Source organism: Anastrepha obliqua, chromosome 2 (assembly GCF_027943255.1).
Source record: "Anastrepha obliqua isolate idAnaObli1 chromosome 2, idAnaObli1_1.0, whole genome shotgun sequence".
In the NCBI taxonomy this organism is placed as follows: Eukaryota; Metazoa; Arthropoda; class Insecta; order Diptera; family Tephritidae; genus Anastrepha; species Anastrepha obliqua.
Window position 1 is genome coordinate 23182761 of NC_072893.1, and position 72089 is coordinate 23254849.

A 72089-nucleotide genomic window follows, 5' to 3' on the forward strand; every position below is an offset into this window, starting at 1 on the left:
ATTACTCAGCCACGGCTCCTGAATCAGGACCACATAGGGTCCATTTTGCTCAAAGAGGACGCTGCTTTAGAGTGTTGAATATATATCTGAAGAATATTCATCTTCGGTAATCGTCTGCAACATCCCAAAGTCAGCGTCCTCACTATCGGAGGCTAGAAGCATTTCCTCCCTCGTCCTGTCGAACAGTTGCCCGATACTGAAGACGAGCCCTCGCTAGAGAGAGGGCGTCGCCAACACTACCACCATCTGATATGACGGATTCAACGTCCATATCCACGGGAGTTTACTCCATCATGCACTTAAGGAAGTGCAGAGACGTTCCCCCTAGCATCGCTTTTGGTAGACCTGTGGGACTACCCAACTACCCCGGACTCGAAGCCATAGGTGAAAATCTCTTTAGTTTCAGCGAGAGGCCCGACAGACTCTGCATTTAGCAAAATCAGCTCTTGCCAAACAAATCCCTCACACTTCTCCACGTTAACCACCTTCCAGTTGTGCGTGGGAAGTTTAGGTTTACGATATCAGAGGATTTCTTCCAATTACTCCGGAAGGAAGGGTTCGGAATAAAGCCAGACACGGGCACGCGGCCGCAAAGACAGATATTTTTGTTCATATTTTCTAGCTTAGCTCCCTTCCATACCTCCACCACCAAAACCACTGCCGCCTTATACATCGCAGCTGGCCACTCGTCAGCGCGCACAGTTCCCTTTAAAGTGCCCAAATGCCACTCAGCACTCTCACAGCACGGTGAGGGTCGCTTTGCACCTTCATAAAGACTGCAGAGACGGGGGACGTCAATTTCTTTTATTCTTTCCCTGAAAATGGCGCCGTTCTCTCTGCCGTTGTCGACCACCTCCAAAGTAATGGACTCCACCTGCTTACTAATTTTTTTTTTATTCCCAAGCAGTGGATCTCTGCCCCACTTTCATTCACTCCATTCTCAGCTATGAAAATTTTCAAGATGTCAGTTTAGCTCCTTGAAAGGCTCAGCAGGTAATCACTTTAAATTGAAAATTTATTTAATTGTATGCATGTGGATTTAATGAGAGAAGGGATCATCAGAAACTATATTCGAAAATTATAATAATATAAACTGCAACAGTAGGGAAACTGCCACGCAAACGAGGCATAACCGGCGATGGCGCAATTATATTGTTGAAATTAAAAATTATTGCAATATAAAGTGAGAAATGTGAAGCATAAAATTAATAATAAATGAAAAATGAAAATTGCCCACATTTACAACGCACACACCTTCATGTGCATATTCACACATAGGAGTGTATGACTATAAGGCCACTTTCAGTGATAAGCAAAGTGAGAAACTACAAAAATCGACAAATCAGTGTGAACCGCCAGAGAGACACTGAGCTTTTGCGCAAACAGGCAAGAGGACGGCGTATGGCCAATACAATGAAATGGAAAAAATTAATCCGAAAAATAAGGATGCGAAGGGGGGAGAAAACAATGCAATCCTGTGAAATGAAGCGAAATTCCACATAGTCGATTGGCTGCAATCATTCGACAGAACGGAGTGTGTATGTGTGTGTATGCGCGCATGTATGTGTATGCATGGTTCATTTATAGCTGTATGCAGTTTTGATTAAAAGAAGCACCAGCAGATTGGCATACAGATAGCCAGATAGGCTGGTGCCTTCGTATGCAACAGTCAACTATTTTATTAAACGTACAGACATACAACCAGGCACACTCAGCAGCAACCATTACATTGGGAGCAACATCTCAATGCAAATCAAATTGCAAAATTCAGCACTCAGTTAAGTGTAATAATAAAAATGTCAGCGTCCGTTGAAGCTGGAGTCATAGCTGGAGAGCAGCCAATGCAGGCCATATGCACGTTAGTAGGCCGTACGCGGCGTATGAGCAACGGCGGGCAAAGACAGTGAGTTCATGAAATCATTAATGGGAACATTTTTTTAATCAAGTATATATGAAACATAACAATGACAAGCACATATAGGATCCTGTGCAGAGAGGCATGCATTTTCCGCTCTTTTGATAAAATGTGTATATAGGGAATATAATAATTTGTTATTTAATTTAATTCAATTAACTTTAACTTAAAAGTAAATGGTAATATAAAAATGCATATTTTAAGAACACAATTATTTTTAACCCAGGTTATGGGTTCTTTTCTTTTCTGCAAAAACGTCACTGGCAGTATTTTATATCGTCTTTGCCATCACACTAAGGGAGGTGTAAGGTATTTAGGACCTTTATTTGCATTTTTATATTAAAGGTTGTTCAATAGGGAGGCACTTGGTTCGAAATAAGAAATTCAAAGGATAATATAGAGAATGATAGAGATAAGATATTGCTTGATTTTTGTAATGATTTCGGATTAATTGTTTTAAATGACAGAATACAGAACAAAAGGGGAAGGAAATTTCACTTACAGCAGTTAAGGGGGAGAATCGACAATACAGGGTTGCCCATATTCGACGGAAACATGTGTTTTTTGGGCACATTCCAACCGACGAGGCTTGTCCGCAGGCAATAATGTTTGCGTCAATTGAATCTTATACGGGAATAAATGCAAATCAATGCGGATAATTCGTTGTAAAGTGGCCCGAGCAATGCCCAACTGCTGAGAACGGCGACTTTGGGATGTCCTTGGCGACGTCTCAACACTGGCCCGTACAATAGCAATATTCTCATCCGATCGCCAGAGCATCACCAGTCGAAAACCTTTCGTACAAAAGTTTAATGGTGTTCTTAGAAGGCACACTTTTCACATTATTTAATTTTTTATACGCACGTTGAGTTTTCACAACTGACTTCTTTTGTTGAATGTAAATTTCAACAATTTGGGAGTGCTCGCGTGGCGTGTACTGTTCCATGGTAAAAATCTGCTTGGACTGACGCTTCCAACGCGGTGTGTTATTAAGCAATCTGATCTCTGTCAAAATATACAGGGTTGTCAGATGGGTCCGTCGAATATTGGCAGCGCTGTAGATTACTGCATAGCCAACAAAGATGTGTAAAGGCTTAATTTTCAACTTTGAAGTTGGTTTTAGAAGTTGGTCGGACCATTTGCCAATTAAATCAAACTTGGATGGATGAGCCAGCAATATGTCAAAATGTTGCTCATTGTCAAAGTTGAATTGGAATATCCAAAATATTGAGAGAAGTTTCAAGAAAACTTAACTCAGAATATAGGAATTATAAGTAAAAGAAATTAGTATTGAAGATCTCCAAGAAGTATAGTAATAGAACAGTCGTCGATAAGGAATCAAAGCTAATCAAAAAGGTTAGGCAAGAATGAGTGGTTTAACAAAGAATGTGAGGAAGCAAGAATCTGGTCATTTCAAGGATTAAGTGTCCTTAGAGAAAGCTATAATGAAACAAATAAATTGTTATACTAAAAAGCCAATAAATATTTTAAAGAAGTATATAAAAGGAATAGGGAAGAATGGTATAACAGGCTTATAGAAAATATCAACGACATTAAAGAAATTTGTTAAGGAGATAAAGGATAAAGCTTAGGAAATAAGTCCCGCGAAATCAACGCATGAATTTAAGGATTATTTTGAAAATCTGCTAAGCCTTTCTGCTAATGACAAGGACATTTTCTAAGCACATAATTTCTACGCTGGCGATCTGTTTGAGGCAGTTTTTACATCAGACGAAGTTATCAGTTCAGTCCATAAGTCCATGCTTTTTTAAAGGTGGTTTCAAAATTAATAAAAAAGATGAAGAAGAATTTTTTGTCCTTTGAGCCAAAATACGCTTCAATATCCCTTTCTATAGCTTCTTTTGAGGAGTAGTTCTTGTTACTCATATGGGATTGAAGTCCACGGAAAAGGTGATAATCACAAGGTGCAATATCTGGAAAGTATGGTGGATGCGGTATTAGCTCCCATCCGAGCTCGCTCAGCTTGCCTAATGTTTGCCTTGCGGTATGAGGTCTTGCGTTTTCGTGGTGAAACAAAATTTTGCGTCTATTCACTAAAGACGGTCGATTTTTTATAAGTGCCTCATTCAGGTTTAATAGCTGATGGGAATAATAATCAGCAGTTATCGTCGGGTTTGGATCCAGTAGTTCATAATAAGCAATATCGGCCATATCTCACCAAATAGACAGGAGAATCTTCTTGGGGTCAAGTCCATCTCTAGGGGTCGGTTCTGGTGTTTCATCTTTATCTAAGCATTGGCGTTCGTGAACAGGATTATTGTACAGGACACATTTGTCATCACCAGTAACGATACGTTTCAAAAAACTTTCATTTTTCACTCTCTGCTGAAGGTTGGCGACGGAAAGTCTATGCGGAACCCATTTTCCCAGCTTTGAAACCTTTCCTAACTGAACCAGGTACCTGTGAACTGTTCCATGCGATGAATTGAACCTCTGAGCTATCATATCGACTGTGAAATGTGGCTCAGCTTCCACGAGTTCGAGCAATGCGTCGGAGTTAAAGACTTCAGGACGACCCGCGAGCATCCTCCACGTCGCAGTTGCCACTTCGGAATTTCGAAAACCACTTTTGCGCAGTCCTTACACTCACGGTATCCTCTCCGGGAACAGTGTTTATTTCTGCAGCGGAAGGTGCTGTATTTTTACCACTTTTATAAAAAAAATACAAAATATGTCTCTTATACGCGTTCGAAGATTCCATTCCACATGTGCTTCTATCCGCGATTAAAATCACTTGTTGAATGCACAATATTTCAAAGAAAATATAAATATGGTAGTTCCGTTATATTCCGCGAATAATTTTTTGTATGCAAAAATCGTACAAAAGTGAAATTATGGGTAAAATAGGCACGATTGACCTGATAGATCTGTGCTAAACAAAGTTAAATTAAGCAAAGCTCCAGGGATTGCTATGGCAAGTGCTTACACAAATTTTTACGAAAAATTCAAAGTCGGCGAAACTTTTATTTTGAGAAATAGGCTGTGATCTCAAATGTGATGCTCTAATTGATCAATTTCGTGGAGCACAGATGCAGTTCGAGGCTTGTAAGAGTAGAAACACTAATTTGCTAAGCAAAAGCATTCATTCTGGTGCTCACAAATAAATATTTAGTGTTCAAGAATTGCGTGTTTGAAGAAAATTCTAACGTCCAAGGATAAAACTAACCTCAAATTCGGTTTCAGCGACTCCAAAATTCAGTTTCAGCACCCGTACACTTAGCTTGATCGAGAGGTCCTTTCATCCATTGTTGTGTTTTTTTTTATTCTGTTCTTTTGTGTGGCCCTCTGGTGTTTTTCACTACCCTTTTTAGTTTCTGTAACAATTCGATTGCCTTGAATGGGTTGTCCGGTTGCAGTTATTTCTGGTTACTATAAACACCGCACATGCTGCATATCCCGCACGTTCACCAAGTGGTACAGGTGTGCAAAAATTCCCATACCCACTCGCCTTTTTATTTTCATTGTAAAATTTCCTAAATCAAAAGATTTTTGCGAACAAACATTTTTCGGTCATTCCAAAATACAAATTCCGAATTTCGTTATGCCAGCGCCAAAGTTCATAAACGTGAGCAAGAGCACCCACATGCATACAAATGCTGGTATATACAAACACGCATGCATATGTGTGAGTGTGTGGGGGAAGATCACTCATACGGCACGCTGCCAATTTGCAGTTTCATTGCCAGTTGTAATAGCAAATTTGAACCAAAAAAAAAAAAAAATTTAACAAAAACTGCAAAAACCAGGAGAAATAAAATCACCGAAAATTACATTTCGCTCAGAAAATGAAAGAAAAACGCAAAAATTTGTTAAAAATTTCACAGCAATATTTCGCAACACTAATTTACTATGCATTCCCAGCGCAAAATATTTTCAAAATAAGGCATTTCACAACTCACCGCCACTCAACGCGCTGCACCGTTGTTTGCGAAAGGGAATTCATTGCTAGTAGATTTTTTTTTTATTTTTTATTTTTTTTTGTTGCCTTGTGCCTTTTGCCTTTTTGCCCACTCCAGCTGCCAAAAGCGAGCGGACCAACAAAACAAAAACATATAAACAACAAATAAAATGGAGATAAAATGAAAAAGATGAGCAATAAAAGCTAAAGGGTGTCTGCCAGTAGTGAAGGCCAGCTGAGGAGCGGGCCAAGTTGGGTGCGTTACGAAAGCGGAAATGCATAAAAAATTCATAAAATGATTTTTACATCTCCATTCTGCACTCAGAGTATGAGTGAATATGTATAGGTGTGTGTGTGTTGGTGTGTGTTTACATGAGGAACTGAGTGAATGTGTTCGGCATTCAGTAGTAGTAACCGAATCACAAAAACAAAATCTACAAATAAACACAGCCAACTAACGAAAAGCACAGAAATTTGGCTGCCGGACGAAATGAAAACGCAAAATATTTGCAACATTAATTTCGACACTGCATCACAATCGTCGGTTGCCACTACTGTTCCTGTGATTGCTGGTCCTTTGATGTTTGCTCGCGCTTGTTGCTTGCCACTACTGCTGTTGCTGCTGCCTCAACTGCATTGCGCCGGCCGGTCGGCTGGCCGATAAAGCTGGCAACTCGCATTCATTCGACAGCTATTTGCTGCTGTACTATGATACTTGCAAAGTGAATGTGTGTGTGTGCCGTTGGTCATGTGGCAGCTGACAGCTGGCGGTCGACTGGGGTTTAGTTTTAAGGATGCTTGGCTGGTCGGTTGACTGGCAGCATATCATTGTACGCCCACACTGCCACTGCCACTGCCACTGCTGCAGGACGGACTCAATCACTTACACACAATCAAAATTCCAGGCCAAATGCTGCTGCTACATCTCGAATATGAGCATTGGGCATGCATGCACATCCTGGTGTATGCGCATATCTATGAGAGTGTGTGTGTGTGTGTGTGCCAGGACGCCTCTACCTAGCAGGCAATGTGCAAAATGTTCCGATTCGGAGAAACGGAGCTGTGGCAATAAAAGCAACAGCAGCAACTCACTCGCATGCCATTCTTCAGCAATATGAACAAAATTGTGCATTCCAATGTTTGCATTCGCACACAACCACCTCACCCGCCTTCGCATACATTTATCAGTTTCTGTATTTATACCTTCATGCACTCTCACTTGCAAACTCAATCATTTCTCCATTCATTCGTTCATTCATTTACGTGCATTGATGTTTTCATCTGGCCAATTCGTTGGTTGGCCGCGTCCCTATAAGGACACTTTCCGAATTTATTTGGACAATTTGAAATTAATATATATTAAGTAAATAATTATACATATTTACTATGCCCACTAGTCCATACCGGAAAAAAAATTCCCCGTACACATCTGAATCTGAAGCATTTTTGCAAGGAAAACAGGAGTGAAAACTGGACATATAAACTCAATAATTACCTCTGATTTGTTACTTCAAATTATAAATCGACCAAAAAAGCCGTGAAAAATTGATTTTGTTGAGAGTGAATTAAAAATTTATGTCACAGAGAAAACACGTAGCAGCAATAGAGTAAACTAAGCCAGCCATAGTGGCACTATTCAACATCTCATTCAATTAGAGATCATCTCAGTATGTTATACCTACCGGCGATAGGGTGGTAGGCACTGAGATAACCCGATGGGTAAGTGCTCGATCCCGCTACTTGAAGCCAATGAACTTTGGAACAAATGAAATTTAGTTATCGAGAGAGAAGCAGACGCAAGAAACGAGAACAGTAGAAGATGGCCCGATACCGCCAATCGACGATAATTTGGACGTTCCACCACCTAGTCAAGACGAAGTCAGAGTTGCCATTCAGCGGCTCAAGAATAACAAAGCGGCTGGCACTGACGGCTTGCCCGCTGAATTGTTCAAGACTGGCGGCGATGTGCTGATAGGGAGCATGCATCAGCTCATCTGCAAAATATGGCTAGCAGAAAGCATGCTCGACGATTGGAATCTCAGTGTTCTTGAAGAAGGGTGACCCGACGATCTGCACCAACAGTCTTCTAACCATCGCTTACAAGGTCCTGTCTAGCGTCTGACACCCATCATCTCTTTGTCGACTATAAAGCTGCGTTCGATAGCCCGATAAGGGATTGCCTGTACGCCACCATGTCTGAGTTCGGTATACCAGCGAAGCTCATACGGCTTTGCAGAATGACGTTGAGGAACACAACCAGCTCCGTCAAGGTAGGAAATAACCTCTCCGAGCCATTCAGTACCGTTCGAGATTTCAGACAAGACGATCCACTGTCATGCAACCTCTTGAACTTCGTGATGGAAAGGGTGCTCCGAAAAGTAGGTGTTCATCGTAATAGCACTATTTTCTACAAATGTGTCCAGCTTCTTGCGTACGCCGATGACATTGACATTATCGGCCGCTGTAAGCGAGATGTCACCGCTGCGTTTTCTGCTATCGAAAAGGAATCATCACGAGTGGGTCTGGCGGTGAACGAGGGTAAAACGAAGTATATGCTGTCTACCACGCGGAACACACGGCGTGTAGGAACGCACGTCATTGCGGACAACTATACCTTCGAAGTTGTGCCAGAATTTATTTATCTTGGCCCCGCCGTTAACAGCAACAACGATATCAGCCTGGAGATCAAACGGGGAATCACTCTTGCTAATAGGTTTTACTATGGGCTTAGTAAGCAAGTGAGTAGTCGAGCCCTCTCTCGCATGACCAAACTTTACAAGACCCTCATTATACCCGTGTTGCTTTATGGCGCAGAGGCATGGGTATGGTCACAAAGCGATGCAGCCGCTCTTGGCGTGTTCGAAAGAAAAGTTTTTCGTAAGATCTTCGGTCCTGTGCGCGTTGGCGAAGCCTACCGTTCAAGAATGAACCATGAGCGTATGAGCGACGTAAATAAGACCTTAAGAGTTTAAAGATCTGTGAAATTGGAACGGAAACAATGGCAATGACTTAGCAGTGATGTAACTTAGTTGAGATTCAATGAAAAACTCAAGTCAAAAACTATACCCTGGTGAGTTATCTCGTCAAAAGCGAATAGTCAAGTGTCATCAATACAATAAGACGCCGCTAATTTTGTGTTGTCGAAAACGACTACACAGTTACGAAGATGAAAGTAGGATTTTATTCAAGATGAAAGTTTTAAATGAGAGCCCAAACTTCATTCGACGAAAACTTGGCGTAATAGGGTTAACTTGAAAACAGTTGTTGAAAGCCGAAAAACTTTGAAATAGGCAATAATTTGACGAGAGGCCTATACATTGCTTTCTTGAGCTCTTCCTAAATTAGGGCTAATGAAAGTTACCTTACCTTGAAAGAAAGATAAATGCTCAAAATCGCCAACATGAAGAATTTCTTTTCTGTATACAACCTAAACTTTGAGAAAAACTCTGTTGCATCAATTCTCCAACCAACTGCTGAGCAGGGTAATCATGTGAACAGTCTTCTCAGTGCAGGTAATCGACCATCACAAAGCTATGATTTGGCAAAGTTAAATTTTTATTTCAAACAAGTGGAAACTATAAAAAATTAGCTGCAAAATTCAAAAGACAAAATGAGTTGCAGCAGGTCTAGCCATGGCAGCCATTTGAATGAAATTATATTATCCACAAATAATCAAAGACATTTTAAATGGCGGTTTTTTTTTAAGTGGCTTAAAGTTATTGGCTACGAAATATTTTTTTCGCTTAAGAGGACAGATACGGGGCCAAAAGAAACGGCCAAATTTTCCCTGATTTTCATTAAAATTATTTAAAATGAAGAAGTCAATATATTTTTTTCAAAATTGACATTTCATTTATATATTAAAATAATATACAATTTTTTTTTATTTGGATCATTTAAAATGAACCAAAATTTTTTTTGTTTATTAATTTCAATTTCATAATTTCTATATGAATTAAAAAAAAATAAAATTGGAAAAAATAAGTTCGCGGAATAAAATGCTTTGAAAAAAATGAGTTTTGGGGCGAATTTTCCTACTATTTTTGAAAAAATTATTTTTTCGAAAAATTTTCGAAAACCTGTAAATTCACATAGAAAGCGATATCATAAAAAGGATGTGTGTAAAATTTCAGGGAGATCGGTCAATAACTTTTCGAGTTATCGTGTACGCCAATTCGAAAAACATGGTTTTGAGAAAAAGCGTCTAAAGTCGGACACGTAACTATACCTCTCCCAGCGCTCGAACGCAAAGAATAGAGACGATCTATAATATAAATAACACTTAAATTTACGTTCTAAAATTTTTTTTTCACATATTCTTAAAGGATTGTATTAACATTTTATGAAATTTTTGTTTTTTTTTCGCAATTTCACAGGTATCTGTGCCCTTAAGTATAATAAATAAATTATTTTAGTTCAAATTTGTATATCCAGTTCCTAAAACCGATATTCGTGTTTTCCATATATTTACTAGTAAATACTCATTTTATTCTGCCTTGCCCCTCAAGCAAGTCTAATAATCACACAAAAATAAAAATTCCGGCAATGAGTTCTGCTAGAGAGAACAAAAACAATATGCGCATAGCGATGATTTAAAAGCGTACGTTCGATTTTTTTAAGAGGGAAGTCAGAGTTTTCACAGTTTTGCACATTTTAATGGTACATCGACACAGGAAACTATTTGAGCTTTACATTTTAGATATATAATCTGTTCAGTTTTTCTATGTAAAAATTAATAGGGAATATTTTTGTGGAACATTTTAATTCACTAACTTTTCACTAGAAGAGCTTTTTTGTTTACTTTGTGGAAAAGTGGAAAAAATACTCGTAACAGATGGATAGAACGGATTAAAGTATACCACAAAACTGTTTGTCATAAAATTTTACTATAAGCCTGTTAATACATTAAAGCTCATAAACTCGAGAAATGAGTACAAAACGAAAATCTTTAAATAAATGCAAATTTCACTAGATTCTTCAATACACAATAACAAAAGCCATTGTGAGCCCATTCATATTGGACAGATACATAAACTCTTTTCGAAGATTTGGTCAAACATTTCTTTACGTAAGACTGCAAGGCCAAGTATGGAACGACTTCTGAACAGCATCTGAAGAAATACTCAAAGTCTCTTAAATACTGGGTTGAAAGTAAATCGCTGACCTGGGTAGTGAATTTAAGGCAGGCTATTCGATAGGAAGCCACTTGCATTTACTCAAAGAACCTCTCAAAACTATTAAAGGAACTAAGATCTCCTTGAAGTATTTCTTGTACGAGAGCTGTAGTGCAATCTCTTATCAGGCTGAAAAGGAGGAAGCTGACATTGCTGGTTTCATTAGTCACGGGAAACAGGACTCGGTTGCAATGTAGTCAGCATAGCTAACATCTACTAGCCAATAAATATTCCAGTTGGTTAGAAAATGACGATTCAGAGTGGAAATACCACTACTTCTGTGTGGCATTCGCTAAACTAAGGAATCAAATTTTTTAGCAGTTGTATTAAAAATGGATCTCATCAAGTGGTTTTTCCTATCCTTCATCAAGATATTCATCAAATAGTTTCATCACTCTTTCTGTTTTTCATATCCATTCTTTCTGGCCTTATTTTTAAGTTTTAAGTGCAATGAGCATTCATACCTTACATCTTCATTTATAATATCTCGACCTATTCAAATGCAATTCAATTTCTCGAGCAAAGATTCCCAATGCAGTCACACCCCAGGCTAAGCAAATGCTATAGCCTTTAGTATATTCACAAATAATATCGTAAATCGTAATTTTAGTTGTAGTCAAAAAACAAAAAAAGATGTACCCGATATTAAATAATCCACAAGTTGAGCAGCTTTTTAATCATAGCAAAGTGCCACTAAATATGTAAAGACTTTTCCAAACGTAATCCTCCAGCCAATTTATGCACTTTTCGCACGACAAAAATGTCCGCATTCTCTATAAAAATGGTTGTACGCGTCGTATACGTAATCGTATTTCAACTTAAATTGGCAGTTAGTCATACGCCTCCGTGTACGAGCCAACGCCAACGACATTGTGTAATGAAAACATATAAATCTATGTATGTGTGTGTGTGTATGTATGGATGCGTGAGTGTGTGTGTGCGTAGTCAACGCGACCAAATGCACAAACGCGAAATGCAGCCAGGCCAACTAAAGTGGCAGAAAAAGTGAAATTTGAAGCCAACCAGCCATCCGGCCAACCTACTATCCACCGGCGAAATGTTGTCAGCAGCAGCGGCAGTTGACTAAAAATGCAATCTACCGGCCGCCTAGTGCTAGTGCCAACGTCAGCCTCTTGCACCATTCAACAGCTCTGCAATGCCTGGTGAAAACTTTGATTCCTGAGGCGAAACGAAGCGCACTGAAATCTCTCTGAAAAAAACAAAAACAATTAAAAAAATAGCGCCACCGGTGTGATAGGCTCCATGTTGTTGCTATTGTTTTTCTTTTGAGTTTGTGTTTATTTGCTTCTGGCCTTTATTTTTTTATTTGTATTATTTTTTTTTTTTTTTGTGAAAGGAATGCAATTCTAAAAGCGTTGGGCGCGCAATTCCTTTTGCGAAGCACCAGCTGAGTCAAAAACAAAGAGGAAAAAATCAGAACAAAAAGATTTCGTGTTGTGTTGCCGGTGCGCCGTTGTTGCCTCGGCGTATTGCTTGCCACTCAGTGGTCATTTTGTTGTTGTTATTGCTCCTCTGCTGTTCTGCTGCTGGTAAATCACAAAACAATGTCACTGAAGCGGCAGCCAGGATGCACTGTTGGGCGCGTTTCTCATTTGTTGATTACAACCGACAATCGCGACTGCAGTAAAACAACAGCAGCAACACCAACAACACAAACAGCTGCAAAAAAAGCATGGAAATAAACAAATCAACGTATCCACGAATTTGCGAAACACAAATTGGCTTTTGATGCCACAGCCGCTTGCAGCTCACGAGTAGCGTCATGAGTTATGGATTGGGAGCATATTTTGTGGCTAAAAGCAAAATATGGCATTTACTGTTGAGTGGCTGAATGACGGACTGCCGCCTGTCTGAGTAGCAGTGAACTGAATTTTTCGCAAGTTAGTGTAAACTTTTTTGCTTTTCATGCATTTATTTTCGTTAAATCCTGTCTCAACTCAACTGTGGTCAGTAGTTTCACGCAAACAAACATTGTAGAGTTTCGGCATGCCAATATTGATGTGCAACAAATTTCATAATAAAGTTGTACGGCGCGCGAAGTCCGGGAGTGGAGGCACAAGGACACTCATGGAAGGAGCGAAGGCTGAGTGCGGATCGCCAGGGCATCTCGTGTTGAACATTTTTGTTGTTTTATTTTTGCCCAAATGATGCTGTATTTTTGAATGTGAACTATTTTTTTTTCGGTCTACGACAGGTGGGGATATCACACTATGGGAGGAAGGGCACCACAGCAAATGCCGTGCGCCCTAAATGGTCCGGAAATGGTTAATAAAAGGTATTGAACCTTTATTGTATTTCAATTTATGTGTTCAAAAAGCGAAATATCAGCTAAATATTAGGCTGGGGAATTTTTTTTTTAATTTCTTTAATTTAAAGGGTTTTCCAGTAACAGTTGTTATTTCGAATAGCCCGCTATTTCGGTAGATGTCACTTTTGATATTTGACAAGAGGAAACTACGCCATTAATAAAAATGGAACGTACACGCTTAAAGAACGCATTGAAATTATTAAAATTCACCATAAAAATGGTGAACATTTGGCAGAGACTACTCGTGAAACTCGAACATTTTTGGGTCATCGTGAAGCAGCTTGACGGACCGCAATACAGAAATTGGCTAACAAATTCGTGCTGTTGGGGCAAGTTAGTGATGTGAAGAATAAAACCAAAACCCGTGCACGTCGCTCAAGAACAGTCGAAAATACTGCCGTTATAGCCGAAAGTATTGAAGAAAACCCAGGTTTGTCCATTCCTCGTCGTTCTTTGGAATTTAGCATTCCACAAACGTCATTACACGGTATTTTGCATAACGATTTGGGTATTAAGGCTGTAAACACAGTGCACGCTGAGACGAAGACGAAGATGAAGACGAAGCTGAAGAGAAATTGCTTGCGTTGCGAGTAAGCGAATAGGTTGCACAGTGCAAGACGAATTGGTTGCGCTTTTGTTATGTTAGTCGCAAAGGATTCCTCATCAGATGATGACCTGCTGATTGAGCAAAGCTTATATTTTAAATTAAAACGTATAAAAGTAAATAAAAAAGTATACCCTATAAATTTGGGAAGAGAAGCATTTGGTGAATTTCATCATTTGTATGATGAGCTGTGCCACGATGAAAAGAAATTTGTGGAATATACCAGAATGACAATTAGCACATTTGATTATATTCTAATTAAAATTGAGCCACTTATTATTAAAAATTGGATTAATTTTAATAAAACGCCAATTATATGTGCTGAAAGGCTAATTGTGACGTTAAGGTAAAAATAATTTGAAATATATTCAGTTTTATGCCTTTTATTGATTCTTACTTCTCATTTAATTACTTGTTTATCGACTGTCTTAACTTAATTAACGTGCCAAAGCATAGACAGAACAAACAAACAAAAACCACGGTAACTAGCAAGCGATTCGTCTTCAAATTCAGTACAGCAGCGTTTGAAGCTGATTGCTTGCGTTTCGTCTTCATCTCCGTCTTCGTCACAGCGCGCACTGTGTTTGCAACGTAAGGCTTATAAAGTCCAGTTAACACAAGAACTAAAGCCGGCCGATCATCAACAACCTCGTGTCTTTGCTGATTGGGTCGTTGAAATGCATGAAAATAATCCGGAATCCCATCGAAAAATCAGCTTGAGTGATGAGGCCCATTTCCACCTCGGTGGTTTCGTCGGATCTGGGGCTCAGAAAATCCAAGAGTTATTGTTGAAAAGCCTCTTTATCCTCAACGTGTGACTGTTGGGTGCGGTTTATAGTCCGGCGGAGTCATTGGACCTTACTTTTTCGAAAATGAAGCCGGAGCAACAGTTACGGTCAATGGATTGCGCTATCAAGAGATGATTCACAATTTTTTATGACCGAAATTGGATGGTGTTGATCCGGACAACGCTTATTTTCAACAAGATGGTGCTATGTGCAACCACACAAGCAACGAAACCACTGGTCTTTTATCAAAATAACACCTCTTATTGGGAAACCCTTTATTTTTCCGTAAAATTTCCAAATCTTTATCAATCTTATCAAATCTAATCAATTTTCCAAAGCTTTATTCCAGATGTTTGGAATTTTCCGATTTTTGTCAAATATGCATCGTTTTGTTGTATAATTTGTTGCCATTTTAAAAGTAGCTTCATAATGCCTTGACCTTTATTGGCAAAAGCTCTCGGAATCGATTTGCATAATCTTCTTTTGATACGAATTTCTTATCGATCAGAAAATTTCGCATTGCCAGGTCCGGACTATGGTGGATGCATTATAAATTCCCAACCAAGCTTCCGGAGTTTTTGACGAGTCACTACAGACGTGTGCGGCCTTGCGTTGTCTTGATGGAACACAACACCTCTTCTGTTGCTCAATTCTGGACTTCTATGGTCAATCGCTAGCTTCAAACGGCCCAGTTGTTGACAGTAGAGATCTGAATTTAGGGTTTGGCCATACAGAAGCAACTCAAGCAAATGATTCCTTTCAAGTGCCACCAAATACACAGTAAAACCTCCCTGGCCGTTAGTCCTGATTTGGCCACCGTTTGAGGTGCTTCATCATGCTTTGACCTCTATCGTTTTCGCAAAATAATGTCGTATGTGGCCCATTTTTCATCCCCAGTCACCATGCGTTTAAGAAATGTGTCGATTTTATTCAGTTTGGCCAAAGGTTTGCAGATGGAAATTCGACCCGTCATGTTTTTTGGTATAAATTAGTCAACTAAACTTCGAGCTGCTATTTTAATCCAATTTTGCACAATTTTTTTTAAATTATTGTATTTTATGGTCGATCTTTAGCTCCTGGGCGATGTTACTATTTGTACAACTTTGATTATTTCTGTGATTTTATCAGATGCTGGCGACGTTCTTTGTGTTAGTAATACCTTCATCGAAATACAAGAAGGATTATCAAATGTGAAAAGCGTCTGCTTAAAGCTTGGCTTAAAAGTCAACACGCAGAAGACCAAATCTATGCAAATTAAAGTAAGCAACAACGCACAGTTCTAAGTAGTTGGAGAGGTATGCTAGTGGAGGATATAAACGAATTTCAGTATCTCGGCTGCATCTTGATCCCAGACGGTGGTACAGCGTTTGATATTCAGCGAAGGATATCCAAGGCGGTGTGAACATCAGCCAGGCTATCTTGAGTGTGGTTTAACAAACGATGACAAGAGTAACAAAAATAAGGATTTTGATGCTTGTGTAAGATCAGTTTAATTCTACGTTAGCGAAATGTGGCACTTAATGCAAGAATCGGCACGAAAATTGCAGTTACTTATAAATACATGTTTGCGTCGTATTATCGGCATTTTGTAGACACCAACCATTGCTAACCAACGTTTGTGGCAACTAACCGAACAACAACCGATTAGAAAAGAAATCATGCGCAGAAAATATTAATGGATGGAGCATACGCTTCAAAGCAACCCGGACGAAATAGCTCATTCAGCTTTGCTGTAGAGTCCACAAGGCGCTAGAAATGGGGCACGACCTGAATTTACTTGGAGAAGGTGCAGTAATAAGAAGACCAGCAAATAATTCAACGAACTAAAATGTGTAGCAAGAAACCGAGATTTGTGGAAATTTTTAATAGATAGACTAAGTTTTAATTAGGATGTGGATTGTAATATTGGAACATGTCAACAATAATAATAATAATAAATATATTTACATCAAATTTTTCCTAGAAGTTAGGGAAACCAACGAGCGAAGGCTCACTCAAGAGAGTCTCCAAACACTCAAAAGATCGAATTAATGGATCATCTGCTTACAGTCCTGGCTGGGTACCTAATGATTTTTTATTTTTTTGTTCTCGAACACGGAACATAAAATGAGGGCACATCGTTCTTCAACACCTGAAGAAGCTGTTCAGGCCTTAAAAAAGCTTATTTTGGGTAGGTATTCGCCTCTGAGTGGCAAAAGTGCTTTGAGAACAAACGAGTGCAGAGGTGAATTGACGTCTAAGAAGAGAATTTGGAAAAACCAAAAAGCCTTTTTATATTATTATGTTTTCATTATTGGGCACACATTAAGCAAGCAACTCTTGTACGGCAAAATTACTAAGTATCAGAAAAATGTGTTTAAGGGGGGAGGCTGCTTTAGAGGCTTCAAAAAATCGATTTTTTCGTGGATTTTTTTGTGAAGGAAAAAAATATTCAATTAAAACGAAACTCTCAGGTTTTATTGTTATATATTTCAACAGACTTCTCACATTTTTTCATTAAAAAATATGTCATATTGTGCCTCGTACAAGCATTTTGACGAGGCGTCTCGAGTGTGCATGTGTTGTGCGGCGGGAAAGATGCAGGTCGCAATTTTCATTAGAAACCAAAAACCCAAAAAAAATTTTATTTTAGTATAGTATAGCTTCTAGTTAAACCAAGAAAATTAAACAAAAAGTGGGAAATTCAACAATTTTTCGCTAATTAAAAAAAAAATTTATTTTTTTGGAAAAATAAATTCACTTCAGATTGTTTAAAAAGTGGGTTAATCATAACTTTCTTAAGGTTTTTTAGGTTCAACTAGAAGAGAATTCAATTCCGAATACAATCCACGTTATCTCGTTTCGATAGGACGTTTAACTTTTTCCCTATCTTTCCCGCCAATTAGGAAAAATCGTAAAAATAAAAAACCGAGAAATCGCACTTCGAGCGATCCGGCCGCTCGTATACCTGCTCGACGCTTGCTCACAATTTCTTCTGTAACTCAGAAAATATTTTGAATTTGCTTTTGAAATTTTGAGGACAAATTTTTGGATAGTTTGGAAAGACATTTAAGCAGAAACAAAAAATCGATTTTTTGAAGCCTCTAAAACAGGCTCAAAAGCTCACGGAAAGCTGGAGCGAAAATTTTTTTGGGCGAAATTCGAAAAATTTTGCATACAAATTTAATCAGTGCATAACCAAATATGCAAATAATGAAAAACATTTTATTCCTTACTTTCAGATCGCACAGCAATCAAGGCTTTACTAGCGCAACTTGATCGAAAACAGCTCCTAGCTTTAAAATTGGCAATTAAAAATACTCAGAAGAATTATGAGGTGTAGCCAAGGCGAATCTATTAAAGGTGGTATCGGTAAATCAGCTGGAGTTGTTTTTTTCTTTTGCTTTCGCCGTGTCCATGTGGATGTCAGCCCAGAATGAAACAAGGCGAATTCATTCTTTGTTTTTCACTTTGCCAATACTTTGTTTTGACAATCAAACGTGCAAAATATTGTTGTGGGTCTAGTGACAGCACCAGTAATGAATGTGCCTTGGGTGTAGCTGAAAATATTGTTTAAATAATGTGAATATTTCAATCAAATCCAATCCTTTTACTCCTTTCCAAAAGTCAAATGCACTAAAGAAGTTTAGAAATCGGCCTACTTATGTGATTGCTACCCTAAATGTGAGAGATATTGTGCCGCCGTAGCTAACAGCAGGCAATGGTGGGCCACCAAAGTTATCGCTGCCTTGAGAAAGATGCTCATAAAGCTCAACAGCTCTCGTTCGAAGAGAAGTGCTTATTCGCCAACTACGAGTAGGTTTTAATGCTAAAAATGATCAATTAAAATCTACAGGGTTGCCCATATTCGACGGACCCATCTGGCAACCCTGTATCTTTTGACAGAGACGTCAGATCGTTTAATGACATACCGCGTTGGAAGCGTCAGTCCAAGCAGATTTTTACCATGGAACAGTACACGCCACGCGAGCGCTCCCAAATTGTTGACAACAAAAGAAGTCAATTGTGAAAACTCAACGTGCGTATACAAAATTAAATAATGTGAAAAGTGCGCCGTCTAAGAACATCATTAAACGTTTGTACGAAAGGTTTTCGACCAGTGATGCTCTTTTTAATCCTAAGAGGCCAATTCGAAACCGACCAAGGCGTCGCCAGGGACATCCCAAAATCGCCGTTCTCAGCAGTTGGGCATTGCTCGGGCCACTTCACAACGAATTATACGCATTGATTTGCATTTCTTCCCGTATAAGATTCAATTGACGCAAAGATTGTTGCCTGCGGACAAGCCTCGTCGATTGGAATGGGCCCAAAGAGTCATCGAAATGGCTGAAAATGACGAGCAATTTTGGAACAAAATCATCATGTCCGATGAGGCTCATTTCTTATTGAATGGGACGGTAAACAAGCAAAATTGCCGTATTTACGCCACTGAAAATCCTCACGAAATTCAAGAGGTACCTACCCTTTACGACGAAAAAGTCACTGTTTGGTGCGGCGTAAGTGCGAAAATGAAGATGGTCAAGCTGTTACCGTCAATCAGGAGTGTTATCGCGATAGGATAACCACTTTTGTGATGCCAATGGGCGCCTTTTATATGTCGGGATTAGAGAACAAAAAAAATTTTAATCATCGAAAATCACTTTATTGTTTTTCAAAATATTCCCCATGAAGATCTATACACTTTTGCATACGTTTGAACCAATTGTCGAAGCACTTTGCCACTCTGAATGAGGTACCTCCAAAACATGCATTCTGAATGCCGCAACCGCTTCTTCAGGTGTCGAAAAATGTTGACCTCTCAGTTTGGTTTTTACGTACGGGAATAAAAAGAAGTCATTCGGTGCCAAGTCAGGACTATACGGCGGATGACCCATTAATTCGATGTTTTGGGTGCTCAAAAATGCAGTTGTTTGAGCCGATGTGTGAGAGCTCGCATTGTCCTGGTGAAGAGTGATCCGTCTTTGGCGATTGGTTTTCCTAATTTCTTGGAAGACAACTCGTCACCAAATGGTTGTGTACCACTCAGAATTTACTGTTCTGCGTTGTTCTAGTGGTACGGTTGCGACATGTCCAGTTTTTCCGAAAAAACAGGCGACCATTTGCTTGGAAGTGCTTCGTGCGCGAACAACGTTTGTTGGATTTGGCTCATCTTGAAACACCCATACAGTCGACTTCTGGTTACTTTCGGGCTCATACGCGTAAATCCATGATTCATCACCTGTCTCGATGTCATAGACGTGTTTCGAAGCCCCGCGATCGTATTTTTTGAGCATTTCCTTCGACCAATCGACAAGAGCCTTTTTTTGAGCGATTGACAAACTGTGTGGGATCCAACGCGAACACATTTTTTTGACAGTCAAATGTTTATGCAATATTGAATGTATGCTGGTCCCACTAATGCCTAAGATTGTCTCAATCTCACGATAGGTCACATGACGATCTTGCAATATCAGTTCGCGCACAGCATCAATGGTTTTCGGAACAACAACTGATTTTGGACGACCTTCACGAAACTCGTCTTGGAGTGAACTACGACCACGATTGAATTCACCATACCATCGATAAACGCTGGTCCTTGATGGAGCTTCATCGCCAAAAAATGAATTAAGTTCATCCATGCAATGTTGCTGAGTTAATCCACGTCGAAAGTTGTAAAAAATAATCGCACGAAAATGTTCACGATTTAATTCCATTTTTGGACCGAGATGAATCCTTTAAGTTACTGTAAACAACACAAATAGCGCTGGTATTTCAAAACGTTCTGAGTATGTAAAAGCCAAAAAATGTCAAACTTTGCGATACAGCTGTCAGTTGCCAGATTGCAACACCAGGGTTGCCAAAACCCGACATATAAAAGGCACCCCTCGTATTCGTCGAAAGCGTATGAGGCAGTTCTGGTTTCAACAAGACGGCGCTCGCACCACAATCGATTTTTTGAAGAAATTGTTTCCTCGTCGTTTGATGTTGAAAAATGGCGATATTGACTAGCCACCGCGTTCGCCCGACTTAACGCCACCTGACTTCTTCTTGTGGGGATATTTAAAATCAAAGGTTTATATTAATAAGCCAAAGGCCATAGAAGAGCTCAAGAACAACAACCGTGAGGAAATAGAGCTATTCCAGCCGAAATGTTAGCTAAAACTATGGGAAATGCGGCAAAACGGGCCCAATACGCCATACAGGCTCAAGACGGCCATTTGAGACATATCCTATTCAAAAGGTGATGTCAACAAATCTACTTGAACCAAATAAAATGATTATTATCGTCAACATCAAAAAAATTGTGTTTTTCTTTGATTTAAAAAAATCACTTGGGTACGTCGAATATGGGCAACCCAATACAAAAAATTTATGTAGGTTAGCTATTGATGCTTTTTGAGCGACCTGCCTGCGTAAACATCACCCACACTTGCGCACTGGCCGATCAATAGAGTTCACAAAACCACTAACGTCACTTAATTTTTTATTATTATCCCAAATATTTACACAAGTATATACACATGTGTGTACTTGTATGTGGCAGTTAATTTAGGCGCATTGGATATAACTTTTTTTGCATTTTAACAGCCATTTTTCGCATTGCACACGCACACCCGCACTCGCATAGACATTCATCAAATAAATACTTAATATTATTGTATAACAACAAATGCCAGATTTATATGCATGGATATGTGCATTTGAGTGTGTGTGTGTGATATGTTCGACAATGCCGAATAAGTGTGAAAAATGTTGCTTGACCAAAATGAACTTTGGCAAAAACCGAGCATTGAAAAATTGCAATACCGCAGCCATAACGCGAGGCCACTCGACACTCACTCCGCCACCGCCAGCGCCACCGTCACCACGCACACATACTTGCGCATGCAAATCAACACATGTTAAGTACAATAAACATAAATATTTGGCATTCATGAGCTGCAGCAGCAGGAGCGCGCATTCACAGCATTCGTTGTTGGTTGGTTGGTTGGTAGAAAAAAACAAGGATTACATATAAATACCAATCATATTTCACTTGAATTGGTTTCATTAAATGCGTTAAACCCCAAACAAAAGCACACAAGTGCACGCACGCATGCACACACACACGCACATTCACATTCACCCTTACATCCAGCTGACGTGGGAGTTGTGGGGTAGCACATCGACTGATTCTCCAACTATTTATGCCTGTAGTCGGCCTGTCGGTTGGTCAGTCGGCGTTGGCGATGCTTGTTGCTACAAATCAAGTTAATTAAGATTTTTCACATTTCTCTGCGAATGCAATGCAATGCATTCCAACCCGCAAAATCCATCTCGTCGCTACGAGGCAGGCTGCCGTTGACGTCGCTGCCGCTACCGCTGCCGTTGGCAGTGTGGCCAATCGTAATGGAAAAGGGAATAACTGCGCGCGCCAATTACAACAGAATGCAATACAAAACCTCCAATCGTATGCAAATTCTCCACATGCGTATGTGTTAGTGTGCATGTGTGTGTGTGTAGGCAGATATCCTGGCATTCGCATGTGCGCAGGATAAATTAACAGCAGTTACAGAAGAATTCGCATTCCTTTCATTTTTATAATAATTTTCCATTTTTCCCGTTTTTGTTGTTGTTGTTAATTTCATAGTCCAATTCGATGCGCGCTAATGAATATTCGAGGCGAAAATTTAAATTCGAAAAAAAAATCATATCATAAAGGACTTTTCATAATTTGCTCATTATTATTAACTTTACTGCTGTGAAATTTTTTCATTCCAATAATTATTAAATATTTTGAACCAAAGTAAAGAAAAAAAAATAATAAATAGCCAAATGAAACATTGATTAAATTTTTGTAGTTAATGAAAAAATTAATGAAGTCTTTCCATGTTATTCTGTCGTAATGAATTGGGCACCGGATGCGCTTATTGGACTATTGTGGTGGATGTCTGCACTCTTCAAAATATTGGCTAAATTACTTTGTTAGAAATTAAACAATTTTGTAAGACGGTGTGCTGTCGACTCCACTCATCAACAGATGGTTTTTTCCTTTCATTTTTGTGAACTTCCGACAGATCAGCTTACATTGCCTGAGCATAAAAGCATAAAGTCAAATGGGTCGGAATGCTGTAGATAGTTGAATATTCTAACCAACAGTGGTTACTCTAACGCCCAAACTCAAATTTTTATGAAAGACGTTGTCTCCCGGGCCAACTTTGAAGAATACAGTACTGGTCCATAAGGTCTTATTTTTTTCATGAGGAGTCAAAGTTTTAACATTTCGGCCGAAGGTGCAAATAAATTATAGAAAATCTCATAGATGAAACGATTTCGTTACATTTTGTATGCAATTTAGATAGAAAGTTAGGAAAAAAGCAAAACAGGAAGTGGGATAATGGCTACAAAGGTAGGATATATGGTATAAAATTCACCCTTTGCAGTACGGAAGATTTAAAAATTTCTTTCCATATACGTGGATTGGCCCAAATAAAAGGTTTTCCAATAACAGGTGTTAATTTGGAGTGGCTTGCCTATCGAGAGATGATTAACGACTTTTTATGGCGGGAATTGGATGGTATCGATCTGGACAACTTTTATTTTCAATAAGACGGCGCTATGTCCCAGGAAAATATTGATCCTTTACGGGAAAAGTTTCCGGACCGTGATATCTCTCGAAGAGGTGACTACAATTGGCCACCGAGATCTTGTGATTTAACACCGTGTGACTTTTTTTTTTTTTGGCCACGTGAAAGAGAAGGTCTACGCCAACAGCCCAGGGTCGATTCAAGACCTCAAAGATGGAATTCGGGAGGCTATCGAGGACATAGCGCAGCCACTTTGCAATTCGGTTATGGAAAATTTCATGAAAAGGATATTGTCCTGTAAGCGTGGTCGTGGTGGTCATTTGCCTGATGTTATTTTCCTCTATTAACGGCATACCTTCTTCTTTATAATGAAACAAACATCCGATCATTTATATTAAAAAATAGCATTTTTCTTTGCATATCAAAATAACACCTCTGTTTGGAAAACCCTTTATATTCGTTATTACTCGGAATCTTATTATCGTTTTCTGGTGATACGTCCTGACTTGGCCGGGCGCTCGCTTTGAAAGTAGTTTCTCGTTAGTTTTCTTCTATCATCAGCTGGTTAAATTTAATGGACTATAAAACTGCGTAGCCTTTTTTAAGTCTGATTAAAAATGTTGACGAGCATTCGTCCAATTTTAAAAAACCTTAAACAAAGTTTTAAGGGGTTATGGGTACTCAGAATTCGCAGAATATTGGATTTTTTTGCAAGGGCGCTTATGCCCTTTGTGGGTGTTTGACCAAGCTCTTCCTCCTATTTGCAGCGTGCGTCTTGATGTTGTTCCACAAAGGGAGAGACCTTCAGTTTCAAGCCAACTCGGAATGTCATATATTTTTAATGAGGAGCTTTTCCTTAAATTATAAATATTGTGTGAATATTTGCAGTGAGTTCGACAAATACTTTTCGAGTTATTCGCTCAGGCGCTCCGAATATCTATAGCAAAACTTTCAATGCATTTTTCTCAAAACTATGATTTTTAAACTGGTGACCACTGTAACTTAAAAACCGCTTGCTAGATTTCAATAAAATTTGCACTGCTTTTGAAACACATAAAAAACTCGTGCCTGATCGAAGGAGTTTTTTTTTCAAAATTTCGATTTTTTAAAGGTTTTTTTTCTCGAAAATCTGAAAAATATTTCCTGAGGCCGCCATATTGTTAATTTTGAAAAAAAGCTTCGATCAGACACAAGATTATCTATTAATAAAACGAATTTCTCTTGTCCGATTGAGATTAGATGAATCTCCAAGGACTTGTGATGATCACCGCAAGGGACTTCTAGAGAAATGGACTCCACACAAACAGCAATAATTTTTACAATTATTAACTTTTTTTTTTAATTTTGCTAAAGTCAAGTCGAGACACGATGTACTAATGCGATATTTTTATTTTTGTAAAATAAAGCAAATGAATACCATAAAAACAAAATTGAAAATCGTCGTTTTTTCCGGCCTCTGACTATCCCTAACCCCTTAAATAATATGATTCTTAATATGAAATTAGCTACATTTTTAAATAAAAAAAACTTCTGTATATGGTGTTACCACTACACACGAGTACTACAATGCACCTAATTCAGTTTTGTTTGAAAAAAATCGTGTAAAAAGAGAACTAAATGAAAACCATACTAAAAAAATATTTTTAGAGGTTACTTAAGAATTTATTTCTTGCCAACACATTTTTATTCATTAACTATTGTATATTTGTAAGAAATAAATTAGACTTAGACTAAATTGGACACTTTTCCTGAGAATAATTTAAATGCTTCGTCGTACATGCAATGAAAAATGTCACTCTATTTGCTCTAAAAGATTCAAGAAAAATTCATAAAATATTAAATAAAACTCGTGTAAAAAAAATTCGTGTAAGAAGAGAATTAGGTGTAATATGTATAAGTAAAAATCCTTGCAAACCAAGTAACCACACGCCGCACAAAAGCAAAAAACACCAAAGAAATACATTCGGCATTCAAGTAGCAAACAGGTAAGACAGAAAAAGCAAATGCGAAACAATAAAAACCAAAAACTATGCACTGGAGAGGAGGCCATTGTGGCCAAGGAAAACTACACAAATCATACAAATGAAACTTAAAAGCGCCTTTTTAGCAGAATTCACTGAAAAGAAAAAAGAACTACAGTCAAAAGAGTTAATTCTTTTGAGCGAATTTTCTACACTCAATCCTCCTTTTCTTCTGCGTCTGCTTCCACTTTCAATGCTCCTTTTTTCGATGTACGTTGGCCAATGTGTACGAATTTGTCATTAGAGTACCTACGTTTTGTAGTTGGTGCACACATTTTTTGTTGTTATTCGTTGTTATTGTTAATGTCGTTTCGGTTATCGCGCTTGTCGCTGCTACTCATATTATAGTATTTTTGCATAATTGTTGTTGTTTTTGTTAATTGTTCTTTGTTATTTGTTTTTGGTGTTGCTATTTGTGTCGTTTATGTTATTAAGGATTTGTTGTTGCTGCCAATATTTTTTTCTTCAGCAGCATTTTGTAATTTATGCAAGACACCGTCGCGTCACTGTGCATTGGAGCGAATGTGCAACGGCCAATACTAAAGGAGCTGACAGACATGGCAAGCAGAGCGCTTTCAACAAGTCTGCTACTCTGAAAAATTTCGAAAAGTAATTGAAGGAGCAGTGCCACTACTAAGCAAGAAAAGTACTTTCTGAAAGCAATGAAAAAGTGGCTTGCAGAGAAATAGGTTAGGTTAGGTTAGCCTGATTGGCAATAAGCCACGCATAGACCTTTTGGTCCCTAGCGATATCAGATGGAGACCGACCTCTATGAATACTGAAAGAGACATCATGTAGGATGTCAGCGCTTTTGGCGAATCTAAACAGAGCTGGGAGATCCGCTTTTGAGACGTCCTCTAGACCTCGAAACAGTGGGGCTCTCAGGCATTTTATACGCGTTTTTAATAATGCCGGACAAACGCACAGAAAGTGTTTTAAAGTTTCCTCAACATCCTCTCAGCATTTCCTGCATTTGTCCGTGTTAGCAATCCCTATCTTGTACGCATGTGCAGCCAATAGATTATGAGCTGTTAGCATACCTATGATAGTTCTGCAGTCCTTTCACGTGAGAGCGTAAGTACGAATTGAGTTAGTTTTTTGTCGTTAGTTCTACACATGACTTTTGCTGTTTTGCATGTGGTCAGGTTAGTCCACCTAGCTTCCACTCACCTTTTCATATGGTCGTCCATTTCATTGTATATTGTTTTTAGCGGTTTTGGTATGTTGTTCTCTGGTTCGAAAGGTAGTCTAACAGCACTTTTTGCTATCTCATCTACTATTTCGTTCCACATAGGGCCTTTGTGGCCAGATACCCAGTGGATATGCAGCCAACTGTTTGCGGCTAGCCTTTCTATGGTCTCCCAGCTCCGTCGAACATTAGCATAATAGTAGAGAAATAAATGAAAGCAACAATTGTATTCGACGGTTTATTGTTAAGAGGGGAGCCTGGTTTATGAGGTTTAAAAATTGCATCTCTTTGCGATTTTTTTGTAAGGAAAAAATTAATTTAGCACTGCAAAGTTTTTTCTATCTTTTAATGAACATTTAAAAAGTATAAAAAATTTTTGCACTGGTTAAAATAAGTTGAAAAAAATGTTTAACATAGAAATTAGTAGGGCGCTGCAACGCTGGAATTTCCAACTGGCGTACAAGATACAGCTCGTAATTATTATCTAAAGCAAAAAATTCAAATGGATTTCTAATTATCATGATTTTTTATTCTAGATGAACTAAGAAAACTGAAAGAAATTCCAAAATTTCAACTTTTTGGAGGTTTTAAAGAAAAAAATGCCTTTCTATAAAAAGAAATTCACTTCAACTTGGCATAAAAATCTTGAACAATTTTTTTTTATCTATTTTGTTAGTTCAAATAGAAGAGAATTTAATACTGAAGGGAACAAAAGGTTCATAATTTTTTTTTTCATTCATGTACGCCAATTCAAAGAAATCATAAAAATGAAAAGTCGAGAAAAGAAGACAAAGTTTGTACTACAGCTGTCCGGTCACAGCGTAGCTACCTAACGCTCGCCTACCTTTGGCTTTGTATCTACGGAAATATTGAGAATTAGGCTCTGTAACTTTGTGTGAATATTCTGAAATATATTAGGAATCACTTAAAATGAAAAAAAAAATTGATTTTTTTGACCTTATAAACCAGGCTCCCCCCTTAAACCGGCCTCACAAAATAAAAATACTAAAGCTAATCATTTTAAGGCCACTAAAATAGTTTGAATAAAACAAAAATAAAAATATAAAAAAGGAGAGCATTTCTCGGTCTAACAGGGTTTGACTTGAGTAGCAACAACCGAGAAGGTCAGTTTTAAAAGCTATACTACGTATTGCTGATACAAAATTCCGAGCACATAACAATAATTTTTTCATCTTAGATCTTGAATTTTGCATACACACCCCAAAAGAAGCTTGGTCTTTTATATGAGATGGAGCGACCGCTTTTGCAAAATCAAAACACATTTAAATATTGGCTAACGAAACTTGGTTTAAAAAAATTAGCTGGTACCGCATCGAATACTTTAATAAAACCATTCTACATTAAGTAAACAATTTTTCTTTTTTCTAGTGAAATTATTATGAACAGTAAGCTTAGCGAACGCCCGAGCCGTTGTTGCGTGATTACCAATCAGTAGTGCACGAAACCATGAACAAGAAACACCAAATGTGGGCAAAATGTAAGGTGAATTTGGTTGTAAAATGAAAATTCTTTATTTATTCTTGTAAATCAATTTCATCCCCTTCAAAATAATCCCCTCTCGATGAAATAGACTTATGCCAACGATTTTTCCAATCCTCGAAACTTCCCAAATAGTCCATTTCCGGTATAGCCATCAGCACCTGCACCTTCTTCGATTCAGCTTGTATCTCCTCAATCGACTCGAAACGCGTTCCCCGGAGTGGTCTCTTGAGTTTTGGGAATAGCCAGAAGTCACACGGAGCCAAATCAGGCGAATACGGTGGTTGCGGAACGATATGCGTGGAATTTTTGGCGAAATGGTCACGAAGAACGAGTGCAGTGTGAGACGGTGCATTATCGTGATGCAAAAACCAAGAGTTGTTGGCCCATAATTCTGGACTGTCTTTTTAGACGAATTGCTTCACGTAAACGACGCATGACGCTCAAATAATATTCCTTATTAACAGTTTGGCCAGGTGGAAGGAATTCATAGTGCACCACACCACGAAAATCGAAAAAAACTGTCATCATGACCTTTATTTTTGAACAGCTTTGACGTTCTCTTTTCGGTCTGGCCGCGCCTTTAGCACGATATTCACTTGATTGGTCGGTTGTTTCAGAGTCGTAAGCATAAATCCAAGTCTCATCTCTCGTAATGATGCATTTGAGCTTGTCCTGATAGTCTGAAAGCATTGCTTCACACACATCAACGCGACGACTTTTTTCCAAGAAATTGAGAGTTTTCGGTACCAAACGAGATTTGACTTTTCGTAGGCCCAAATGGTCTTTCAAAATAGTTTTCACAGATCCTTCTGATATTCCGATCATATCAGTAAGGTCTTTAACAGTCAACCGACGATTTTTGAGCACTAACTCCTTCACTTTATTGACGTGTTGGTCATCTGTTGACATCGATGGTCGTCCGGAGCGCTCCAAGTCATCAATACGTTCTCGACCCTCTTTGAAGTCTTTGTACACTTATAAACATTTTTCTGCGACATGGTCGAATCACCAAATGCCTTCTGCAAGATGCTAAACGTTTCCGCAGCCGAAATTTCATTCCGTAAACAAAATTTGATGGCACTTCTCTGCTCAATCAAATCAGACATTGTAAAAATCGAAAAATGCACTCTTGGTCGTTTGGTAAACCCAAGCGTAAATATATTACTGATAATGACATTCACATGAAAGTTGGCCCAGATGTTACTAACAGTGCTGCCAACTCATGAAAAAATAACTACAGCGAAGTTTTAATCCTGTAAAGTTTGATAAATAAATTCACCTTACTTTTTGCCCACAGTAGTACACTTTTTTTTTGGAATAGCAGTCACCCCTCGGTAGGCAATGGCAAAGTTCAAAGTATATTTCTGCCATGAAAAAGTGCCTCATGCAAACTGAGGAGGCGGCATGAAACTGTAGGTGCCTCCATTTGTGGAAAAACATTAAGACGCACACCACAAATAGGAGGTGGAGCTCGGTCAAATTCAAAGCAGCGTGTGCCCATTATTTTTAATTTTTTGCCTCGTAGGCGATACTATGACTACAAATATACCGGCTAACTTCGATTACTTCTGCGATTTTAACGACATTTTCTTTAACATCAAAAATGCCAGAACGGAATCGACGAAACTTAAATTGCGCGTAATTTGCGATTACAGATCGTCACCATAAACACCATTCCCAATTTTAGAAACTGGCTTGCATTTTTGCCTTTATCAAAGAAAAACTGTAAAATGTACCAAATTTTCTCTTTGTTCTGGTATAACAAAAACGCATCTGATATGGGAAGCAAAACGTAAATGAACGTAATTTTGTCTATGGTTGAGAATGGTTTAAGATTTAGTAATTATAAATATGTTTCACGGCTTCGATTGTGGTTCAACGTTCTGGAAGACCTCCAGTGATCATATTGACCAGTTTCCACGGCAGTCGGTTCTACGTAACCGGAACGACCGGGAATTATATCCGGCCAAGGACTGTCACTTCAGCAACATTCCCGTATGTAAGTATTGGGAATGTTTATGCTGCTACAACAACAACAACCAGTTTCTTTGCGATCTGCCAAAGCACGAACTTTGCTTTACTCGAAGACGTCACGTTGTTAAACATGGAATGCTTTATCGAAAAATTTTCAACAACGGAAGCAAGGCAATGCTGTTGCGAATGCTCTTGTGCATGAGCCAAAGTCATTTGAGTAACTATGGACTGTTAGTGGTACAAATTCGTGTTTCAGAAATCCCGATCTTGAGATGAATGAGGATATAAATATATAATCGTACTTTACTCTTGATCGAAGACATGTGTTACCTCATGTCCGGTAGTTTATTAGTCAGGTTAGGAATACCAGCGCCAAATCGTGGAATGAATAACGCATTTAATCGGGAGTTGGAACGGGAACGTGAATATGATCACCAGGAATTAGATTTAGTAGTTCAAACGAACACACTCTTGTGGAATTCCCAACAAAAGGAAGTTTATGATACATTAATGAAGGCAATTGATTCTAGATACCCCTGGTGGAACTGATAAGACATTCCTCATGTCAGTAGTTTTAGCCATTGTTCGTGCGAGATCCCTCATTGCGGTTGCAGTTGCTTCTTCCAGAATAGCAGCCAAATTGTTAAAAGGATGGCGTACGGCTCATTCAGCAATCAAATTGTCGTTAAATCTTCAAACTATTGAAGAACTCATATGTAATATTGCAAAACACGCTGCAATGGCCAAAGTTTTATCAGCAATCATCGAAATCATCTGGGACGAATGCACTATGGCGCATAAACTTGGATTAGCAGCATTTAACCGCACGTTGAAAGATCTACACAATGATTCGAGATGTTTTGCAAGCACAATGATTTTATTGTCTAGCGATTTCCGCCAAGCACTGCCGCCAAGCACTGCCAGCAATCAACGGCTGCCGACGAAATAAACGCTTGCCTCAAATCATCGAATCTATGGCGCTATGTGAAGAAACTTCAGCTGCCAAAAAACATGAGCGTTGCATTGCTTAATGATACATCTGTTGAAGATTGTACAGTTCTTAGCCGACTCTTACCTCGTTTTTTATGAGGAGCTTTTTCATGGCAGAAAAATACATTTGGAGGTTTGCCTGCATTGCCTGCTGAGGGACGACCGCCGTTAGAAAAACAATTTTCTACGAGGGGTGCCTTTTATATCTCGGAATTGGGCAACCCTGGTGTTGCAATCTGGCACCTGACAGCTGAATAGCAAAGTTTGACATTTTTTAGCTTTTACGTACTCAGAACGTTTTGAAATACCAGCGCTATTTGTGTTGTTTACAGTAACTTAAAAGATTCATCTCGGTCCAAAAATGGAATCAAATCGTGAACATTTTCGTGCGATTAGTTTTTACAACTTTCGACGTGGATTAACTCAGCAACATTGCATGGATGAACTTAATTCATTTTTTGGCGATGAAGCTCCATCAAGGACCAGCGTTTATCGATGGTATGGTGAATTCAATCGTGGTCGTAGTTCACTCCAAGACGAATTTCGTGAAGGTCGTCCAAAATCAGTTGTTGTTCCGCTGTGCGCGAACTGATATTGCAAGATCGTCATGTGACCTATCGTGAGATTGAGACAATCTTAGGCATTAGTGGGACCAGCATACATTCAATATTGCATAAACATTTGACTGTCAAAAAAATTTGTTCGCGTTGGATCCCACACAATTTGTCAATCGTTCAAAAAAAGGCTCGTGTTGATTGGTCGAAGGAAATGCTCAAAAAATGCGATCGCGGAGCTTCGAAACACGTCTATAACATCGTGACAGGTGATGAATCATGGATTTACGCGCAAGAGCCCGAAAGTAAACAGCCCGCAACCGTACCGCTAGAACAACGCAGAACAGTAAATTCGGGTTGGTACACAACCATTTGTTTGCCAGTTGTCTTCCAAGAAATTAGGAAAACCAATCGCCAAAGACGGATCACTCTTCACCAGGACAATGCGAGCTCTCATACATCGGCTCAAACAACTCCATTTTGGAGCACCCAAAACACCGAGTTAATGGGTCATCCGCCGTATAGTCCTGACTTGGCACCGAATGACTTCTTTTTATTCCCGTACGTAAAAAACAAACTGAGAGGTCAACGTTTTTCGACACCTGAAGAAGCGGTTGCGGCATTCAGAATGCATGTTTTGGAGGTACCTCATTCAGAGTGGCAAAAGTGCTTCGACAATTGATTCAAACGCATGCAGAAGTGTATAGATCTTCATGGAGAATATTTTGAAAAAGAATAAAGTGATTTTCGATGATTAAAATTTGTTTTTGTTCTCTAGTCCCGACATATAAAAGGCACCCCTCGTATCATTTGGTGTTACCTCCACGGGGATTGGAACCCGGACGCTTCGGAATGGTAGTTACGCACCTACTCATTAAGCTACATCGGCAAGACTTATCAGTTTTCTGATAGTCCAGTGCGTTTAAATAAATTTCCTCCTAAAATTTCGTAAAGAAAAGTCCAAAAGAAGTTTTCCAAATATACTTTCCGGATAACCAATCGGAAAGTAAATTTTTTCACAGCAAAATGAGTTGCCATATCGCTTGCCATAGTTGACTGCACCTTAAGTCACTTCCACATTCGGCTCGTCTCACTAAGCACCAACTTGCCACTGCCATTACCGCCGAAGTCGCCAAAATCATAATGAAAGGCGCGACAAGTTTTTCATTAAAATCCAACGCCTCCATCGGCACTCTTCCCCCGACATTGCGCCAACAAGCTTTTGCAACTCCTTCAACCTTTTTCTACTTTACTCGCACACACACATACACACTCATATATAAAATGTTTTACTCTCCCTTCATTTACGCTTTCCTTTGTCAGCCACTAGCTTGGCATTTCCCCTCCACCCAGCAACAGCCCGACGACGTACATTTGCATAAGCGCGTTTTTAGTGAATTTTATTCAAAAGTATGAGCGGAGTTGCAATTTCGTTGGTGCCTTCCTTTCAGCGACGACTCAGACATGGCATTGTTTGAATTCTTTACTCTCATAATTTTTTAACCATTTTATAAATATAAATTCTCTAGTTTTTTATGGAATAAAAAATGTAAAATGTTTGTGCGAATCTTTGTGAATGTGTTTGTCTGTGTGTGCGCGCAGACAAGAGAGAAAAATGTAGGAAATTATGCGGAAAGCGTTGACGCACTTCATAATGATATAATATTTAGTGTGAATTTGTATTTATTTATTTCTTTTTCTTGCTGTTGTTGCGAATTCGTTATTCATTTTAATGGAGTAGTGCAAAATATGCGTAATTACAAAATGTCAAAGCAGAGTGCGAACGAATTGCAGATAAGAATTCTGTGCAAAAAGGGTTTGGCTAAAAAATTCATAGTTCAAGCGAATTTAATGAATCATTACAGCAAAGTGATTTTTGTTGCTATTAAAATGAAAAAGACTTATTTTAATTCAAAGGATTTCCATTCTAATTGCAGTGGCTTTTAACCAAGTGCTGGAACGAGTGAGACTTCATAAGTTAAATTTTCTCGTGTACTCATAAAATGGATGGAGGTTAGTGTAAAATTTATGCGAGGCGGTCCGCTTAGCCTTTGAAATTTATAAGCATAATGAGTGAAGTGAAATAAAGACTGGACTATGGCTGCTCTATTTGGAGACCCTATCAAACCTCTTTTTTTGAAATTGAAATTTGAAAAGGTCGAGCCAAGGAGCACCAGAAGATTTGGTGGCTCGTAAAACACTCAGGCTGAAAAGCCCATTGTACTTAAAGCTCTGGAAAGAGGGTAGATAGTCAAGGAGGAAAGGAGAAAAGTATCAGAGAAAGAGAAAGGAAAGAATAGAGACGGAGGCAGAGGTAGGACAGAGACAGAGGTAGTTAGTCCTGTGAGAATTTTCCCGATTGGCAAACCTGTAAATATCCCCCAGTTTAAGGGGACGAATATTACTCATTCTCACGACATCGGAACCCAAAACTCTAGCCGTGCTCTAGCAAAGGCAGGACACTCACAGAGGAAGTGATCACTGCTATCCGTCTCCTCCAAGCAAGACAGGCACATTGGGTCCTCAATAATTCCAATGGTGGTCATATGCTGACCCCATGGGTTGCGAATAATACCGGCCATCAATCGAACGTCTTTCCTTCCAAATTTTTATAGAAAGTTTGACAGTTTTCTGTTCGGATTTGTGACAAAACACTTTGCAGTTCTGCAGCGTTCTAGACCGTACCTTCGCTCTTTATGTAGATTGCCTACATAAACGCTGATCCAATTTATAATTCCTGCGGAACTGATTCCGATTATTGGCTCTGGCCCTTGTGCGGGCCTGCTGATACACGGTTGGCCAATTCATCGGCTAACCTCTTACTTTTTCTCCTTCTTGATTGGCGCGATTACCGCTTACGCGGTTTTTGTCGAGTTTAACAAAGCGCGCCAGTCGTTTATTTCTTGTGCTATCCGGCGCCAGTTGGACACACCAAGTGAAGCCAAGTCCTTCTCCACCTGATCTTTCCAACGCAGAGGGGGCCTTTCTCTTCCTCTGCTACCACCAGCTGGCACCACAACGATTACTTTCAGAGCCGGAGCGTCTATTTTCATTCGGATGACATGACCCAGCCAACGTAGACGTTGGATCTTTATTCGCTGCGCTATGCCTTTGTCGTCGTAAGGCTCATACAGCTCATTGTTTCATCTCTTACGATACTCCTCGTCGGAAAGGTGCAAAAGTCCAAAAATCTTCTGCAGAATCTTCCTCTCAAACACTCCAAGTGACACCTCATCGAATGTTGTCATCGTCCAAGCTTCTGCGCATTCGTACGTCCTCGTTCCCCACAAGACCCATTCGCTTTGCTTCTTTATGCAGTTTGGAAAAAGCAGAACCAACAGCGTGGTTGTTAAGGCCGACGATGTTAATATCATCGGAATACGCAAAATTGTTTGCTCTTAAGAAAAACTTGTGCCTGAGCGATTAGATCTGCGACCCGTAAAGGAGTCACGACAGCGAGTCTCCTTGTATGAAAACTCGCTTGGTATCGAATGGCGAAAGAACTGAAAATATCCGCCGTAGCATCCGCTGCATACTGAAAAATGATATCAAAGTCAAACCTTACAAGATTCAAAAGGCGCACGATCTCACACCAAAGCAGTAACAAGTGAGACTTGAGAGAGCGAAGGAAATGCTTCGCTTGGCCAAAAGAGGTTAATCTCCGATTTTTCAAGTTGAGCAATTCGTAAACTCCCAAAATGATAGTGTTTATTTGACCGACCATTCATACGGGAATTTGAGTCATCGATTGGCCACCAGGAGGCAGCACCCACCCCAGGTAATGGTTTGGGCCGCTGTAACCGCAGATGGGCGCTCTCCAATCGATTTCATCGAGCCTGGCGTCAAGGCGATATATTATCGGGAAAGTATTCTGGAGGTTGCTTTGAAGTCTTGGGCAGACAAACATTTCGATGGCAGGCCATGGACGTTTCAACAGGACTCGGCACTGTCTCACAAAGCTCGCGTGAACCAAGAATGGCTAAAAAACAACGTTCCGAACTTCATGACGTCCACACAATGGCTCTCAAATTCACCAGACGCGAATCCGTTGGGTTATTCTCTTTGGGCCATTTTGGGGAGCGAGGTCCGAACTAAAAGATTCACCAGGTTTGAGGCGCTGAACAAACCCATTGTCCGCAAGTTCGCCAAAATACCTGCAAATCACATTCGGGCAGTTTGCGATTCGTTTCTGGACCGTCTCAAGGCCATTGTCACGGCAAAAAGTGGTCATACCGAGCAAAAGTAAATCGATTCTTAATTTCGTATTATTTTCACACATTTTTTACTTTGAATTGAAAGAAAGTAATTTGAACATTGGTCGAGGCTACTGGCACCTCCACTGCTTGCCACAGAGGATAAATGTAAAAACTGGGAGCGCATTTAGCAACCTTTAACACTGATTCTTTTTTCTTTAAAATATACAATATTTTACTATTTTACTGACATAAATTACAATATTTAATTTGGCCATTATTGCTATGACGACAACAAAAATAAAATTTTAAATTTGTGAAAAAATGTGTTCCTCAATCCAGTATTCACTGTTCTTGCCTATTAGTAGTTATAATGTTGTTGTAATATATTTACCATGAAATATTTTTTTTCTTTTTCCAACGAATCCACAAGTGCAGTGCCAAGTAAAAGAATGGCTCTCCCTCACCATCGCCCAGCACCATTACGCCACCATAGCTGGGTCGCTGTGGTTACGCATTCAACCATTGAAATTGTGCGTCGTTTTTTTGCGTTTTTTATTTTTTTATTTTACACTCCCGCTTTGATGATGGACGACAAATAATAGAATGGGTATGAAATAGGAAAAATTTAAAATACAACTGAAGAAGAAAATAAAATGTATGGATGACTGGCGCTCTAAACGTCAGGGCAGGTTCACGATGGGAATGGTCATCATTTGGGAAGTTAATATACAAGTTTTGCCATTATGCTGCCACAATGTGGACATTTGCAAATTCATGCCCACACACTCACACATACGCACGCACACACATGAACATAAGTTCATAGCGACCCTGCAGGGAGAAGTGGAGATAGTGAAATAAGTTGCTGGTGCGAAACTTGTAAATTTTGTTTTTTAATTGGCGCTTACACCCTTTTTTGGGTGTTTGGCCGAGCTCCTGCTCCTATTTGTGGCATGCGTCGTGTTGTTGTGCCACAAAGGGAGGGAACAAGTTGTGAAATTATGCCAATGATATACCATTTCGCTACGCGCATTTAACGAGTAGTCATAACTGCCGTCTGAGTAAGAAAGAGCAGACGCTGATGAGTAAAACAAAGTCCTTATAACGCGCCAGCTGATTGCTTGACATGAAAAATCACCACAGTCTTTAGGCTGACATTTTCAAAACACCAACTACGACCTCTATTCAAACTACTATCATGTTTGCCAGATCTCTATCCACATGACGCTGAATCCGCACGGGATAAACTAATTGAATTGAGTTACTCTTTTCTCAAAATTGAGCTTGGCTTCCCTTCTCACACAGCCTAACATAAAGCCATCTCTATGCTTTCTCGCTACATCAAGACACCCATTGTGGGATACCATTTAAACTGTCATGCAGCATTTTAGAAATCGTTTTTGTCCCCATTTACACAGAGAGACATTTGGCAGGGAGACACTGGAAGTTCTCTGTTTATGTTTCATTCGAAGTCACACAGGCAAAATTGTTTTCGGCACCGTTTGTTGACTTTGACGTTTACCACTTTAGCATCTTCGGGTCCGGATATATTTTGGAATCCGCGAAAATGTAAAGGGGAGAACTGAGAATTCAACATAAACATGTCCCATACCTTTTTAGGTCAAATTAGTCTTTACTAGCAAAAATCATCCTGAATTTCTCAAGCAGCATTCTGCTGTTTGTCACCGTTGATTTCTTCCTTTCGATTGGAAACCAGCGCAGAACTTTCGCTCAACAAATAAAAAAAAAAAACGAATGAAGCAACCGTTAAAAATCGTTTTGCAGCCAACTTTAAGTTTGACAATACGAATAAAACGCACAAAGCGGATCGCCAGTACGGGAGACAAAAACCAAGCGCTCTTCTCCTTCCGTCCTTCTCTCATGGACAAAATGTTTCTCTTCCAAATGTTTCCCTGTGTAAATCGGGACTTTCTCCCTCTGAACTCTACTTCGAAACTATCGAAAAAAGGGGCAAATCACACTAAAACTCATCTCTCGATTTTTGTACTAAGCCGCACAATCGAAAGTGCTTTGATACTAAATTCACTAGAAGCGCCTCAGTTGGGCACCTATGAATTTTTCTGCAGGGCACGTATTTGTTCATATCTATGCCGGCACCTATGTAGTGTGTGAGTGCTCTGAGCAGTCTATGAATTATTCGAACATTGAGCCAGCCAGCCAGCCTTCATCTACGGTTACATTCTTGGCATTTCTCTTCGCTTTGCTGCATTTTTCCAACTCCACTTTTTATTTAAATTTGCTGTTTAAATTTTATTTTATTTTCATTCTTCCCTCCCACATGAGTTCTTTTGATTCTGCTGCTACTTTTGTTTTCCTGCCTTCGCTAGCTTTTTTGCATATAGAATTCTTGATATTTCTTTTGTGTCACTAACTCTTGGCCAGTCGGTGAAGTTTTTTTTTATTATTAGCGTTGCATGTATGTAGGTTTAAGTGTTTACTGGCGTTTTAGTTATCTAAAAGCGTAGCTTACAAATAAATAATAAGTAGCAAATTGTAGGCACCTTACGGGGGTACATTTGTATTCATATATATACTTAAAATCGTATAGGGTTTTCCAAACAGAGGTGTTATTTTGATATTCAAAGAAAACTGCTACTTTTATAATAAGTATAAATGATCGGATGTTTATTTCATTATAAAGAGGAAGGTAAGCCGTTAATAGTGGAAAATAACATCATTCAAATGACCACCACGACCACGCTTACAGGACAATATCCTTTTCATGAAATTTTCCATAACCGAATTGCAAAGTGGCTGCCCAATTTTCTCGATAGCCTCACGAATTCTTGAGGTCTTGAATCGGTAGCCTCACGAATCTTTGAGGTCTTGAATCGACCTGGGCTGTTGGCGTAGACCTTCTCTTCCACGTGGCCCCGAAGAAAAAAGTCACAAGGTGTTAAATCACAAGATCTCGGTGGTCAATTGTGATCACCTCTTCGTGAGATAATACGGTCCGGCAACTTTTCCCGTAAAGGATCAATGGTTTCGTTACTTGCGTGGCACGTAGCGCCGTCTTGTTGAAAATAAACGTTGTCCAGATCAATAAAATCCAATTCCGGCCATAAAAAATCGTTAATCATCTCTCGATAGTGCAATCCATTACCTGTTATTGGAACTTTGGTGCCCGCATTTCTTTCAACAAAATGATCCTCCTCCACACAAAGCTGTGGTCGTCTGATACGCTCGCTCACTAGATTCTTAGGATCACTGGAGATGGATTGAGGTTGCTTTGGCCCACGTCCTCTTTAGTGTACTGGAGGAGCATTCTGGCCCTCTTCTTGAGGTTGCTTTGACCCACGCCCTCTTTAGTGTACTGGAGGAGCATTCTTTCCCTCCTTCTTATTATCGCGGCTCGGGCTAGTATCAAGGCTACGTCAAATTAGTCGCCTGCAATGACGAAAGATCCGTCAAACTATACAAGTTGGCTATAGAGAAGGTTGGTGAGGTATGTTCAGGCGGAAAACTCGAGGCTGTAGACTTTGAAAACATCCCGTTTCAGCCAAGAAGTCGTTCCTGGGTTCTCATCAAGCCGGTCGATGAAGCATCCATCTTGCGGATGTTTGAAACTTGTAACCCGAGTCTTTTGACGAACAATTTGAAGATAGATAAAGTTGAGAAACCAGTAGGCGCTTTTAGGAATGTGATGGTGAGAATCAACACTGAATCCTTGGCGCTACTGGCTTCATTAAAGTCTGCGTGTTTATTGCCAAGATGTAGCCGCCATCACAGATGGACCGTTTAGTGTAGTAAGCATCTCCAAGTGAGCATGCGTGCATGTGAGGATTACAACTCCTCCGATTCGGAGGATGTTTCCATACGTAGAAGTCCACGCAAGTGGGAGAAGTTACTGACCGCTATTCACTTGGGAGTGGCCAGGGCAATTCTTCTGCATATGGTTCAAGCAACTCACAACTTCCGGAATTAGCCCAAGTATCCTCTGGGTAGCTTCCGAACACCCGTTCGAGAGTGAGCCAACGTGAGGAGGCGAAGCATTCCAGGATAGCTGGTTGTGCGCTGGGTTTGGCAGCCGTCACTTAAAAACCCTACCCAATTAAAAGAAATAAAAAGCCTCGGATAAGAACTTCTTATACTGATGACGACCCCTGCAAACGAACTAAGGACTACGATTTGAAGTCATACACCTAGAATGTCCGGCCCCTTAATGGGGAAGGTGCCTCTGCCCAAATAGTTGGTGTACTCGTGAGAGTAAAGGCTGACATCACCGTCATTCAAGAGATGCGATGGATGGGGCAAAACAAGAAAAATTTAGGACCCTGCGACGTCTACTACAGCTGCCATGTAAAGGAGCGCAAATTCGGTGTCGGATTTGTTGTGGGAGAGAGACTTCCTCGCCAAGTACTGTCGTTCACTCCGGTGGGCGAGCGCCTCGCAATAATGCACATCGAAGCGCGATTTTTTAAAAGAGAGACATATTATCCGACAGAAGAAACGAGAGGCCACATAGCTGCGCATGTCACGTGACTACGAAGAGCTTGAGATGTTGGTCAACAGAAACAACGCCCGAAAATTCTACCAGAAATCTCGGCGGCTTACAGAAGGTTTTAAGACCGGGGCGTTTTCCTGTAAGAACAAAAACGGCGAACTGGTGACTGACATCCAGAGCAATCTTAAATTATGGAGGGAACACTTCTCGAACCTGTTAAGCATTGATAGCTGCGCATGTCAAAGAGAATGTGAAAATCCCGATACCCCAATCGTTGACGACGGAATTGTCTTTCCGCTACCCGACCATGACGAGGTGAGAAAAGCGATAACGCGTCTAAAGAACAACAAAGCCGCGGAGGCCGACAGACTGCCGGTTGAGCTATTCAAACATGGCGGCGAAGGAGCTGGTAAGTTGCACGCATCAGCTCCTATGTAAAATATGGTCGGATGAAAGCATGCCTGCGAAGTGGAACTTAAGTGTACTCTGTACAATCCATAAGAAAGGGGATCCTGCAATCTGTGCCAATTACCGCGGGATTAGCCTTCTAAATATCACCTATAAGGTTCTAGCGAGCGTATTGTATGAAAGGCTAAAGCACACCGTCAACCAACTCATTGGACCTTATTAGCGGGACTTTAGACCTGCAAAGTCTACCATCGACCAAATATTCACAATTCGCCAAATCATGAAGGAGACCCATGAAAGAAGAATCGACACACACCAACTTTTCGTTGACTTCAAAGTTGCATTTGACAGTACGAAAAGGGTTACCTGTATGCCGCGATGTCTGAATTTGGTATCCCCGCAAAACTAAGACGGCTGTGTAAGATTACGTTGTTCCATACGAGTAGCGCTGTTCCATAAAGATCCAGCGGCCGGGTTGGCTAGGTCATGTCGTCCGAATGGATACAAAAGCTCCGGCTCTGAAAGTATTCGATACCAGCTGGTGGTAGCAGACGAAGAGAAAGGCCTCCTCTATGTTAAGATGATCAGGTGGAGAAAGACTTGGCCTCACTTGGTGTGTCCGACTGGTGCCGGTTAGCACGAGAAAGAAACGACTGGCGCGCTTTGTTAAACTCGACCAAAATCGCGTAAGCGGTTATCGCGCCAATTAGGAAGAAGAAGAAGAAAAATAAGACTGCAATTTAAGCCTGGAGACTCACAGCAATCGAGTGTCGATGAACAAGCAGCCAAAATGGGTATCCCTCACAAGTCACACTGCCATACTTGTAAAAATCAAAGAAACAGAAAATGAGATTCCATTTCCTCTGAGAATGGCATGCCGTAAGGAGAGAAGGAGGGAATTACAACCCCGGGCAACCACTATTCGAGAGTCTCGAAGAACTGCCTGGCGTAAACGTCGACAACCTACTAAAGTTCTTAAACCGCAGAGACTGGATATAGGCGTGCTGTAAATGACCATTAAACAAGTTGGTGTTGAGGACGTGGCAATAAATGGTGCGGAAGCGCTAGTTGGATTCTGAATGAATAACCACTTTAACCAACCAACCAACAATTTAAGCTAATTGGAGGTCTAATAGCTGTCAGTGGGCACTGCTTCGCTTTTCCGGGGCTCAGAAGAAATTATCAACCAATTAATTTGATTTTTGGTGAACTGTCGGTAAATAAATGTAGTCTGAACAGATTTCAAAAGGAATAGAAAGAACTCTGCAGAACTTGTCTTTCAGCAGAAGTTTTTTGTAACTGAAGCGCGAGAATTCAGCGTAGCATTTATTCCTTAAGGGGTATATACTGATATGCAGCTTCCCACCAGTAGTAGAACAAAACACAGCCAAACAGAAACAACAATAATAGATGCATAATAAAATTATTCGTGTGACGAAAGTGGAAAAAGTCAACCGGCATGAAAAATATTATTGCAGCATAGCGTGAAAATCGAAGCAACAAAAAGAGACCCACCGCTGAGTTGTTGACAGTGGGCGGAACATGGCTCACACACTCACTCACTCAAACGCTCACTCATACGCTCACTCATACGCTCATACACAGGTGTAGATGTACAATAATCGAATCACTGCAAATTAGTTTCAGTTGATCGAAATGCAAAATAGATGTGTGCACTGGTGTGGCATTCAACAACACACAAACACACACATACATACGTGCATATTATTCATCTTTGATGCATACACACATTTAAATTGGAAAAGAAGTCAAAAGCAATAAAACTATTCGGTAGGTAGAATCTCACCAAAGGCAACTGCTGCAGTTGGTAATGAAGTTATAAAATTTTAATTAGAAGAATTAAAGCTTGAATTTTTCCAAACAGGGAGTTTGTGAAAATTTAAAAAAGAGTAGGGGGGAGGGTAAATATATATTCCTATGTGTCACTTGCACTTAGGAGATGAAGTGGCATTTCAGAGTACTTAAGTCATAAAAAGTGATTCAATTAAAAAAAGTGCAATAAAGTGAACAAAAGTCACGGCTTAATTAAAAATATAGAAAGAGTGAGCATTGCAATCATTTATTAAAAATAATTTCATTCATCTCGGCTGTCTAGATGCGGAAGAGGAAGAAACGATCTCGAACCTTCTGTGCCATTGACCTGCGCTATCCAAACGTAGATTTACGATTTTAGGTAGACAATCCTTTAATGAATTGGAAAATCTCAGTACTGAGGAAATCAGGGATCTTCTAAAAATTGTGAAAAGTACCGACTGGTTTTTGGAGAGATAAGGACAAGTTCCCCACGCGGCATCAAAATGGGCTATGAGCCTCAGCGTATCCCACAGAACAGTGGGAAACCGCTTCAGCCGAACCTAACCTCCCCCGGCTTATGCTAACTTCCCAATAGAGCAATATTCCGAGACCTTCTTAGCAGTTTCTGGCTTCATCTCACGAATGGCTCGGACGATGTGCATTTCAGGAATCCAAATCGTTTCTGGATTAGCCTAAAACCATCGATCGTTCCGTTCAAGCGCCATTACAGTCTGGCGTATTCAATTGCAGCGCGAAGGCAACTGATTGACATCGTCATAATCACTGATAAAATAATTGTCGGTCTAAGCCTAAATAATGTCGGTTTGCTTTCAATTTTAGTCCTCATGCAGGCGGTCGAAAATTCATCAACCGAAATGTCGTCTCTACCCGCAACTTCGCAAACAAAAATGGGTGGAAAAGTAAAAACGTAGCGCTCTACGCAGAGGCTTTAGCTTCCCTATAATCTTTGGAAGATTTTACAGCACGCAGATCTGGATAATTTCGTTTCCCACTTAGCCGCCAAAGAGAAAATGCTGCTCAGCGGAATAAATGATTTTCGGTAAATTCTCATTATTTTGGTGGATCAAATGCTAAGCCATTGAGATTTATGACTAGTTCCATATTCTATTAAGTAACTCACAGCAGCCACACTTTCGTGGATACCCAAAGTACGATGACCGATAATACATATGATTCAAAGAGGAAGTATTTCAGGTGCAGTTAATCAAATGGTTCTGCGATTTTTAACGTTCGGCTGCCTGGTTTGGTGAGAGCTCTTCGGAAAGGCTATAATATCGCTAAGCTAGGGTGAGAGGTGCAAAGAACTGCTTGTATTTGGAATCAGCGAAGCAAATGGAGCTCGACCCAGAGCTGCCCTCAATGTCGTTTTCCACTAACTTCTCAACGACTTTCACGTTATTTCTATAGCTGATCAGAGTGCAATCAGATGAAAGGAGTTTGGTCTTTGGAGACAATCTTTCAAAGGACATGGCAGCATTTTTGTGCAGTTAACACCGTATTTCCTCTGAACCTTGTACCGATCTCTCTATCCGCAAAGGTTGCGGGTCGAGCCAGGGTAAACTTTCCAAATAGGCGGGATTGGAACGAGGAGAAAATCAGCACCGAAACTGGCACATCTGTCTTCACTGACAGCTGCAAGATGGATTCGGGAGTCGGAACTAGGGTTTTCTACAAATCAGCCAATTTATCTATTTCCTTAAAACTGCCGAATACTGCTAGTGTTTTACAGGCAGAAGTCTTTGCGATCCTGCAAGCATGCAAAATTCTTGAGGAACGTGGGAGTAAGGGAGATATTAACATTTTTTATGGTAATTAAGGCTCTGGCAACGCCAACCCAAACTGGTCAACTCCTGTAAGGATGAGATCAAATCTCTTGGGTGTGCAGGTAATACTCCTCTCATCTGGGTTCCAGAACATTAGGAAGATATATGGAAATGAAATTGATGGATGACCTTCCCAGGAAAAGGTCGACTGAATTGGACTCAGAGGTCTTCTGCTCGATCGTGAGCACCTCCCAGACTGTTGTTAAAGCGTAGAAGAAATGAAGCTCCGTTTCTTCATGTACTATTTCGCAACCCATATGGCTCCAGTACAACAGACTCAGGATTCTTAAAGTCCTGGGGACTCCACGCCCTTTGAAACTCAAGCCTGTGCTTACCAGTCATTGCTGCTGGACATGTAGAAAAGCTAGATTTAGCATTTAATCTCCATTGCAGAAGCTATGGGGGCCTTTCAGAGAAGGAGACTGTTAAGCAGTTTCTCTATAAATGTCCGGGTCTAGCAGCTAGACGATTAGAGTCACTGGGTGCTCCTTTATTCGACAGCCTGGGGCAGTGCTCTAGCCTAAATCTATTATATAAACAGCTCTGGCCGCCTGTAGATATCTGCCTGTTAGAGGTCTCGTAATGGTTTCAAAACTGCGCTTGAGTGTTGTCTGGGGAGTACCAGACTAGTAATTCAGCCAATTCACCTACCTACCTGCCTTCCTAGAAGGTTTCACTTGTAGTGTCTTCTCTCTTTGCAGTAATCAAAAACTTCTACTTCGGGTATTACGATTAAGATACTTTGGAGGTAAGAATAAGTAATTTGATGCTCCCGATTGGCATTTATTTACTTATAACTTTTTAATACGATTGCCAAATGGAGTAGTAGCAAGTTTAAAAAAATACTGCGACATCTGAAAAAATTCGGATTCGCGTTTCGAACAAAAATATTATAATTTTCGAGTACAGTGAATGGAGAAGGCACTACGTCCACGTTTTTAGTGTGTAACTCTAGGCAGGATGATTACTTCTGAATTGAAAAGCCCTGAGTGGCGGTTCACCAAAGAGAAACTTGTAAAACGAAGATTCGATCCTCGAATTTGAATTTCAGAGAGGGCCCTCGGTACCTGTCTGCAACGCCTTTTAGAGTGCGATCTACTTAGAGAATCAAAAGAAGTCGTAGTTAATTTCACTAATTCCCTATACGTCTAATAATACTCGTTTTTCTCCGATGGCATAAGAAGCTTTAAAACGCGAATAGTAAAATTAAAGTTAAATAGTAAAATAAGAAAGTCACTCAACTGGCACTTCATAACTTCAAATTATCAATTGAACTGGCAACAATTGAACTGCTTCCAAAGAGAATACATCTAATTAGTTCCCTCCATAAAAAGGGATTACTTTAAAAAGTTCCTCAAGTAGTAGGTACTGAAAAACTTTGATCAAATAACTCAACTGGCAGAAGTCATTAAAGAAAGTCCACTATAAAATAAATCTATTAATGGCAGAATCCATAATTGCCGGCCCTTCTAATTGGTTACCACTCATAAAAATCAAATCAGTGAAAGCCATTTGCAGCTACTATTTCGAGTTTTTATGCACTTTGCTGCTGTTTGCATTCGCTAATTTTTGTGAAAGGCTTCATTCAGTTTGCCTCGATTTTTAGAGTAATATTTAGAAGGACAATTAGTTTTGATAGCGACCAGAAAAATAATTAGTGCAAAATTTTACAACTCACTTAAGTTTTGGCTTAATTCATTCTTCAAAGTTTCACTAAATTTCGGCTGTTATAGTAATTTTAAAATTAGCAACCCAATACAAATCCATACACAGATTGGGGCATACATTTTCAGATTGTTGCTCGCACTTACCTGAAAAGAAAGATAAGAAAAGAAACATTAGTTCACTTGCAATGGATGCAGGCTTAGATGCTAGGGTGGTAATTATTCAATTATGAGGTCTTAATAATTATTTTCTGTAAATTAAATAAATAAAATTTATTGTAAATAATTAATAAAAAATGGTTTATTAACAACTACCGGACCCGGCAGACTTCGTTCTGTCAAATATATTTTGAATGTGGCAGTTTATATTTCGACCTTAACACGTTTTTACTCTGCTGACCTTCACACACCACCCTATCATAATGGTGACGGTTCTGTTCAGGAGAATTAAAGAAAAGGGTCAGTTCGGGTGATCTAAGTATCTTCGCTTTCACGAACTTTGGCCACCCTTTGGGACCCACTAAAGACCCCGACTGGGATGTCTGCCAGAGGGCTTCAAGCTAAGAGGGGAACTTAAGGTTCAAACCTGATAGAAAAATAATCTAAAAGGATAGTGAGAACCTAAAGATGACAATTAGTTATAAAGTGGGTGCTTCAAAGACAAAACATAGAGATAGTTAATTATTTATTATTATTATTATTAATATAAGGTTAATAACCGATATAATCTATACTAATATTATAAAGAGGAAAACTTTGTTTGTTTGTTTGTTTGTTTGTTTGTAACGAATAGGCTCAAAAACTACTGGACCGATTTTAAAAATTCTTTCACCATTCGAAAACTACATTATCCACGAGTAACATGGATTACATTTTATTTTGGAAAAAAATAGGGTTCCGTAAGATATTTGGATTTTTCGGACACAAACTGAAAAAAATCTTATATATAAAATAAAGTCAACTTTTTGTGTGTTCGCTAACCGGCCGTGTCTGTACCGAATTAAACCAAACTTACACACATTGTTAAGAAGGTATTGAAGATGGTTTCCGTATAGTTTGGATACCTATTGGTGGATAGGGCTCGAGATATAGGTCAAAACGTGGACCCGGGTAACCTTCGGATGTGTATGTACAATATGGGTATCAAATTGAAGCTGTTGGTGAATGCTTTAGTACAGAGTATTTTTCATGCCGCTCCGTGATTGAGGTCTCGAGATATAGGTCAAAACGTGGACCCGGGTAACCTTTGGTTGTGTATGTACAATATGGATATCAAATGAAAGCTGTTGATAAGTGCTTTAATACGGGGTAATTTTCATACCTATTGATGACTAGGGTCTCGAAATATATGCCAAAACGTGGACCCGCCGTGTCTTTGCACCGAATTAAACCAAACTTACACACATTGTTAAGGAGGTATTGAAGATGGTTTCCGTATAGTTTGGATACCTATTGGTAGATAGGGTCTCGAGATATAGGTCAAAACGTGGACCCGGGTAACCTTCGGATGTATATGTACAATATGGGTATCAAATAGAAGCTGTTGGTGAATGCTTTAGTTCAGAGTATTTCCATCCGCTCCGTGACTAGGGTCTCGAGATAGAGACCAAAACGTGGACCCGCCGTGTCTTTGCACCGAATTAAACCAAACTTATGCACATTGTTAAGTAAGTATTGAAAATGGGTTTCGTAAAGTTTGGTTGTAATTCGGAGCAGTGGCAACGGGTACAGCGTTCTTTTGCCCAGCCCTAATGTCGCTTAGTTTTTTAACGCTTGGGGCGGAACTGAACTGTCAAATTGACAGTGTGAGTTACAATGTGTCAATATTTCTTTCTGATTTGGATGCCATAAGGAAAAAACGTAAGTGCAACATGTAAAAATTGTTTGTGAATTTGGAGTGGAGAGTGGAGAGTGGATTTTGGAACAGTGAATAATTTCTTACGAAATTTGAGAATTTAATGTGAAATCCGAATGAAATTATGTGTTCGTGGAAAAAACAATTTTTTTCGTTTTTTTTTTTTTTGAAAAATATAAATGGATAATGGTTAAAAAAGCTCCAATGCTTAATAAAACATATAAATTGAAACGAAAAATGCATGGATGATCAGGAAAAAAGACGAGTGTTTCTTAATTATTCATTTGCGTTGATTTGAAATTTAAAAACAATCTTCTTTTTTCCTGATTTTCAATTTATATTTTATATTTACTCAAAAACAAATAGAAAAACAAAAAATATTGTTTATGCCAAAGCGCTTGAATAAAGAATAAAGAAATAAATAATATGGAAACCATAAATTTTCTGTTCTAAACCATATCTATTCTATTTTAGTGAGCCCAGCGAAGGGGGCCGGGTTTGCTAGTAAAGAATAATGAAATAAAACGTATATAAGTATTTCCAGTAATCGTTTTATTGTAAATCTAGTGAATTATAATTATTAACAAAAATCTGTTTTATTTTTTTTTTTTTTTTGTAGTGCTTTATGATATACAATATTTTTTCTTTGATTACCTGGTGAATATACAAACAAATCTGATGGTTTTCCAACACGGGAACAGGCAACATACAATTGACCATGTGAGAAACATGGGTTTTCTCGATTAATACCACAAACACCTAATTATTGCCCCTGGGACTTATTTATGGTCATATCAAAAGCAAGCCGCACTGGAAACTGGAGTCGTTTAAATTTAAATGGCACATCAGTGGGAATCATTGGGATGCGTGGTATCAAAACGTCTTCTCCTTTATATTTTCCTTTCAGTATAGTTGCTTCTATCACGCTGATCAATAATTTTTTTATCGCTAACCGTGTACCTGTTGCAAGGACGCGGTTGGTTGATATTTCTCAACATTATAACTACCGATCCAACCTTTAATTGAAGATTGTGAGGTGGCAATCCTGGTAAATCCAGCGAGTTTAAAAATTCAGGTGGATGGTTGACGACGTCATCTTGGTTTGTAGCCGAATTAAGATTAGTCCATCCGTTGTTGAGTTATGCGCTTACCAACACATTTTGCTATTCGTTTTTATGTTGTAGATTATTTCTTACAGTGCCGAAAAGTAACAATGACTGTAACTGACAGTTACATAAACCCAGATTAAGATTACGATTAAGATTAACAATAAGATTTCATATTTCCCTCATTTCGCTATAGAATATTTGCGAGGTTTTCCTGCGGAACGAATGGAACGAAGCATTTGAGAAAATAATTTCCTCAAGCTTGCGATTTTAAGCCTGTTTTATTTTTTTTTTTTAAGTATGTATAAATAAACCAGTTAGTTGAGGCAGTTAAACTCGGAATTGCGTTGGAGCGATAGTTTCCAGGTTCGAAGCCCAGGGCATGAAACACCAAACAATAAAAAAAGTTTCTAAAAAAACAGTTGGCTGGTCCGACCCTTGTAAGTAGGTTATCACAGCCCTTGCTACAGAAATATGTGATAAAAATGTCAAAACTAACAGAAATTCACTTCTTTGGCATAAAAAAACTTAAACCGAAACACTTTAAAGCATAGTAATTTTTTTTTTTTTGTAATTTTTACCCGAAAGATGCATTAATCCGACACACTGTACGGCGGAGTTCCACACATTAAATTATACATCACTAAATCACCGCACTAACAAAAACACATCTATGCCAGAACCAACCAACAACGCAAAAAACCAAAAAAAAGTAATAAAGTAATAAAATAGAAAATTTGAAAAAAAATGCAATGCGCAAAGCAAGCGAATTGACCAGCGAGCTGAAAGCGCAACATATGAGCGCTGTCGCAGTTATTATGCATAAATTTTACTTAATTTTGCACATTCGAGCGAACACAAACCCAGCACACACACAAACACAGAATGCAATTTACCATACACACAACGCTTCTGCTGGTCCTTTGGTGAAGCATTGCCATTACCATCGACTGGCGCTCGCGAGCTCCACGACTGAGAAGGAGTAGGGAGGAAGAAGAAAAAGAAAAAAACAGAGAAGAGCCACAGCATAAATGTTAAATCATTAATAAATGACAGTGGACAGCGTAGCAGCGGCAAGTGTAGTGCTGATGCAGTCAATTCGATGTGTCACCATCGACGACGAACTGCCTTTGGCACAGATGCGCCATAGTAATACGAATAAAAATTGTGCAGGGACGACAGTAGACGCTGTAGACGTTGCGGCACACATTGACGAGGAAATTAATTCCTTAGGGCAAATTAAGCGTTTCGCGCTACTCGTCGGCCGCTGACGATGGCTACCGTTGCTGCTGATGGCTGGTGGCTACTGGCGGCCTGCAAGTGGCTCTTCGCTGTCAATTGTCGCCACTGTTGCAATCAAAGCTACTCAGGCAACTACCAGAAGCGATGTGCCTACGGTGTTTTATTTTCGTGTATGTACACTTGCGTGCAATAAAAGAGCATTTTCTATTTGGATAGAGGTTAAACTGGGGTTCAAAATTTGGAATTAAGTGAATTTTTTTTATTGTTGAGAGGTTGGAGGAAAGATGTGAGACTTTTATTTACAATAAGTAATGGGAAAATAGGAAATAATGCCTAATAAATAATTAACGCGAGTAATAAATAATAAATATTAAAAAATGAATAGTAAGTAGTAAAATAAACAAACAAAAAAATTATAAATAGTAAATAGTAAAATAAAAAAAATAATAGATAGAATAAAATGAATACCAAATAATTCTGATAATCATAAATACATCGGATTCTGATTATAATAAATAAAAAAAAAAAAAAATAGTAAAAACACAAATAAAAAATTAAACCCTAAATAGTAAGATATAAAAAACTAATTAGTAAACAACAAAATAAAAAAAATAACCATAAATAGTAAAAAATAAAGAAAAAAAAAAATTAGTAAAAAAAAAAATAAAAATATAAACCATAAATAGTAAAAAAAACAAAAAATTTAAAAAAATAAATAGTAAAAAATAAAAAAAAAATTAGTAACAAAGAAAAATTAAAAAAATGAACTATAAATTTTTCACTATTATAAAAAATAATAATTAGTAAAAAAACAGAATTAATAAAGAAAAATAAAAGCAATAAACCATAAATAGTAAAAAATATTTAAATAATTGGGGAAATTTTATATTAAACAAATAAATAGTAAAAAATGAAAAATAAATATCAAATAATAAATAGTAAAAAATAAATAAAATTTTGTACATAGTAAAAAATTTTAAATCAATAAAAAATAAAAAATAATACGTAGCAAAAAATAAATAAAAATTATAAAATAGTTCTGATAATAATAAATAATTCAAATTCGGAGAAAACAAAATACATAAATAAATATTGAAAAATAAAAAGCAAATAATAAATAATAAATAATTCTGATAATAATAAAAATAAGTAAAAAATAATAAATAGAAAAATATAAATAAAAATTAATAAATAATTCGAATACTGATACAAAAATAATAAACGGTAAAAAATAATCATAAATAGTAAAAAATAAAATATAATAAACAGTAAAAAATGAATAAAAACAGCAAACAATAGTAAAAAATAAATAGTTCTGACCATAATAAATAATTTGAATTGTGATAAAAAATAAATAATAAATAGTAAAAAATAAAAAATAGAAAAAAAACTAGAAATAAATAATATATACCAAAAAAATAAAAAAAAATTAGTAAAAAGTTCTGAAAATAGTAAATAGTTCGAATTCTCATGCGAAAATAATAAATAGGAAAAAGTAAAAAATAAATAAAAAATACTAAATAGTAAATAGTAAAAAATAAATAAAAATTAATAAATAGTAAAAAATTAAAAAATAATATATAATAAATAGTAAACAATTAATAAAAGTTATTAAATATTTTTAATAATAATAAATAATTCGAATTCTGATAAAAAATAAAAAAAGATGTTAAATATAATAAGTAGTAAAAATAATAGTAAAAAATAAATAAAAAAATAATAAATAATTCTGATAACAATTAATAATTCGAATGCTGATTAAAAAAATGAATAGTGAGTAAAAAAATACAGAAATATATAATAAATAGTAAAAAATTACTAATACATAAATGGAATTCTGATATAAGAAAATGACAAAATACATAATACATAATAAATAGTAAAAATATTTAATAAATAATAAATAGAAAAGGAAATAAATAAAATAATTAATAAAAAATAATAATAAATAATACTTCTCAGTCATACAAGATAGGGATTGCTAACACGGACAAATGCAGGAAATGCAGAGAGGATGTTGAGGAGGCTTTAGAGCACCTTCTGTGCGTTTATCCGGCATTATTAAAAACGCGTTTAAAATGCCTGGGAGCCCTATTATTTGGGGGACTGGAGGACGTCTCAAAATCGGATCTCCCAGGTCTGCTTAGATTCGCGAAAAGCGTTCACAACCTACTTTCAGTATTCATAGAGGTCGGTCTCCATCTCGTATCGCTAGAGACCAAAACGTCTATGCGTGGCTTATCGCCAACCAGGCTAACCTAACCTAACCGAATAAATCGATTTATTTTTTTTTAAATTTACCATATGAAATGAAGAAGTCAGAAGTGGCCGAGTTGGAACGCACAAAGGAAAAATTGTCATGCAAAATTGATGAATTGAAGGCGACACAATGGACCTGCGAAAGGTCTAAGTGTGTCTTTATGACAACCACCCTACCTACCTACCATATGAATAAGTCAATCGGATAGAAAATACAACTGCAGTCCGCGAAAACAAATTTAAAACCTCAACATATTAACAAATTTTGACTATTTATTAATTTATTTTTTGATTTAAAAAACTTGTTTATAAAATTTAGTAGATTCTATAATAAAAACCATATAAATCCAATTTTCAAATTTTGTACAAGATTTATAAAAATTCTAAAAATATCTATTAATCAAAATTTACACTTTTTATGCAGAATCTTTAGAAAACATTTGGGGTTGTAGTTATGACCCATTAAACCCATTCAACTTAAATATTAACTGCCTGGAAGGTGTTGCATTTTTATTGATCGCAAGTGTATGTATAAAATATTTATACAAATATACATCTTGCTTCAACTTTATCTGTTTCTGCGGTGTCTTTTCCGATGTCTTTACTTTTTGGTTCCGTGTTACGTCTGCACATTCGCTTCGCCACAAACCAGCGCCGTTTTGCCAGCACTTCGAACAGTCCTTTGCTGCGCTGCACTGACTGCGCCATTGGCTCTAAGCCATTGCGCATGCAAGTAGTCCAGCTGTCTGTCGGCCTGGCAGGGGAGCATTTTCTTGATCTTCATCTGAATTTTGTTTTTTGTTTTGATTTTTCTTTTAATTTATTATTTTTTCTAATTTTTTAGTTTTCTTTCTGTTTATGTGTGTGAGTTGCTGATTCATTTTCACTTTTCATTTGTGCAACTTTTGTGTTTTGCTTCAATTTGGACTAATTCGGTTTTTTTTCTGTTTTTTGAGTGGATTTATGCACACATACATACTGAGCTGTGGACTTCTGACAGAAGAGACTTAAATAATTTCATCAGCCTCTGCTAGCGGATCCATAAATGCCGAATTTTCATATCAGTTTTGAACTTTTATTAAGCTGGCTTCCCCGGCTATGACTTGGAACGACCAAATGTGTGAATATTTCTTTAAAATTCGCCCAATTAGTATTTGACTAATAGAAAGTACTAAGTCGATTTAAGTCGTTTTGTCAATGGACAACGAATATAGGCAGTCGCACTTATGCCGCCGCTGCTTCTGCCGTTTTTGTTTTCCTTTTTATTTTTATTTTACTTTATTTATATTTTTTCTTGCATTCCCTCCTTTTTCACGTACACAAATGTCACGATTGCCTTGTCTTGTTTTCAATTAATTTTTTCGCAATTTGTGTAGATTTCGCGCGACCAACGCCAGTCGCCAGTTTCTCAATGTTTTGTTGCGCTTTTATTGTCTCTTGCCTGTGAGTATCCTTATTTTTGTATTGCTATTATTGTTGTAGCTAATGTTTTGGTGTTGGCATTGCGTTACTTAAAAACAAATTCAAATTTAAATGCGATATAAGAAAATACAAATAAAAGAAAATGCCCAAAAATCGCAGCAGGTGGTAAAAATAATGAAAATTTTCGCGATTTAATTTGGCTTCGAAGAAAATAATAGCAAAATTGTTTGGCTTCGAAGTTTCCTACATATCTTATATATACAGGCATATATAAATTCAGAACCATATTAAATTTTGCTAATTTGATCCTCGGAATTCATCAATGGAATCATTTGATCAGATGAGATATGATGGTCAAGGAGGAGGAGGGCAATGCCACATAGAAGATTTTCCTGCACTACTAGAAAGTCAATGGCAAACATTCAACTGAGGAAAATGCCTGGATCAGCCAGTGTCTGCTTTGAACTGAAATTCATAGTCAAGTTCATCGACCGTCCATCGAGTCTGAAGTCTGAGAAGAAGCGAAGTCTAAATGCCAACGCACCCTTGAATCCTTTCTATAACTGGCAATACCAAAACGTCTTTTACGACTCACATTTTTCTCATGGTAAAGCCCACGCACAGATGCCACCGTAATCGAATGGGTTGGAGCGTGACTACCATTCGATATTGCACAGGTTCGAAACCATGGCCACGAAACACCAAATGCTAGAAAAAGTTTTTTTCTGGCAAGCCTCTGAGTATATTTTTGCCTTGCTGAACTGATCATAAAAAAGCATCTGTAAATTGTGGCACTAAATTCTTGACCTACAACCCCACAAGATTAACCAACTTAAAAAATGAAACCTCCTGATAATTTCAAGCACCAAGACTTCTACGTTTGGGGTCGGCGAAAGTTCTATTGTGTCCCTATTGAAAAAGTCCATATATTGGCGCAGAGCTGCGTCAGAAAGATATAAAAAAAAATGGAGTCAGATGTAAGTAAAGGGGTCTAGTGATAAACTCTCTACCGATACTGGGCAAAGGGTACCCAGTGACTCAGGCTAAGATTCTCACAGCTTAGCAGGCAAGCAGCGGTTATTAAGGCTCTTTGAAATGTTATAACCTCACTTAATAAAAGCCTATGCAACCTTCGGTTTCTAACAGCCAAAACATAAGGTCATGTAGTATTGGATACCTGTCCAATCTTTTTATGTCTCTATCAGTGCCGCGTTTGTGTCTATTGACCACTATTGGTTCCTGTGTCATCTCCTTTTGACATAAGGAGTTTTTATGTGATCGATAGTCTCCGTTTCTTAAAACAAAAAGAACACCGGAATAGTGCGATATCAAATTTGTTAGTACCGCCTTGTTCCAGTCAGGTATAGTCTTGAGTCAAACAGTTAGTACTTAAAGTTCCTACTCTTCAGCTGCCCACTCCGCATATCGGAGGTACTGCCTTATTTTTGCTGAATATGTCTTAACAGCATTCCAGTTGTTGAATGATGCACAAATGACTGGTAACAGATCTTTCGCCTGCAACGGGAGTCTAAGTAGCACCTCCAGTGGTTGATGTTCGTCTCGAAAACGGTCACGCTGGAAGATAACATGCAGGCAGTCGGCGATGTCTGCCAGTTTAAAATGGTGGAGATACGACAGAAAGCATCTGTACCCGCTGATAAACTGGGTTAGATAAAAACCAACGTCGCCTTGTTTCCTAGTCACCCGTGGACCATGGTGCAATTTCAGGTATAAGTGCCCGTTGCCTGATAGATCCCACCAACGTTGTCATTCTTCTATGGATTGAATACATTCTGCAACTTTTTTCTCCTTTGATGGGCTTGCTCCCTGCTCGTCACAGAGATGACTCATTTCTTGCGCATGTATATCCATAGGGAGTTTTCCGGCGATAACGCAAATCGCGTCGTTAGAGACGGAGGTGAATGCGCAAGTGACTCTTATTGCATTCCGTCGTAAGACCTGTGCCTCTTGTTTAGCACCCGCACAAATGAGAGCAGCATAGAGAACAACAGAATCTACCACCATTGACAGGAGGCGTCTTCTTGCACCTTGTGCAACCCCAATGATACCTATTCAACCATACCTATTCGTCGATGATGCCTATTGTCACCATGTGTCGTATTGTGTCCCGTAATCAACAGCAGCTCTCAAATCTAGATTTGGTTGAAAGAACTACAGTTCGCCAATTCATCAACGGCACAGTGTCCCGGTACCCGAAATAAATTGAAGCTCATTCCGCCTTGCCTCAGAGTTTATCCTCCACTTACTTTCCTGAACAATTTTTGAAGAGGTGCGAGCGGTTTCTACAGCCTTTAGAGCAGCTTGAAAGTCACTGCAGAACCTGATTTTAATTTCTTGTCACTTCTCGCCATTCAACAAAGCTACCGCTTTAAGTCTTGCGCAGACTTCCGATTGAACGACCATTGACCTCATACCTAAAGCAATAAAAGAGCTGAAGTTACTGCGTAAATGCTAACCCGCTCCAGTAACATTTTTAGTAGTGGAGCATGTTTCCCTTGTAGGAAAGCTAACAAATATTTTTTCCGGTAAAAGGAAGTTCATTCACTATTATACTGGGTCCAAAATCACTTTGTGGCCTTGTTTAGTTGATGTTATTTTCACCTGAGTATTCAGAGTAATGAGCGCATTAAGCACTATTTTTGATACTTCTTCTCTTCCACATACTCCACCTCCACCTGGAACCTCTCGACCAATTTGTTGATGCCGTTCCGCAAAAAATTGCCTGATCTGATGTCAAAGAAGTTTTTGAGCCAATTTTTAAGGACCTCTTTGTTATCGAAGGTAAAGAAAGGAGTGGAAAAGTTGGTAATCCGTCGGTGCAAGATCCCGAGAATACATCGGATGCTCAGGGACCTCTCATTCGCACTATTGGAGTGCGGATTTGCCGACTTGTGCAACATGGGGTCTGGCGTTATCGTGCAGGAGTATGATTTGACGATGTCGAGCAGGTCTCTTCACTAGAATAACCTCATTCACGCGGTTTAGCTGGGCAATGTAGAGCTCCTTGTTGAGCGTGTCATTCTTTTCGAGCGTTTCCAGTGTACTATGCCCTCCCAGTCCCACCAAACACAAATTATGATCTTCTTTTGATGAAGACCCGGCTTGACTCTCGACTTTGGCGCATCTCCTGGAGCCTTCCATTCCTTCCTTTGCTTCATATTGATGTATAGACACCAGTTCTCATCTCCCGTGACGGCTCGGTATAAAAACGCGCTGTTTATGACCGCGTCTTGCTCGATTCTTCTTTCTAATTTCTTTTTTTTTTCGTTGAGCTCGTGAGGCACCCAGGCTCCCAATTTTTCGGTCAATCCCACTGAGAAGGTGATTGAGAAGCGTTTTATGATCGCAGCTAATTTTTTCTGTCAACTCACGACTTGTTTGGCGACCGTTCTCCTTCAAAAGTGATTTGAGACCTTCTCGATCGAATTCAGAAGGTATTTCGCTACGGATCGTGTCATTGATGACAAAGTCGCTATTTTTAACTTTTCAAACCATTTTCGTGCTGTAGACTCGCCTATGACACCTTCTCCACACAAGTCGTAAATGTCCAGGGCTGCTTCGGCTGCCTTGATCTCAATGAAAAGCAAAGACGAGCAGGTGTCGAAAATGCTGCTTTTTGCCCCCATTTCCAGGCCTCAAAGCCAATAAAAAATTAAATAACTGAAAAATACAATTAACATAGTTTTGTAGAGCAGAAAGAGGTTTATCGAATGAATACTTACCCTTTGCGAAACAGCAAATATAAAGACGCTATGAACTTATTCCTCAGCCCAATACTTGCATCACTTGGCACGGAATCGCTCAGCTATGGAAAGTTTGAAGACGCACTTCAGAACTTCATAAAACTCGACATTCAAGGAGCTTACAAATCGACTCGTACAAAACGAAGTCATGCTTAGTACCAGAAAATTATTTTCCATGTCATGCACCTCTTCTCTGCATATTTTCGCTTTGAGTGCTCACAATAATAATTTGCTGCGGCATCTATGCGGCCGAGTCACAAAAACCCCATAAATCATGCGACCATATTTCGAGCTCTTGCTGAAGGGTCTTCTTAGTTTATACTTTGAAAGAGAAATTAGACTTTTGAACCGCCTAAGGTTATACTCGCATTCTTCAAGAGGGAATTTTGTCCAACCTTTTGCACTTTGTAGTGCCAGTATAATTCCTTTCAACTTTTCTCATCTTTACTCTTTCTTTAATGGAGCTTTCGTGCGCCATAAGGAAACGTAAGTGATCTCCTGCCTTGTAATTCCCAACTTCTAATTTTTCATTCTTTCGGCCAATATAATCAATGATGATCCACAATGAGCAATGTGCCGCCGGGCTCTCCGAAACAACCCTAAAATCCCAACCCGCCTTTTAGTTTCCAAAATATTAATTCTAAAGCGCAAACGATGCTGATGGAAAACTTGCATGTATGTGTGTTTGTATGTATGATAATTAATAATAAATCAATTCATTGTTTTGGAAAATTCTGTGTAGCGTGCACTCGAACGTGCGCTTGAAGCGCTTGGGGTTTGGCTGCTGATAGTCGCTTGAATGAATCTGCTTGGTTTACTTTCAACGCCACATTTCTTAATTTTTTTTTTTTGCCATAAGAAGCATAGAATAATAGTGAATTTGTCACGATGCCACGTCGCGGGAACGTGCGCTAAAGCCGTAATGACAATTTCATATAACAACAAAAGCAATAGTGGTAACCAAAGAGCGAGCAAGCAAGCGGCTGAAGTGAGGCGCCATTGAAATTCGGTTATGAAACAGTTTAATGTTTTTTCTACTTTTTTTTTGGATTTGCATTTGTTTTCTAAATTACTCAAGATTTTCAGTAAATTGATATTAGTTGTGGAATGAAAAAATTTATGAAAAAAAGAAAGTTACATAAAGCAATGGCGATGATTACCCTACCACTGGGTGTTAAAAAATGCTCATGAAGGTAGCTGAGCACCAGCCAAGTTCGGCTCATGGGATAATATGGCAAATTTTACTTGAACTCGAATATATCTTAACCCATTTTCATAGGACAACTTTGAGTTCTTTACAAATTCAAGAATGAAATAGCGAATCTAATATGGTGTGGGTGTATCTATAGATCAAAGGGTGGCTCATCGGTCGCTTTATTTGTAAATCATGTGCTGCTTAGAAGCAGATAGCTTGCTGCCGAGCCTAAAACAAAGAAAGGCAGAAATTAATGGCATTATTCGCGAGCAACAGGGATACCAAAAGCATGGCGTAACAGTTACTTAATACCGTTTTATAAGAACAAGGGTGATGGCAGGCAATACAACAACTATAGAGGTATAAAACTTATGTTTCATACCATGAAAATCTGAAAAAGAGTAATTTTTGCTTACTATCTTTTGCAGCGATGCGGCCCATTTTCATTTAATTGGAAGTGTAAATAAGCAAAATAATAATTTTTTAATGCATAATTCTGCCAACGGTCACCCTGTACACACTATTGTTCATTTTTAGGAACTTTTTTGTTATTGTATTTTTGTATGCTTTTATGCTTCACTATGGAAGCGTAAAACTTACACTTTTTTATACTAAAATTCAATGTCGCATAAAACTGCATACAAAGAAAAATTATCAAAAAGTCTGGAAGGCTTCTAAATGAGTGGGTAGAGTCAGCACAAGCAAAGCTTTTGGGTACGCCTCTAGTATAAAGACCTAACCAGGTTGGATCAGGCTACTTAAAGTGGCTTGTAGGTTACTTCAACGGTCATAGTCGACTAAGCTATTATCCATATCGGAAGGGTCTGTATAACGAGTCCGAATGTTGACTATTAATACATAGTAAAGGGTTTTCCAATAACAGGTCTTATTTTGAATAGCCCGCTATTTCGGTAGATGTCACTTTTGAAGGTGTAATTTTTTGATATTTGACAATTGAAACTACGCCATTATTACAAATGGAACGAAACACGCTTAAACAACGCATTGAAATTATTTAAATTCACTATAAAAATGGTGAAAATTTGGCAGAGACGGTTCGTAAAACTCGAACATTTTTGGGTCATCGAGCAGCACCAATACAGAAATTGGTTAAGAAATTCAAGCTATTGGGGCAAGGCAGTGAGTGATGTGAAGAATAAAACCAAGACCCGTGCACGTCGCTCAAGAACAGCCGCAAATATTGCTGTTGTAACCGAAAGTGTTGAAGAAAACCCAACTTTGTCCATTCCTCGTCGTTCTTTCGAATTAGGTATTTCCCAACCGTCATTACACCGTATTTTGCATAAAGATTTGAGTCTCAAGGCTTATAAAGTCCAGTTAGCACAAGCACTCAAGCCGCCCGATCATCAAGAACGTCGTGTCTTTGCTGATTGGGTCGTTGAAATGCATGAAAATGAAAAATCATCTTGAGTGATGAGGCCCATTTCCACCTCGGCGGCTTCGTCAACAAGCAAAATTGTCGGATCTGGGGCTCAGAAAATCTAAGAGTTATTGTTGAAAAGCCTCTCTATCCTCAACGTGTGACTGTTTGGTGTGGTTTATGGTCCGGTGGAGTCATTGGACCTTACTTTTTCGAAAATGAAGCTGGAGCAACAGTTACGGTGAATGGATTGCGCTATCGAGAGATGTTTAACGATTTTTTATAGCCGGAATTGGATGGTATTGATACGGACAACGTTTACTTTCAACAAGACGACGCTACGTGCCACACAAGCAACGAAACCATTAATCTTTTATCAAAATAACACCTTTTATTGGAAAACCATTTATTTTGTTTTACCATTTCATGTTTCATGTCCACAGTGGACTTAAAGACAGTAATCAGATACAAACCTATTCCAAAGTGCTACGTTTATTTTAGTATTCTGAAAAAAATTCAAACCGAAGTAATCAGCAAAAAAATTTAAAGTTTCTTCATTCTGGTTCAGCGAATAATTTGCCATACAAAACCCCAATCAATGGCTCGCTTAATCACTAAAAAATATCTTCACTAAAACAACCAAATTGCTTACTTAAGACGAAAACTTTTATTAAAAAAAAAATTAATAAATACTATTAATCGAATAATTCACTATATTATTGATTAAAGAAGATTGAGCTCAGTTTCGCAAAAATAAAACAATAAAAATTAATCAGTCCACAAAGGAGTCCATTGTTTTGCAGCAGACAATTCAGCAAACTTCTGATTTCGCGCCGTAACTGAACAATCACAGCAGCCTTTTAATTGACTCACAAACACATTTACAAGTGTATACGCGTGTACGTATGTATTTTTGCATTAATGCTTGTGGCACCAATTTCATTTCGAATTTCCTTTGTAGACAAAAGCGACTTCCCGCTGACGCGGCCTAAAATGCAACAACGCACCGTGTGGCGCTTATGCTGCGCGCAATACATACATACATGCATACATACGTACACACATACATACATACATACATACATACATACATACATACATATGCGCTTCTGCAAAAGCCCTGCCAGGAAATCAGCCAGTGGGCAAATTATGCATTTCAAGAGAAATTCTAAGCTGCAGTAAAAAATTATACCAGGTTTTTAAAGAAGTAGTTCCATACTATATCTTTTTTGACTGCCTCAGAACTAGAGCAAAATGGATGCAGAATGTCGCAGTTGATTCTGGATCCATCGAAATATAAAGTTACAAAGTCATCCCTTTCGCAAATGTCTCCCCCAAGAATCGATTCCATCAAAATCTGAATGTCATCTAATAGTAAATATCGTATCGGCTATTGAGAATGTGACGCCACGAGGTTTTGGGGGAAATAAATAGTTGTAAATGTAAAAAATGTTGCGGTCACCGTAACCGAATGAGTTGGTGCGTGACTACCATTCGGGAGGTGTAGATTCGTATCTGCGTGCATGAATATCAAATACGATAGCAGTCGCCTTTGGGCAGGCAACTCCGAGTGTATTTCTGCCATGAAAAAGCTCCTCCTGAAAACCATTTGCCGTTCGGGGTCGGCTTTAAACTGTATGCCCCTCCATTAGTGGAACAACATTAAGACGGACACCACAAATAGGAGAAGAAGGTCCAACACTACTCTAAAAAACGATCATCTTAGATAAAAACTTTTTTTTCACTTAAGAGAAGTATGAGGATATACTACTAATTTACTTAACCCTTCTAAGCATCTTTCTTCATAAAGGCTTCCAAAATGAATTTTAGGGATCCACACAGCGAACTTTCACACTGCGAGGTAACTGCGAATACGAGGCTGTCTGAGCGCATTTAAGTCCGAAGTATTTGCCAACTGGAAGGCTTGTAATACAGCTCGGAACGAACAAACGAACCGGGTCTAGTACGTGGATATCCTATTTACTGAACTCTTCTGAACTCTCTTTCTTCACAAACGGTACCAAATGAATTGTGGAATAGTTTAAGGCAACAAAGCAAACTTTCACACTGCGAGGTAATTGCGAGCGATGAAGCTCTGTGAGCGCAGAGTATTTGCGGGCTGGAGGGCTTGTTAAACAGCTCTAGTCGCAGAACGAAAAAACGAACCGGGTCTAGTACGATTATACGATTGTCCTCGAACAGCTAAGCAGGAATTTTAGCTCTGCAATTGTCACACCGAGTTTTTAAAGCTCCTCACTGTTCTTTTGCCGTGGCACCGTGTAATATTCATGAGAATGAAATGATTGCTGGTCCAAAACTGCTCGATCTTAAATTTCTCAGTGTCAGATGAGATTTGCCAGCGTTGTAGAGGTGTCACAAAGCATTGAAAGCCGAAATGTGGGACTTGCTTTCCGGCTCACCACACTAAAAACCCACTCCCGCTCCATTTCCATTTGTCCGCGGAACTATCGTTAGGTATTACTCCGCGGAGTGAGAGCCTCTCTATGAAAATTTGCTCATACGCTCGGCGCAATGCAACTTTATGAGGATTTTATTTGCTACATTTCCGCTGTTTGCAATGTAGCAAATAAAATCCTCCTGTTTTCTTTTACTCAAGCATAATATCAACCAGGTTCTTAAACTTAATTGGTTTCTACCTTATTTCTCAAGTCAAACCTTTCGGTTTAAAACTGCGAAGAGACAAAAAAAAGCAAAGTTCTGCGTCTTCAATATCGCCATTTGCCAAGAAGGTGCAGTATGGCAGTAATTACTTGGGTAAGGTGGAAATCCACATCCCCATGTCGTCTATCTAGCCAACTTGGTACAGAAGGAATCAAACGATAGGTCCCACGTCCGTTCGACGACTCTGCCATTTCTGCCAACAACTCTCCTTCACTACTTGACGACTCTCCTTTCTTTTTGAGGATTCGACCATCTCCCTCGCCAAAATGTCAATTGGGCAAAGCACAGATATTACAAGCCGTACTTCTTCTGATGTAATATAGGTTGGAACGCAAAGCTGGTACAAGGATCTCATTTCGTGGGCGTATGAGGTTTTATCTAGCGCATCAGACAAGATAGATGCACCGTAAAGAATAAAAATTCTTACCACGCTTACGCACAGCAACCTACGTTGTTGTCTGGGCCCTCCCGAGCTCACCACGAACTGAGCAAGCGCCGCTGCTACTCTTTCGGCTTCTCTACTGAATAATCAATATGTGGCTTAGATGTTAGTCTAGCATCAAACAAAATGCCCAGATATTTGAGGGCAGCTCTTGTGATGATTTCATGTTCCCCGATTGAGATATTAGCAACCACACGCAACTTTTTGCTGGTTATTAACACCCAGGCCACTATTGGCAGTTATGATTTTGAAGTTGTAACAGACTTTGTTTATCTAGGAATCAGTGTCAGCACCAATAGAAAAATCAGTATTGAAATCTAACGGAGAATCTTTCTTACCAATAAGTGCTACTTTGGACTAAGTATGCAATTGAGTAGTAAAATGCTCTCTCGACGAACGAAACTAACTCTTTATAAGGCTCTTATCATGCACGTCCTAACGTATAGCGCAGAAGCTTGTCAGGCGTCTCTTGGAGTGTTTAAGAGAAAGATTCTGCGGAAGATTTTAGGACCTTTGCACGTTAGAGACGGCGAGTATCGCATGCGATGGAACAATTAGCTGTATGAGCTTAACAATGACATAGACTTAGCTCAGCAGATCAAAGTCCAGCGGCTTTGTGTGCTGGGTCATGTTCTCCGAATGGATACAAATGCTCCGGATCTAAAAGCATTCGACGCGGTATCACCTGGTGGTAGCTGAGGAAGAGGAAGGCCTCCTCGGCGCGGGATCAGATGGATCAGGTGGAGAAGGACTTGGCCCTCACATGGTGTATCGAACTGGCGCCGGTTAGTGCGAGAAAGAAACGACTGACGCCCTTTGTAAAACTCGACCAAGGTCATTTAAGCAGTTATCGCGTCAGCAAAGAAGAAGAAAAAGTGTTGAACTTTTTTCTTCTCTATAAAATTCTCAGCTTCTTTTTGAAACAATGAAATTGTGCTTGGTTCGAAATTGGAAAAAAAACCTTCTTGTCCTAAAACAAAATTTCATTTCCCTCGTTTTCCCTATAGGGCACTTCCTCACAAATACATGCAAAGGTTTTTGTGTGTGTATGCTTGTAAATTAATGATGCTGTGTATTTTTGGGCTCAATAGTTACCCCCACTGGGGACGACTCGCATAGCTCTTTAGTCACTGCTGCTGTTGCAGCCGTTACGGCTGCGACGCCACTGCCCATCAGCCTGCGGCCTGTATCTATTTTCGTTCACCGCCAGTGCTGCCTACTTATATAACGTATTGAAGACGAAACTGCAGCAACAACAACAAAAACTACTACAAAGTCAACAACATTAAATGCGAACTAATAAAACACCAACAAATAGTCGATGACGCAAAGGGAATGAGAAGGAAGCGCGGCAGCATTTAACAGCAGGAGGCAAAGCGTAAATGGGTATGCGTTCCTACGTATGTTCATGTATGTGTACATGTTTCAACGTATGCACAAGTAAGAACAGTAATAACAACAACAACAACAACGATACTAATAAAAGCATGGACTCAGCTGCGTTGCGGTTGCGTTTGTAATTGCATTCACGCTGCAGCAGTGCGGTTGTTGCTTGTACGCTTGTACGCAGTGAGCCCGCCGACCAACCACAACATAGCCACAACGGCAATGTGCAACAACGAAATGCACAACTCGAAAGCGGGTTGAGGTTAAACACCGTTGCGCCAAAATAATAAAAACTGTGAAAAGTCAATAATAAAAAACAAAAAAAAAAACACACACAAAACAATGGTCAGCACAGGCCAACGCGGCGCGCTGTGTTCATGGTACATATGACCATATGTGTATATATATGTATTTGTGCGTTGCAGCTGCCACCACCAAACGCTAGCCACTTGCTGACCACCGCCAATACCGCCTCACTTCAGCCGGTCACGCCATTTGGACCACTTTAACGCTTTCGTTCTGGCAATTCTGGCGCGTTTCCCCACACGCGCGCACACACACTCACACATACACAAACACACCGAATTTCCATTTCCATTTTCCTCGCCCGCTTTGGCCGCTTTTCCTGCTCAGCCACAGTTTCCCACTGGCAGCCTTTTTTATGAACGCAAAGTTCCTCTGTGCGCCGTGGTCCGTTGGCGGCTGCGTTAAGCAGGAAACGGCATCGCGTTGTAAAAATAGCAAATAAAGTGTTGGGGAAATTTCAAAGTGCACAGGCGCTAGCTGATTTACGAGCTCAATATTGGCGATTTTAATCGGTGGGTACTTGAGAACCGCTAGTTTTTAATACATTCGTTTGCGCGCGTGTGTTCGCCTCTTGAGTTTACTTGTTGTGCTGCGAAGCTGACCGGCAACCAAATCTTAAATTTTAATGTAATTTTTATGTTTTTGCAGAAATAATGTACTGAATTTTTTTATTGGATTTCTCTCGTCTGTTTCGCCGAAAAACAAGAAAACTAATTTAGAAAGGAAAAATAGCAAACGGAAATACGTGCAACTTTAGATTTTTATGCTCATCGCTTGAAATATCACAGAGAGGCAAATTGCAAGTTGAAGTAGGCAGCTAATTTCAAACTAGAGATGGATGCGTCTCAAAATATTCCAGTCAGACTGTAGCCTTATCTTGCGGTAAAGCCGATTAAGTGGCTTCTCTACTTTCCTACCTCCTCAAATTTCTTTTAAGTGCATCTCGTTTAAGTGCCTTGCTCACTTATAAGGTGAGGATAAAAAGCTCCCGAAATAAGGAGAAACCGCACTTCATAAGCTGTACAGATGGACTCCAAAAAGCGGTTTAGGTGTGAACCCTCAGAAAATATAATTAGTGCTGTTTTCAAGGAAAGACAAAATTCCACAATTTGCGAAGCCAACATTAGATGGTGTAAGGCTAGGAATATGGTAGGAGATAGCGTCAAACACCATATTTAGGTGTAATTTTCAACAAAAAACTAACTTACAGCATGAATCTAGAGGACAGAGTAAGGAAAGCTACTGTAGCTCTATTCTCATGCAAAAAAGGAATGGAACACAGGTGGGGTCTTTCTCCGAAGAACACTAACTGAGCGTATATGGTAGAACCGTTATGAGACCTATCTTCTTTTACGGTATTATAGTCTGATTGACGGCTCTCGATAAGACTACGATTAGAAACAGGCTTTCGAGGGTTCAAAACAAGGCGCTAATATGTAACAGCGGCGCTCTCAGAACCACACCCTCTGATGCTCTGAATACTCTTTTCTTCTTACCTCCCTTAGATTTGGTTTGTAAACAGAATGCAGGTAATACTGCCGCTAAACTTGCCGCAACTAATGAATTTAGGTTTTGGGTTCTCAGCCATAACATTCGGTCTGGATCCAACAGGGTTAACAATTGTTTGAATGAACCATACTTTAATAGGTTATTTAGCACTAGAATTCCAGCTAGACTTGAAGGAGTTGACAATATACAACTTATGGTTCTTTACTGTTGGCTCAAAGCTAAGCGATAAAGTTTGTTTCGACGTCTGCTCTAAGAAGTAAAATACCAAAACTAAACGATTTGGTTCGTCTTTCTGTTCTCAGTGTAGCGTATTTCAGGCTGAAATTCTAGCCATTACTGAGGTAGCTGTCTGGTTAGGCAAGCAAATGACTACCTTCAAAAAAATCTATATGTACGCCGATAGCCAAGCGACGATTAAATAAATCTCTTGGTGAGGTAGCCAGTAATTCCATAATGGATCGCAAATACCAGGCGTCTCTTAGTTCATTAACTTAACTCTCATTTGATATGGGTGCCAAGGCATGGTGCCATACCAGGGAATTGTAAAGCAGGCAAGGGCACTACCACCCTCTCAACCTACAAACGGCGTGGTGCAAGCAGAATTGTCACTTCAACCAACACGAGATGGGTTGGTAGTCTGACATGTAACGTAGCAAAAAGAATTTGGCCAAAATGGGACGTCAGGCGATCAAAGGCGCTACCTAATCGGTCAAGGAAAAACGTATCTATGTTAGTTATTTTGATCTCCTAGGTCGACAAAGATGCTCAAAGATTGAACATGCCTCATTTCGACTATTGCAGAAGCTGCAAGAATGAGGAGGAGAAAGATTCGTCAGTCAATTTCTCTGTGACTGTCCTCCGTGGAATGTCACTAGGTTTATATACTTTGGCTTTTCGCTCATGAATGATACTGATAGCTTCAAGAATATAAGTGGCAGCCAGATCAATGCGTTCGTGCTTAAAACAAAGTGGTTTAACAAGGAATAGCAGGAAAACTGCTACTGTGGTATCACAATGGATTGACAACCACCCAAGTGAGTTCGTTTAGATGCCGACTATCACTTCTACCTACCTCCCTATCTAAGACAAAGCGGTGTATCAAACTTTTTAATCAGTAGTTGCTCAAAGATCTCATTGATTTTTGATCATTTTTCCCTGGTGATGTTGAATATTTGAACGATGACAAAACGAAGTACCTCCTGTCTTCAAACAAACAGTCGGCGCACTCTCGTATCGACACCCACGTCACTGTTGACAGTTATAATTTCGAGGTTGTAAAAAACTTCGTGTATTTAGGAACCAGCATTAACACCGATAACAATGTCCGCCTTGAAAACCAACGAGGAATCTCTCTTGCCAACAAGTGCTACTTTGGACTAAGTAGACAACTGAGCAGTAAAGTCCTCTCTCGACGAACAAAACTTACACTCTACAAGACTCTCATCATGCCCGTCCTAACGTATGGCGCAGAAGCTTGGACGATGACAACATTCGATGAAGCGACGCTTGGAGTGTTCGAGGGAAAGATTCTGCGGAAGATTTTTAGACCTTTGCACGTTGGCAACGGCGAATATCGTAGGCGATGGAACGATGATCTGTACGAGCTTTACGACGACATAGACATAGCGCAGCGAATAAAGATGCAGCGGCTACACTGACTGGGTCATGTCGTCCGAATGGATACAAACACTCCGGCTCTGAAAGTATTCGATGCGGTACCAGCTAGTGGAAGCAGAGGAAGAAGAAGGCCTCCTCTGCGTTGGATAGATCAGGTGGAGTAAGACTTGGCTTCACTTCGTGTGTGGCGCCGGTTAGCACGAGAGAGAAACGACTCGCGTAAGCGGTTATAGCGCCAATTAAGAAGAAGAGGAAGATGTTGGCTATTTTCTCCATATTAAAAATATCTCGTGCATTCGTTACATGAGCAAATGCGCCACACCGTCAAAGAGGAAACTTATCAGAAATCAACCAGAATTTTGAGCCACTTAAAGCTTACACATTATTACGAGTATACTTATAAAAATTCTGGAATTTTGATGGATATTCGATTAATGATTAAAAATTTCGCAGAGGTTTGAGACTTGGATTTATATATGTGGTATCTGCTATACGATAAAAAAATATTTTTATAAAAGAAATAATTAAAACAAATGTAAAAAAAATCAAAAAAAAAAACTTAAAAATATGTGGCAACCTTATCATTTGTTCACTCATTTTATATTTACAAAATTTATTAAACACGAGAAAAAATAGTGTTTTGCCTTCAAAGCAGGCAAAAATAGGTAAATTCCACTCGTCATGAAAAGACAATTTTTTTCTTCAAAGCTCTTCTTTGATTTTTGAAGAACTACAGACTATTTGGAAATCAAATTTTTTGCTTGCATTGCTACATTAGGGTGGGTGAATTTGTATGGAATGAGTTTTCTCGACATCGTTCCTAGTAGACGCGAATTCTATATTAAACTCTAAGAAAACAGGTCCAGTAGAGCATAACTTTAAAGTCAATTGCGGGCTACCGAAATTTAAAAAAAAAAAACCAACACTTTTGTGGTCCTTGGCGGTTCAGAATAACAGAACTAGGGCTTAACAGCTTAGAGACGCCACCGAAAAGGAAATTAGTATTTAAGAGCCGCGCGATTATCCAAGTGCAGCGGCCGCCAAAACTGGTTGCACCTCTACCATTCGAGAGCGCGTGGGTTCGAATATCTGTGCTTGAAACAGACATTACCGCTTAAAATTGTAGGTCCCTCCATTTGTGAAACAACATTAAGATGCACGCCACAAACAGGAGAAGGGGCTCGGCCAAACCCCTAACAGAAGTGTATGCGTGTAAGTATATTTATTTATTTTTTATTTATAAATATACACTCCGTGTATCTTGAAATTCCTTGCAATCCAATCTGGTAGTTCCAGACTACTTTGCTACCAGTTATGTTTGCAGCAGAAGTTTTTCGCCCTTTTTTATCTTTTTTCAATGCTATGAAGTAATAAGTAAAAGTTTGTAGACTATCAATTTTGGAATATATAATGCATAAGAATATATATATATAAAGATATATATAATATATTAACCCATTTAACGAACTAGTAAGCCTTTGCATCAATATTGAACCAGTTAATGGATTTGTTTTAAATGGACAAAAAAAAAATATTCAATTAATCATCATGTTGTTAGTGCCTAAAATTTGCAACAATCTCATTTATAGTATTAGATGAATACTTTTTTTTAGCTACACCTCCAACTGGTCATTTTGCAACTAGTCACTATCGAACCAATATGATTTTTTTCATCAAATAGCAGTTCAAGTACTAAAATGTTTGCTGAGTCTTGTAGTAATACTAGAATATCTATTTTGATTACACCTCTGGTTGGTCCTTTTGCGACTAGTGTCATTTTGGGCGCTCTCGAACTAGTAAGACTTTTTGCATCAAATGTCTGTTCATAAAGTAAAATGTTTGCCGAGTCTAATAATATTTAATGAGTATTTGTTTCACATATACCTCCAATTTGACCTTTTGTGACTAGTGTCATTCTGGGCGCTCTCGAACTAGTATGACTTTTTCCATCAAATATCTGTTCATAAACTAAAAATTTTGCTAAGTGGTATAATATTTAATGAGTATTTGTTTCCTATACACCACCAATTGCTCATTTTGCAACTAGTGTAAATATAGTCACTATTGGACTAGTATGACTTTTTCCACCAAATACCTCTTCGTGAACAGAAATGTTTGCTGAGTCTTATAATTAATTAAGTGGCGCATACAATTGATCATTTTGCAACTAGTGCAGTTCTGACTACTCCCGAACTAGTGAAATTTCTTCTACCCAACACCAGTTTAGGAACTAAAATGTTTGCTAAGCCTTATAGTATTAGATTAACATATGTTTCGCTCTAGATTAACATATGTATGTCGCACTCTAGTTGAACATTTTACAACTAGTGTAATTATGGTCACTATTGGACTAGTATGACTTTTGTCCAACAAATACCTATTCGTGAACTGAAATGTTTACTGAATTTTATACCATTAAATTAATATTCAATTAATTAATTAAGTGGCGCATACACCACTAACTAATCATTTTGGAACTAGTGTAATTATAGTCACTATTGGACTAGTATGACTTTTGTCCAACAAATACCTATACGTGAACTGAAATGTTTTCTGAGTCTTAAAATATTTAATGAGTACTTGTTTCGCATACACCGCCAATTGATCATTTTGCAACTAGTACCAAACTGGTCGCTCGCGAACTAGTATAACTTCTTCATCCATCAACTACCAGTTGAGGAATTCAAATGTTTGCAGAGTACTTTGGCTTTTCGCTACAGGGTTATTCACACACATCTCACTCATACACATACACACATACACACATATGCACATACCTACTGTACTTAGTAAGTAACTTGGCAAGTCCGCGAAGAAGTTGATATGTACCGCCTTAAAGGCCCTCACTAACGACTTTAATTGACCGTAATTAGCACATTAAATGCATTCGAACTAAAGCAAATAGCGCAATAAGCAAAAAACAAATACAACAACAGTAACAAAAAGCTGCTGAAACTAAATAAGCAAAAACAAAAAAAAAAATAGAAAAATTAACAACTCGTTGAATTTAAAATGCGAACTTTTGCAGCTGTTGCGGTCGTGTTTTTTTTTTTTGTTCTGTTTTTTTGGTTAATGTTGCAGTGGTGCAGTGTTGCATGAGTGGCAAAAGCGCAAGCCACACACACACAGACACACACACAAGTGTGCACTCGCAACCACGATTAAGTATTCGCAATCGTTACTTGTTCATACATAAAAGTGTGGGGCCACCAAATGATTGTGGCGAATGCGCATGCGCAACAATAGCAGTGCAATAGTGCAAAAGCAACAACAAACAAATACAACCATTGAAACAGCAATGAACAAAGAAAAAAGTAACGGTGTGGCGGCAATCAGAAATCAGTTTAAAAATGCTTACATTACGTGCATTCACTACACAAATACATTCACATACGCATGGTTGCATTTACTCATAAGTGAGTTTTCATACAATGCAAATAAAACAAGAAGTTATTACAAACCAATAAAAAATGAAGAATATGGGAAAACGCACGCACACACACATACACCCATATATGTACATGCATACATACATAGATACATACATATATATATACATACATCACTATTAAATTAAAGGTTGTATGTGGAATAATATTAACAAAAAAAAATAAATTTAAAACACAAAACAGTGAGCAATCAAGTCGAAACTCGGTTACAAAAGTTCGATTGCATTAAAATGCGAGTTTGTTAATTACAAAATTTAAGTAAGCGAACTCACTCCATAGAGTTTGTGATTTTATAATTGACCTACATAAAATTTTAATTCATAAGTGCACATGAAGAAAAATTCTGAGAATGCCGTGGATACGTACAGCCTGCCGCAAAAGTTTAAGACCACCTGTTTTCATGTAACCTTCATCAAGTATTAGAACAACACAACTCATAAAATTTGTCATCACATTCAGAATATGAAGCTAATTCACAGTATTCAATATAGAGGAGCATTTTGAAGGAAGCTTTTACGCTATGAAAAAAGAAGAAGAATATAGAGGTTGTAAGGCATGAAAGAATTACCTTCTACA